The sequence below is a fragment of the Chenopodium album genome, chromosome 1 (genome assembly GCF_948465745.1).
Source record: "Chenopodium album chromosome 1, dcCheAlbu1.1, whole genome shotgun sequence".
Classification (NCBI taxonomy): Eukaryota; Viridiplantae; Streptophyta; class Magnoliopsida; order Caryophyllales; family Amaranthaceae; genus Chenopodium; species Chenopodium album.
Window position 1 is genome coordinate 16,844,645 of NC_137834.1, and position 72,089 is coordinate 16,916,733.

General features: G+C 32.8%; 1 protein-coding gene and 1 pseudogene across 1 annotated transcript; one reads left to right on the forward strand and one right to left on the reverse strand.

Annotated features, from left to right (window-relative positions):
- The first annotated feature begins 18,837 nt into the window (after window positions 1-18,837).
- Window positions 18,838-28,797, forward strand: LOC145568042 (protein FLOWERING LOCUS T 1-like). The gene is made up of 4 exons (XM_081627501.1): window positions 18,838-19,202; window positions 19,344-19,405; window positions 24,995-25,035; window positions 28,357-28,797. The coding sequence occupies exons 1-4, from the start codon at window positions 19,005-19,007 to the stop codon at window positions 28,581-28,583; spliced, it is 528 nt and encodes a 175-aa protein (XP_081483627.1). The 5' UTR covers window positions 18,838-19,004; the 3' UTR covers window positions 28,584-28,797.
- A 1,875-nt stretch (window positions 28,798-30,672) lies between these two features.
- On the reverse strand, window positions 30,673-32,543 carry LOC145628889 (L-type lectin-domain containing receptor kinase IX.1-like; annotated as a pseudogene).
- Between the last annotated feature and the right edge of the window lie 39,546 nt (window positions 32,544-72,089).

Sequence of the window (72,089 nt, forward strand, 5' to 3'; positions counted from 1 at the left end):
ACTATATAAAAAAAAATTAACATAATATGTCTTATTTTGATTTTAAGCCAATTTTAATAATCCCTCCGTCCCCTTTTGATATTCACTTATATTATTTTGTGGAATCAAAATGTTAGTCACATTTGTTTTTTTCAAGTACTATTAATATTTTTTTTTTTTTTTTTTTACCAAAATTCTCTTCCATTTGCAAAAATATTTGTGCAAATTTAACTTTCACATGTAAATTTTTCTTTTACTTTAATTACTTTCTCTCTCTATTTTTTTGCATACCCAATGTAAATTTACTTTTTTAATGTACTTTTACTACTTCTTATTTACGTTTATTAATTCTCGTAATTTTCTACCAAAACTGATTGTCAAAAGGGGACAGAGGGAGTATATCATTTCCTAAATACAAGTTGATTTAATCCAAAACTAATGTTAACATTAATGTCTAGGATGTCAGTTAATAATGGATGAAGAAGAGTAGTTTTTAGCCCCCCTTTCAAATTTTGCGTCTCACCACGTAAAATAGGAAATTAATCATGTTCCATACTCCGTGTTATGCTCCAACAATAGGTTGACAAGTTTAGAGACCTCTTCATAAAAATTTTCGGAAGGACGAAGTCAAGCGGAATAATTTGCATCTCACAATTATGATCTTGTGGGATCAAATCTTTCTTAAGACACTTTAGTGTGGAAATCCCTTCATCCTTTTCCCAGACTTTCTAAAGCCCTGGGCCTTAGGCCCCTAACCTCCTAATACATGCCGCATTTTGATTGACTTAGGCCCTGTGTTCTTCACCTTAATTTTGCTGAACTTAAATTATTTTTACTGAACTGAAATTATTTTTGCTGAACTTAAATTATTTTTACTGAACTGAAATTATTTTTACTGATTTTCTATTATAATTCTTCTTTATAAAAACTGAATTTTACTGAACTAAACTTATTTTTACTGAACTGAAATTATTTTTACTAAACTGAAATTAATTTTACTGAACATAACTTATTTTTACTGAAATGAAATTATTTTTACTTAATATTATTTTTTTAAGGTGAATAGAATAGGGCCTTATAATAAGTTCCGATTATGTAAAGTCTTTTTTCTTAGGGCCTGCTCACATTTACTGAACTGAGCTGAACTGAACTGAACTGATTAGAGCTGAACTGAACCGATTGGAGCTGAACTGAACTGAACTGAGCTGAAATGAATATTTTATGAGAGAGGGAAATTAAGAGTTGAACTGAACTGAACTGAACTGAACTGATTGGAGCGGAACTGAACAGAACTGAACTGATTGGAGTTGAACTGAACCGAAATTAAGTAAATATGAACAGACCCTTATTATACCGAAACAAATTTATTTATATATATTGTAAATTTTCCAATACTTATTATCTGAAACTATAATGATATTTAACTAAGAATAGCTTGACTTTTTGTGAATCTTTATTTTATGGGGGCCGGGGGAAAAAAACACTACTACAAATTGAGCTAAGTAGAAAAGGTGTTAGGGATTTCACGTGGGGCGACAGTACGGGATTGGAAGATGGAGGATGAGGGGGTGGTGAGAAGAAGATGCATTATTCCCATTGGCCCACTTTTTGCTGCTGTTGTTCCAAATTTTGGAGGGGTTTATACACTTTTTGCCCCATTATTTCAACTTGCAAATCATGGAATATTAAATTTACTCTTAAATATACTTCAAATATCTTTATGTTGTTCTTTTCTTTATGATTAGGGGTGGCAATATCATCCAAACCCGATCGATAACCATCCACCCGATCCAAATATATGGATGAAAACCCGAACTTAAGCGGATGACGGATGGATGATGGATGGATCGGGTGATGGATCGGGTCGGATACGGATGATGATACATCCAATCCATCACCCGATCCATCACCCGACCCATCCATCTACTCGTTAAATTTATATATAAAAAAAATATAAATAAATATCTTTTTTAATAATTTAATGTCTATTGTAGTGTTAAGAATTGATATTTGTTTTAATTTAGTAAAAAGGAACAAGTATTAGAAAGATGTATCAAAGTTTTAATAAAATTGATCACTTTTTTTTTTCAAAGCTTGATTTTAATTATGAAAATCAAAAGTTATATTTATATATTTATTTCACCTGAATTATCACCCGATTCATCCATGGATGATGGATGGATCGGATGTGGATGAAAAAAAAATTAGGTGATGGATGGGTTGGGTGATGGATGGATCGTTGGTGGATGGAGGCGGATGAAGCATCACCCGACCCAACTCCGATCCATTGCCATCTCTATTTATGATATAGATATGCCAATTGTATCTAGTTATTAAAAAAGAATTAATACATAGTATTTCAAAATTTGAAAAGTGAACTACTATCTTCGTTACATATTATTTGCAACGATTAGATATTTTTTCTCTCTACTTTATGTCAAATCGTTGCAAATAATATGTAACAGAGGTAGTAGTTTTTAAATCGGATAATACTCCAAATCATTTTAAATATATTGAAACTAGACTATTATGGTATTAGGTGAGATAACCATTTCGATATTGGGTGAAATATAAATATATAGATTACTTACAATTTATTTTTAAAACTAATTTTTTTTAATTAGAAAAGTACTTGTACTATTATTTTTTTCAAACATAATTGAACATCAAAATTCATTAATCGTTGGTTCGTATTCTCTAGTGTACCATGCACATAATACACCTGAACTAAAGTGGAAAGAGTATAGCTTATAATTGTAAAGAACATCATTTATTTAAAAAAAAAAAGAAAATTAAACCACCATTGAAATATAAAGAACATGGTAACTTCTAGGGATGTCAATGGGTCGGGGCGGATGTTGGCTTTCTCATCCTATCCTCACTTAAAATTTTCATCCTCATTCCCATCCCTGCAGCAGTTTCAAAATTCATCCCCATCCCCGCTCCGACAGGTACAATTCCAAACCCATCTCCGCCCCCACCCCCACTTTGATATACATCCCCACCTAATCCCCACCCAATTTCCGCCTCCCTACATAATATAGATTACAACTAAAAATGCAATAACAAACTCAACTAAATCAACAATTAAAGCATTATTTCAAAAAAAAAAAAAAAAAAAAAAAATCAACAATTAAAGCAAGTAAAATTAATTCTACAACTATTAGCTAGCTCATGTACCCTAGAAACTTGCTCTCTTCCCACATTTCGTAAGACGCATGCCTTCAAACATTTTCCTATCTTCATCAACATTTCCCGCAGTCCAATGCAGAGTGATGTCTCCTCTCACCGGTTTATGTGGGTTAGACATAAACTTCCAATGAGAAGTTGCCATGTTAATGTTAGCCAAAAAAAGGAGAGGGAAAAATTGGGAGGGAAAATTAATTTAGCTTAGGCGCGTAAATGGAAGCAATCGCGGGAATTTTACTAAGGCGCCTAGAATGCATTTAATGCATTCTTATCCCACCAACCTCTTTGCAATTAAAAGAACAATATGCTATAATGCATGCTAAATTACTAATCCCATTAATTGTTGTTATTTGCAAACTATAATATAGGTTCTTAATACTATTCTAATATATATTGTTACTAAATTAATTTCAAATCACAACTGTTTTAACCTTTTTTGTTATTCATGTAGTATTTAAATAAAATAGCAATAGACAAATTTTCATTACTGCAATTGTAAATAAGATTACGGGAAATTCACCATGTTAATAAAATGATAATTTTAATAATTATAGTTTACACCGTTGTTATTTGCAAACTATAATAGTGGTTGAGAATACTATTGCCATAAATATTGTTACTAATTAAAATACAAACCTATAGTCATTTCAACCTGTTTTGTTTCTCAAAAACATGATTTTTTTTTAATTTACTATTTTAATTTCAAATTTAATTATCATATAATGAACTTGAAACATTTGATGGACTTTAAAAGTTAAATTATGCTCCTTAATAGGAATATTAGTTAATTGTTTATTATAAGACACTAAAATTAATCTTGTAACATACAACTAATAAATCTGGATTAATTATTTTACCAATATTAAGAATAATATACAAATTTTTTTCAATTGACGAAAATAAATATTTACAAAGTAATAATATCTCTTCAAATGCTAAATTTTTGCTTCAAACATACAATATTAATGACAAGACTTGAGTTGAAGGGTTAAACTAAAGTAGTGAACGATTAAAATCAAATAGTAGAGGTAAAAAAATTTATACCACAGATAGTAATATATGCAAATTAAATAATTTTTTTTAAATATTTAATAATAAAATTTAAAATTTTGGCATCTTTGTTTTTATCTTGTAATTAAGTTATTTCTAACTACTCTTCGTTTTATTATTATTTTTTTCTACGTTTCTGTTAGCATTACTAATATGGTCACATTCCGTAAAATTTATTTTAAACATAAGATTTCACGTGAGAAAATTATTTTTAAATGGACGATGTAGAATATTAAGTCATGATCAGTTGATAAATTTTTATAAAAGTGAAATTATGCTTCTTAGTATTAACATTAGATAATTGTTAATTAGAAGATAGTACGGTTATTAATCTTATAATATACAAATACTAAATCTTAATCAATTACTTTATACAAAAAAAAAAAAAAAAAAAAAGGTGTTTAATGCAAAAATAAATATTAAAAAAGTAAGGAGTAACTTCTCAAATACTCTATTTTTGCTACAAGCCTACAACCACCCAATACAAATTAAATTGGACAGTTAAATGAATTAGTGAAGGGTTAAAATCAAATAGTGGGGGTTAAAGTAAATAACATTAGAATACTTAAATTAGTTTTTGGTTACTAATAAATATAGCGTTATGTGAAACAAAAGTTTCCAAAAACATATTTATACTTCCTCCGTGACATATTAATTACAACTTTAGAATTTTTAATTTGTCACCAATAATACCTTAAAGTTGCAACAAATCTACGTTTTATTCTCCTTTTACCATGTAAGAAGATGTATAACTAATTTACCTTTTATTATCTTTTTCTCATGAACTTATAAGGAGATTAGTGACAATATTCAATAAACCATTGATTCAATATTGTTTGCAATACTAATTAATATGATCTTATTCATTAATATTACATAATCGATTACTCCAAGGCACAAAAATTATTAAACTTGTAGTGTACACTTACTAACTCTCTATCACTTGTTATTTTCAAAATTAAATGATGCTTCTTTATAATAATACAACTACTAAATCTTGATCAATTATTTTACCAAAAGTGAATTATGCTGCTTAATAATAATATTAGATCATAATTTATTATTAAAATGCTTAATAATTATTAATATTGCAATATACAAATAATAATTATCAATCTATAAATTGTTTTAGCAAATAGTGGGATTATGCAAAAATTAATCATTTGTAAAATATAATAGTGAAGGGTTAATATAAAATGGTGGAGGGTTATAGTAAATAAAATTTGGATTACAAATAATAGTTTCGGTTACTAATAAATATATAATTTTGTCAAAAAGGATTTAAAAATGCAAAATATGTAAAATTTTTAAACATATTAATAATAATACTTCATATTTTTAAAACTTGCAATTGTTGCATCAATAATTAGGGCTTGTTTGACATCAGTTTTGATTTTCAGTTTCCTTTTTTTTTTTTAAAACCAAAAACCAAAAACAGGAAACAAGAAAAAGGTGTTTTCACTTTTATGTTGTCAGTTTTCAAAATTATCATAATTTTAATAAGTTTATATATTTTTTGATTCATTATGGGACTCATATCATATACTTTTAGAAAATAAAAAACCAAAAAACAGAAACCCACAGCAATGCCAAACAAACCCTAAATTTGCGGGATATTCACCATTTTATCATCTTCATACTTTTTTTTTTTTTTTTTTTTTGTTGAGATCTTCATATTTTATATCTTTATATAGTAGACACCCCCATTATATAAAAACTACAAAATCAGTTTGGAATGCTAAGTAAATAATTGTTGTTATTGTAATCTAATTGATGAATACTATTATAATAGTTGTTGTTACTAATTAAATTAGAAACTTACAATCGTTACAACGAACCTATTTTATTTTTAAGATACTGGATTTTTTTTCCCTTTGTTATTTATTTAAATTTTAATTACCAATTAATTGATTCATTCCAAACGTTTCATGGATAGAGAAGCTTGATGTTTGGTGCTAAAACTGGATATTAATTACTCATTTATATGTCATCGTCATAAGAAGTTTAATGTAATGCCATTATTAATAATCCAATGTCTAACATATGTTAATGGTCAATAATCTAACTTGAAGAAATTTTAAACTTTGATGTTTAAAATATGGGATAATTGTGCTTTGAAAAACAAAAAATCTAGGAAATAAAATTGAAAAACGTTGAATATAATGATACTTTGTATTTCAATTAACATAATATAGTACGATTTGATTGAAAGACTATATGGTTGGGATGAAAATATAACATAATTTGTCTTTAATCAACAAAGTTAATACATGTTTAATCTTTAAAAAAAAAAAAAAAAAAAATCATTTCTCTAGTTTTGAACATAAGATTCATAAATCAAAATAAGAAAAAAAATTTGAACATAAGCTATTTGTTTTTTCATCTTAACCATTTTGGCATACTTAAAAAATTACTTATATTACAATAAGATAAATAAAACTATGTGGAATGCTTGTAATGTTCTTATTTCGCAATCAGAAAGAACATCTAGAATAACCTAGTGAAGGAATTGGTCCAACATATTTTAATTTGTTGATAATTGGTCCCACAGCCAAACGATATTTTAGTGAATACATTGCTATTTTGGTGTTTTTTTTAGGATGCCCGTTCGGTTTACTGTAATTTAGATCCGATTACGTCCGGATTTGATTTGGGTTGCACAATTGATTTATAATGGGTGAATTTCTAATAAGAGTTTTTGCATATAATGAGGCTTGAACCCAATACCCTTTGACGTACCGGTTGAGCAAGCTCTTATTGGTGCTATTTTTACTCCCTTAAATGAAGTACCACTTGATCCAACTCTTGTTAGTACTATTTTGGTATTATGTGGTGCAGAACATCACGTTATGTAAGCTTGTAAACTACATAAAATGAACAAAATAATGCTCCATATTTCATTATGGACCGCATACTTTTTTAAGATGTGACATGCACCCAATCGGTTGTTAGATATTGTACATGGTATCTCTTATAATCTTAAATAAAATTTGTCACCTACAACCTTTTGCAAAAGTGAAGTTTGCAATTACAACTTTTTTAAGAGCCACATAAAACAAAGATGTTAGAATATTATAATTTTTGGTGAATTCAAGTGTTATGTTTTAAAGATTGGCTTCATTTTTAGTGGTTATTTTTGTTTTATTTGTTGTCTTGTTCCACATTTTACAAAGCTCAAAATTACACATATACACATACAATTCTTTCAAATCGGTATAATAAAATATTAGTATAAAGTAGTTTATATAGGAAGAAATTAAAAATTTAGACAAATAAAAAAAATTATATTTATCCTTATATGTATATATAAATAGAGTATTACATTTTAATTCGATTGTAATGTATAAAGATTTTAAATAGGAAAAAAAATACTACCTCCAATCCAAATTACTCGCAACTTTGGGGTATTATTTGTGAGATATAAAATATTCCAAAGTTGCGAGTAATTTGGACCAGAGGTAGTATATAATGAAAACTAAGCAATCCATATTAATGAGTGAAATGCTTCATTCATTTTAATTTATTGTTTCTATTTTCACGTTTATTTTTCAGTGCATAACGTTACATTTGATGATTAGTATTATCATTTTTTGATCATTTGAACATTTATTACGGAGTATTATTTTAGATTTATTAATTTGGTTATTTTCAATTATTTTAACTTTTAAAATATCGCAATTATATAAGAAGTTTTTTTTAAAAAAAATATAATAATTTTGATGCTTAAATAAAAAAAAGTTTCATCACTGTGCTTTGTTTAGAATTAACTATGCACCCAGCACCCATATCACTTCGATTTACGAATTCTTTAAAAGATTCCTTAAAGAAGAAAAGAATGCACTCTCCATCTAATAATATCTTGCTTATTATAATTACTCGGTCCCTTCAAAAAAAAAAATAAAAAAATAAATAAATAAATAAATATATATATATATATATATATATATATATATATATATATATATATATATATATATATATATATATATATATATATATATATATATATATATATATATATATATATATATAAGATAAGTCTTTAACCATTAATAGTTTTAACTACATATATCTTACATGGAGACAAATAAAACGATATCTCAAGGTTATATATATATATATATATATATATATATATATATATATATATATATATATATATATATATATAGATATATTAAAGGTCATTAGTCTTAATATACTGACCATAATAACATAAATAAGCACTATATTATTGGGACAAAAAGAGTATAAGATGTCTAGGTAGTGCAATTAAAAAAGTGGTTTGGCAAGATTTAAACTTAGGATTGATCCTAACTTGATTGAGTTTCTTAAGCTTATACTTTATGATAACAACCTTTCATTTAACTTTCTTAATTCTTTTTATTTTTTTATATCTAGTTGGCACACTTCTTTTATCACGTTTGCAAACACACAAATTACAATTAATAATACTAATTATTAAAGCAAAAGTTATAAAAAATTTGTAAGGAATATGCCTAGAATCGATAGCCTTGACTCGTGAGCTAGGCCAGAGCCGTGAACTAGGAATGAAGAAGTGGGGCAAGACACATCCATGCCTTGGGGAGGCATGGATGTGCCTTGACGAAGGAGTATTGAAGATTTATTAGGCATGCACGTCAGTGCCTCAATGAGGCTTCAAAGGGAATTGGCAATTAAGGCACGTTCGTGCTTCACCGGACATTTGACCAAGACGTTCATGCCCAAGAGAGACACATCCGTGCCTTAGCAATTTTGTCCGATCTTTGATATTTTGTTCATGAGCTTTATTTCCTTAAATAAAGTATATCTTTTTAGTCTATAGGTTATTATAAATAGCCTAGGTTATTTCTTAGCCATGTATAATAGTGATTGAGTCATTGAGTGAATATTAGTGAATATATTCTAACATTAGAAATCCGAGAGACAATCAATCTGTATCAGTGATTGGTCTCAAATCTCTTCTAAATCTGTTTTCAATGATTAGTCTCAAATCAATTAAGATTTTTTTCCCCAAGCATTAATAAAACGATTACTTTCTCCTGGCCGTGGATATAGCAGTTGCATTGTTGGTGAGCCATGTATATATGTGTCTATTTTTCTTATTAATTTTACATTCAATATTTATTCTCTTACATAAATTATCGGTATTAGAGCTTTGGTTCAAAGCATAGGGTTCTAATTCTGGTGAGAAAGATGGCTACTTTCATGTGAAATCGACAAATTCACTGGAAGGAATAGTTTTAGTCTGTGGCAGATTAAGATGCGGGCGTTGTTGAGGCAACAAAGGCTATGGGCGCCATTGACAAAGAAATCAACGCGTCCAAATACCGCTGAGATAGTCGTCTTGGAGGAGAAAACGTGCTTGACAGTCATGTTGTGTCTAGCTGATGATATTATCACCGAGGTTGTGGAGGAGGAAACCGCATCGAATGTGTGGTTGAAGTTGGAGATTTTGCACATGACAAAGTCTTTAACAAACAAGTTTCTATTGAGGCAATGTCTATTCGGTTAGCGAATGTTTGAAGATACATCCCTTAGAGATTACCTAGATCGATTGAATGCTAATTTGTTAGAATTGCTTAAAATTGATGTTAGGTTTGAGTATGAGGATGTTACCTTAATTCTGTTGTGTCTTTGCCAGTGTCATATGAGAATTTTGTGTATTCTTGTATTATTGGTAAAGAGACAATGTCTTTATAGGAGGTTAGATTTGCTCTTCATACTAGAGAGTTGTGCCATAAGGAATTTGGTACAGGTACATATGATCAGGATGTCATATTAGTAGCCAGTGAAGGTAGTGGAAAAGGAAATTCGGGGAGAAAATCTGGGAAATCGTCTTCTAGGGGTCCTAAAGCTAGTGATGTTTATAATCATTGTAAGGAGAAGGGGCATTGGAAATCTGAATGTCACAAGAAGATAAGACAATCGAAATTTTTTTAGTTTGTAGACATTGTTGGTGGAGACACTAATTTAGAAGAGGATTATGTCCAAATTGATTAACATGCGCATCACTCTGATGTGCGGGTTCTAGCTTCGAGGGCGTCTTATCATATGTGTTCATGTAGGGAGTGGTTTACAAACTACAATAAGGTTGATGGAGGTGTTGCTATGGCCAACAAAGATGTCTGCAAAACAGTTAGTATAGGGTCCATTAGAGTTAGAACACATGATGGTAAATTCTGTATGTTGAACAATGTCTAACATGTTCCACTAATCATGAGGAATCTAATTAATCTTGCATAGTATTCTTGATAGAAAAAGGTTTAATTTCAAAGGTGAAGGTGGAAGTTGTATGTCTATAGGGTTTAAAGGTAGTTCTGAAGGGTCACTATTAGAAAACAGGCCATTAGCAACAAAATCATTCTATCGAAAAACGCGTTTTCGAAGCAATTCCGTTGAAAAGTGGTCATCGAAAACGTATTTTGATGGAATTTTCATTGGACACTATTTTTCTGACGGATTTTTAGTCATTTGACAAGATTCTCGAGCTAGGAAAGTCCATTGGAACTTTCTAAAGGAGTGTTTTCCGTTAGAAATTTTCGACGGAATTTCCGTTGGAAAATCCAAAAAAAAAAATCTGGGCATCGCCACAACAACACACCACCAGACCCCACCCCACACCACACATCACCAGTCCATACCCAGACCTCGGAACCACTAACCCACTCAGCCAAATGTAATACCCCCAAATCACCCTCTACCGAAATACTGTACAATACGTATAATTATATCGTAGAGATAGACTTAGGGCATGTTCTCATTGGCTGAAATGAGCTAAACTGAACTGACTAACTTATTAGAGCTGAACTGAATTGAACTTATTAGAGATGAATTGAACTAAAATGAATATTTTATAAGAGAAGGAAATTAGGAGCTGAACTGAACTTATTAGAGCTGAATTGAACTGATTAGAGCTGAACTGAACTGTAATGAAAAAAATCGTTTGAGAACAGGCCCTTAGGCGTATTACCGCCGCGTGATTACGCAAGACTACTAAAAAATACTTAACTCAATAACAAAACTTGTAGCAGAAAACTCAACTTTCTTTTATTAATGCTTATAAAAATAGTAACATTGTTATGAGTACTCAAAATAAAGACTAAACTAGGTGAAGCAAATCCCGGGACTCCCATATGCTCATTCATGACTCCACTTAAAAATAGTCAACATTGCTTATCGTTATGGTAAACAGGGCAAAGCAAAACAAATAGGAAATACGGATTAGCAATATGCTAAGTACGGTTAGTGCAAGATAATGTAATCCAATTTATTTAATTTGCAAACATGCTTTTAAAATTAATTCCAATAATTCCAAAACTCATGATTCAAAACCAACTCTCAATATTCTCAATACAATTCCAATAATTCAATAAAAATGATTTATAAAACCAATTCCTCTTTTTTAAAACTAATTCCAATGAGCCAATATTTCAATAAGAATAATTAATAAAACCAATTCCTCATTAAAATCCAATTCCTCACCCGAGTGTGCACACCCCCCAAGCTAGTCTCCATTGCAAGGCTATTTTTGAGGAAAGACTCAGTCATACAAAATCCAAACTCTTATCAACCAAATCCGCATAGTGGGATTACTAACATGCTTGTAAATCTTTAATAATAATAATTATCATATATAATTCAATGAGTTCTTTTCAACCCACTAATTCTAATATAATTCAAAACTCCTTTTTATTTAATTCCACATGCTTTCAAATCAAACCTTTTACACATGAATAATAATTTTAATGATTCAAACATGATATAAAAATCAACACTTCAATTTATTTATCAAAACCACTAATTAAACATGCTTTTATTTCATAAATCATAGTTCAATTCAATTCAATCATCATTAAAATCATATAAACATGCCATTCAAACCAATCACTTTCAAAGGTGTCTAGCAACCTAAACGTACATTTAATTCTTACTAGCAATCACAAAACAAACTTCAAGAATCTTGATTAAACACACGCTACAAATAAGTATAACCTTAATAAGGTCAACAAATAATCACAACAATTAAATAAAAAAACCCCAAATATATTTACATGAACCTTATAAATTATTTTCTCATAATCATAAATAAAAATCTGATTTTTATTTTTAATTAAAACCATTCATAATAATTTTTATAAATACTACATAGTAATAATAATAATTAATTAAAAAAGAGAAGAGAAGAAGAAAAAAGTGAAGAAGGTGGCGGTAATGAGGTCGGTGGCGGGTGGCATCAAGGGTGGAAGGTGGTGGTTGGTGGTGGTGGTTGGCGCAATAAAAGAAAAGGAGAAGAGAATTAGAGAGAATTAGAGAGTTTGGTGTGAGTGTTTAGCCATGAACCAATGGGTATTTATAGGCTAGCTAATGCATGAATTATGGTAGGAAAATGTAGGAAGAATTATGGCAAAAAGAATTAAAAAATTACTTGGAGAAGATAATAAAAAAACAAGGAAAGTTTTGATATTAAGGTGATTAAGAATAATAAAATTAAGGAAACTGTGTTGTCATGAAAAATAATATGGCAAATGGCTTTGCTTGGGGATAAATCATGAATGAGTTAAGGTAGAGAAATAAGATGATAAGATCTTTGTGAGATGGAAAATAGGAATTAAGAAAATAAGGGATTTGAGGAAGATAATTAAAATACAAAACTAACAAAATAATTAACCCAAAATTACAATATGGTGGCCGAATATATTGAGCATATCTATGATCATATTTTCGGTCCTCCACTTATAGTTTTAGGGAAATAATCGCTAAATTTTAAGGATTAAAAATAATTGGTAAATAATATATTTTGTATAAAATAATTAATTTAGAAAAAATATCAATTATTCACTAAATAAATTCACTAAGAAAATCATATTTTCTACACTTAAAAAATCCAAAAATCTCATTAATTTTTTTTAGAAAATTCGGCCCTTTAATTTATATATTAATAAGAAATATAATTTTGCATAATTAAAATATCCAAAAAATATATAATCCTGTTTTTAAAATGAAATAAATAGATTATAAATCTTATCCAAAAATCCAAAATAACAATTGAGTTTTTAAAATGTTGTTAGCGCCAAAATTAAAATATCAATTTGGATCCAAAATTCAAACATTAAAATAAATTATTTAAAATACCCTTTTTAGAAAGTACTAATTAATTAATTACTTAGAAAATATGTTTCAAAAATACGAGGTATTACACCAAACCCCACTGTACACCAACTCTAACCACCAACCCACCCACCACCACACTCACGGCAGCCCCTACCCCACCACCGTATACCATCATTGACCCCACCTCACATCACATCACAAAAAATTCTAGAAATTGGCCCAAACAGAAAATGAAAGTTAACCCAAAAAACCTGAAAATAAACCAAAAAAACTCAAAAAATAACCGAAAAAACCAAAAATTAGAAAAAAAAAACAAAAATTAACACACAACAAAATCGAAAAATACACATAAAAAAATTAAAAATTAGATCTACATATTTAATCAAAGTTTCATTAAAAAAAACACAGAAAACAATAATTAACCAAAAAAATTAAAGGAAATATACAATTATCTAATAAAATTTATAAACTAACATTAAAATTACGTAAAAAATTAACTCTATCTACAATCTAACCTAAATTACAGCAAGATCAGATCTATAAAATAAAAAACCTTGACAATTGGTGGCTCGCGACGGTGGTTGCTGATATTGCGATAGTTGCGCCGTTGTTGTAGTTGCGGTTGATTTTGGTGGTGGTTGTTGTTACATTGCTATTGTTGTTGCGATTCATGTTCGTTGGTGGTGGTTGTTGCTGAAAAGGAGAGAAGAAAGAGTTGAGAAAAGATCAAGAAGAGAACAGAGAAGAAAGAGAGAAGGTGGGAGATGAGAATTGAAGAAGAGAGAATGAGAAGGAGAAAAGGAGGAGAAAGAGAACAGGAGGGGAGAGAACGAGGAGAGAGAAAGAGGGAAGAGAAGACTAGGGAGAGAAAGAGGAAGAGAAAGAGGCGGAACATGATTAAGGTTCATGAGTAGTTTATAGGGTTTTTTTTTTTTTTTTTTTTTTTTTTTTTTAAAAATGTGTATTCTAACGGAAATTTCCAACGTAAATTAAATCCGTCAAAAATTTTAATTTACGACGGAATATTCTACATATATTCTGACAGATTTATATTCCGTTGGATTTTCGACGGATTGTTTGAATTTGTTGGAAATATCTAACGAAATATAAATGCGCTGGAAATTTTGATTTTTCTGACCAAATTAATTACATGTCCGTCAGAACCTGCCTGTTGGAAATTAGCTTTATTTGTAGTGTAATACATAATCTGTGCATCATGGTACACCTTGCGCATGTTGTACTTGGTTAATTAAAACAAAAAAAGGTGGAAAGAACATTTAGATGTTTGAAAAAGAACATTCAGGTGTTTGAAAAAGAACATGCATTATTAAATAACATAAAGACATTACAAAAAGAACATGATAAAAACTTTATTAGAATTTCATGAAAAATTACACATTAATGGAAAAAATCTTTACCAAAGATATCATTTGCCCAAAAAAAGTTTGTTTTCAAAAATTCAATTTTCCATAATAATTTTAGTTTTCTCTTTCTAAAATTATTTTCACTAAAAATAATTTTAGATTTCATTTCCAAATAAAATTCAAAAATAACATATGTTAAAAGAACATAAGTTATAATGTAAAGAACATATAATTCATAACCAAAGAACACACTGATAAAATTCAAAGAACATACGATAATAAATAAAGAAATATTATTATGATACTCCCTTTGTTTTTGAATACTTGCTCCATTTCTCCTGGATACGTATGCCGATGCTAATCTTTTATCAATAATATTCTAAAAATTGAAAATTAATAATCTATTCATTGAGACGATTCCAATAAGTACCCACAAGAATATATTTTTTCTTATGATCACAAACATTAGTCAAAGTAAGACAAATAAATAGTGCAAAAACTAGAAATGGAGCAAGAATTAAAAAGTTGAGGGAGTATATGATAAGTAAAAAAAAAAAAAAAAAAAATTTGAAATTGTGTGTCACTCATCACCTCAAAGAACAGAACATATAAGCCAAATTCAAATAACATAATTTGTATTATTGAAACCCAAAAAACATATTGAACCAACATATATATTATGGTATGTTGTTTGTATAGCATAAAAGAACATATCATCAAACATATATAGGTATGTTCTTTGTCAAATATAATTTAAATATGTTCTTTATCAAACAACATTATGTTCTTTCCGTCTTCTGGGTGCACCATGGTGTATTGTCCTATTTTCACTAGTAGTGGGTGTAAAACGAGAGACATTGTATGTGTTGCAAGCCAAGGGTCTACGTTATTTGGTTCTGAGTCTGGTGTTGTCACATCACTTGTTTATGGTAGTGTTGACAAACAGGTGAGCATAGAGTCACTCTAGGTTGGGGTGGTGGTCCATGTCCGGGAAAGATCAGTCAACACTCACAATTTAAGTCACAATATGAAGCATCACAGTCTTTGTCGTCGAATTTGGGCCACATAATTCGGCTCTTAGTCGACATGTAAGCTTTGGGAACTCTCCCCAAAGGCACGGTCAGAAAGACAAGGTGGCTTTTGCACTATCTGTTGAAGAGGTCTATATATTTGAGCCTTCTTAGGGTTGTGTTGCTTGTGCTAGGAAGAAGCATTGGCAAGCCGTCTATTCGACTATGGTTCCGCAGAGTAAGTACCAAGGTTGCTTGGACTTACAAATTATTCAAAGTTGTTATTTGCCCTTTGGGGAAAATCTAGTGCCCGACGGGGCAAATCTGGACTAGTGCTCAGCGGAAAAAAGCTGGTGCCTAGTGGATGCAAATTTGAGCAAGGAGAGTATATTTTTGGTTTATTTTTTGGTTATATTCGTCTGTTTTCTAATAAAGTTGGCGTCATGTTCGATGCGTTTTGTACATCTGTCTGTTGTGATACATATGGCATTGTGATAAATGTATTTATATGGTACATCAGTTTTATTGTGAGGAGAGTGGAGTGAAGTGAAAGTAGAGATTCGTAAGGATTAAGTGTGCCCTGAATCGATAGCCTTGAATCGGGAGCCAGGAGTCAGGAACTAGGAAGAAGTGGGACAAGAAACGTCCATGCCTTGGGGAGGCATGGACGTGCCTCTAGGAAGGAGTATTGAAGATTGACTAGGCGCGTCCGTGCCTCAGCGAGGATTCAAAGCTATTTAGCAAGGCACGTCTGTGCCTCATCTGACATTTGACTAGGGATGTCCGTGCCCAAGGGAGACACATTTGTGCATCACCACTTCACCAATTTTTGTCGATTTTGGATAGTTTGTGTTGAGTTTTATTTCCTTAAATAAAGTCAATATTTTCTAGTCTGTGGGTTATTTAAAAAACCCTAGGTTATTTCTTTGCGATGTACAATAGTGATTTGAGTTATTGAGTGATTATTTAGAATTTTGAATTTTTTTTTTGTGTATTTATCATATGTAATTTCCAAAAGAGATAACATTATAAATCCTAGAGACAATCAATCTGTTTTTTTTTTTTTTTTATTTATTTATTTTTTTTTATCTCAAATATGTTTAGAATATTTGGGATTTAAATAAATTCATTAATAATTATATCAAAAAAAAGTTGAAAATTTTATCCTAATATCCAATAGATAAAATGACATGTACAAAGGTAATGTTTTGACCATTGAAAAAAAAATTCACTTTGTTTGACAAAATAAAAAATCAATCAGCACATAAACAAAAGTAATAAATGAGATTAGAGAGAGTAATTTGAAGTGCCAAGTAATATTACCAATAGTGGCTTAGGATATATATTTAAAAATAATATCATTTAAAATTAAATATATTATTCTAATATCCGACAAATGAGATATCATATTTACAATTTAAGTTTTAGTTATAAATACAACTTCCACATAATAACTTACATAACCAAATAAGGTCACATTTTAAATTACATTATAATAGTAAAAATTATTCTTTTCTAATAAGTAATAGCAAAATTAATCAAGAAATAATATGGTTATATCATCATAAGAAACTTAATACTAACAGCAAAATTAGTGACGACACATGTCATTCACTGGTTGAAGATTTTCCCTTCAATTTTTCTTACATTTTTTTTTTGTCAATACTTCTTGAAAGATATTTATGCCCTATAATATTCTCTTTCCATTTTGGAGATTATATATATCTATATATATATATATATATATATATATATATATATACACACACTCAAATGGAATGTTTTTATATGTATATATTATTATTATTATTATTATTATTATTATTATTATTATTATTATTATTATTATTATTATTATTATTATTATTATTATTATTACTACTACTACTACTACTACTATATCTCAAAAATTTACAAAGTCATGCATCCTACAAAAAATCAGTGGGAATACAAGATACAATATGGGCCTCCACTCCTCTAGCTATAGCAAATCCTATCCTAGTGAAGATAGAGCTGCAATAGTGCCTTAATGTCCCGAGTCTTCGAGAACTTCTGGATTCGCTTATTATTATTATTATACTTCTAAATATTTATTAAAACCTACTATTCACTCATATTTACAAATTTGATTCTATGTATAGAAAATAAAATAAAATTTAATTAAGTTTGCATAAACCAATGTGTGGTGTATGTCAACAAAACAGGGACATGATAGTGTACATAGCATGGGTTCTAAATATTCAATAATCACTTTATTTTCTTTAACATTTTTGAACTGTAACGCATCAGTAGCCTTTACATCATTGTCAGAAGTAAAATAAATAAAATTAGTAAATAAATAAATAAACCTCGATGTCTACATAGGTAAATAAAGAAATTCAATTTCTTTTTAATTAAGTTTGTATATGTGATTCTTTTTTAGTATATAATTACTAAATTAATGCAGTAGTTTGCTTTATAATTTATTAAAACTCGTGCATTGCACGGAAATTTAGCTAGTTAAGAAACAAAGGTGAATGAGAAGTGTAAAGATAAAATAGAAGAAAGATCTATTGTGGAAAGCTGCATGTGATATTATGGGGTATGATCAATGTTGGTAAAGATATTATGCCAAAAATAGAATTAAATAAAGTATAAAAAAACAAGGTTACAAATCTACAATCTCTTTTTGTTTCATTGAAGATTTTCCTACTTTCTTTTCCTAAATTTTTTCTTTCTATACTACGATGCATCCATATGTGCCAATGCACAAGATGTATCACATACCTAGCTCTATAGGAAAATGATGTTACAACTTTTTCGAAGTTATGTGAAACTAATTTTAAAAATATTTTTAGGGTAAGAAAGGGTTAGTGCACTGAAATAAGAGAGAATAATTACGGGAGTATTTTCCACTAAACTTGTGAAACTAATCATTAAGTAACCTCCCGTAAAAAAAAAAAAATAAAAAAAAAACTATTAAGTAACTTATGCCCAAACTTTGATTTGTTACATAATTTTTTTATAGCCTTTTATGTTATATAAAGCATATTTGACAATTGAAGTGGCCAACATCAGCCTCTCCTCCACTTGGCTTTTATAATAGAGATATATGTAATATATTCACCCGTTAGTTTCCTCATATACTGAAATATTATTTATTTAGGAATTGAGGGAATAAGTTTGATATCTTTATAAACCCTATAAATAGAACTCACTACTATACCAACTGTAGAACACAAGTAAACAATAAAAAAAAAAAAGTGTAGGTACAAATTTTGTTAAATTGCCTATAAACGTACATATATAATACAACTCTATGCCTAGTGGAAGAGATTCACTTGTTGTAGGACAAGTGATTGGGGATGTTTTGGATCCCTTTACAAGGTCGGTAACTCTCAGAGTTGTCTATGACAATAGAGAAGTCATAAATGCTAGTGAATTTAGACCTTCTCAAGTTGTCAATCCACCAATGATTGAAATTCAGGGTAATGATCCTATGTCATTCTATACTTTGGTAAGTTCAACTCCCAATTCATATATATTATTATATATAAAAAACAATTGCTATTTTTTGTACCTTGGTATAATATGCGACATACCTTAGGTTTATGTCATCCATACCATATCTCATTGCATTTTATCAAAATATGTGAAGGTTATGGTGGATCCTGATGCTCCAAGCCCCGGCAATCCATCCGAAAGAGAATACTTGCATTGGTAAGTAATCACATTTAATTTGTTAATCTTAATAGTATGTCACAAATCATGTATAAGAAGTTGGGAGTGAAATGATGTCATATTAAATTTATTGTGTAGCTAATTTATTAAATTAATTTAATTATTTTGTAGTTGGAGCTATTACATACGATCATTAGGCCAAAGTTGTGGTTAGTTAAAAAAAAAAAAATACTAACTCTATATATAGAAATGAAATATTTAATATTGATAAAAAAATATTTAATTTGTATGAATTAATTTTTTTTTAACTTGTATCAATTAAATATGTTGAATGAAATATATGTTTTAAAAACCAATACATGTAAGAGTCTTGTTAGGGAATCATATTATATTTATTTAAAACATACTCTTCAATAAATATGTGTTATATAACGACTCTTACATGATCTATTTTATAAAGTATGTGTTTTTAATATATATATATATATATATATATATATATATATATATATATATATATATATATATATATATATATATATATATATATATATATATATATATATATAATACTCCGTGTTTTTTCAAGTATTACAGTTTGACCGACACATAGTTTTAGGCAATTTAATTGAATTAAATAAAAAATAAGAGATAAGTGGGGTAATTAGAGTATTAAAAAATTGTAAAATAAAGATAGTTTGGTTAATTGTTTATTGAAAAGTGTTACAGTTTGACCGGCACATAGTTTTAAGTAATTTAATTGATTTAAGTAAAATAAGAGGTAAGTGGGGTAGTTAGACTATTAAAAAATTGTAAAAGAAAGATAGTGGTGTTAATTGTTTATTGAAAATAAATGAATGTGAGAGGAAAGATATAATAAAAAAGTAGTGGGTTTGGGTGTGGGACCATGAGAGAAGAGAGATATAATATTTTAATGTAGCTTTTTGCCAAAAAAGAAATGTAATACTGATTAAAACACGGCTGTATTTGATAAATGTAACACTTATTTAAATACGGATTTGCGCGTGCATTAAATTAATAATTTTTTCTCATGAAAGCTTCTTATTAATGATTTGATGATCTCAAATTCAACCAAGTTCTTTTTTTCATCAATAAAAAATAATAAATTTTTTGAAGTCAAATCAACTGGGTTGAAATCATTAACTGCAATGATTTTGTCTCTCTCCTTTTGATTGAAAACTCGTTTTTCACCTTAAAAATCTCTCCTTAATCAAATTCTATCAAAACACAACTCTAAGGGTTCGTTTGACATTGCTGTGATTTTCAGTTTTTTGATTTTTTTGTTTTCTAAAAGTATATGATATGTGTCCCATAATAAATCAAAAATTATATAAACTTATTAAAATTATGATAATTTTTAAAACTGACAACAGAAAAATGGAAACACCTTTTTCTTGTTTCCTGTTTTTGGTTTTTTTTTTTAAAAAAAAAAACTGAAAATCAAAACTGATGCCAAACAAGCCCTAAGTTAGTTACGAAATTTCTTATGTTTTTTTTTTTTTTTTTTTTTTTTTGAAAAGTGTAAAATGTATTATACTCGTGTATTTAAGGGGCATTTGACTTTATGTTCTAAAATCTAAGCATGTTGCTCAAACAAAATTCATGGAGTGGCTATTACAAAAACTGATTTCATTCACCTTTAATCCATACCCTTTTTAGCTAACTTCAAATAAATCTAATATATATAAATAAAGTATGAATTTTTCAGGAGCATTTGACGCGCCACATAAGAAAAAGTATTGTTTTATCCAATGAAAAATTAGATTAATAATTTATTTTAGAATTAAAAAATTTACTCGCCACCTAAGCAAAAGTGACGAATAAGATTTAAGAATTTTGACACATAGGTAAAAACAACGAATAGTGAATAATTAAAATTTAAATTACTTTTAAAAACCAATAGTTATCTTCTCTAAAAAAAATAAACAATAAAAAAAACTAAATAATAATTATCTTTTTTACATATATGGATGCAAATTTTTAATCTCAAATATCTTTAATCTCTCCCTAGAAAATGTTGTAAAAGTCTGATTTTAATAATGTACTCATCGAGACGAATAAAACTAAATCTCATATGACTAATTTCCCATCATATTTTATAGTTAAACGATTATAAATGAGACTAACATTTTAAACAGAACGAGTATATTAAATAAGCGCATAGGCAAAAGACTTATTTTGATCAATTAAAAAATGAGATTTGTCATTTCTTTTTTGAATTAAAAATTTAAATTGTCACATAAGCAAAATTAGTGAATAAGGTTTGGGATTTTAAATTCAAGCGTCACATAAAATAATAAAACAAAAAAAGATAACTTCAGTGTTAAAATTAAAAAATTATCTTATGATATTAGGAATTTTATCCATATATTTAATGAATGTTCTTCATAAATATACAAAATTTTAAATTAAATAAAATGATTACTAGAACCGTGCATCGCACGGGCTTAGAAGGCATTTTTGGAGAGTATTCGGCGAGCCACATAAGAAAAACTATTATTTTGACCAATGAAAAATTAGAATAATAATTTATTTTAAAATTAAAAAATTCGCTCACCACCTAAGCACAAGTGACGAATGAGATTCAAGAAATTTGCCACATAGGTAAAAACAACGAATAGAGAATAATTAAAATTTAAATTATTTTAAAAAACCAATAATTATCTTCTCTTAAAAAAAAAAAGTAATAATTATCTATATGGATGCAATTTTTTTATCGCAAATATTTTTAATCTTTCCCTAGCAAATATTATAAAAGTTTGAATTTAATAATGTACTCATCGACACGAATAAAACTAAATCTCATATGACTAATTTCCCATAATTTTTAATAGTTAAACGATTATAAATGAGACTAACATTTTAAACAGAACGAGTATATTAAATAAACGCATAGGCAAAAGACTAAGACGAATAAAACTAAATCTCATATGACTAATTTCCCATAATTTTTAATAGTTAAACGATTATAAATGAGACTACCATTTTAAACAGATTGAGTATATTAAATAAATATATAGGCAAAAAACTTATTTTGATCAATAAAAAAACTAGATTTGTCATTTATTTTATGAATTAAAAATTTAAATTGTCACATAAGCAAAATTAGCGAATAAGGTTTGAGATTTTAAATTCAAGCGTCACATAAAATTAATAAAACAACTAAAGATAACTTTAGTGTTAAAATTAAAAAATTATCTTATGATATTAGAAATTTTATCCATATATTTAATGAATAATCTTTATAAATATACAAAATTTTAAATTAATAAAATAATTTATTAGAATTTAGAACCGTGCATCGCACGGGCTTACATCTAGTACTTGTAAATAAATTGGGCAAAATAAAAAGAATAACAACGCATTTTACGAGTCCGTTAAAATAAGCGTATCCTACGAGTAATAGATTTGAAAAAAGTAATATGCAAATAGTTGAAATGAAAGTTGAAAAAGCAACTAAAAAGGTTAGTGAAAAAAGGGAAAAAAAAAACCCGAAGAACTTGTACCTGATGCCATCAATTTCCCAATCCAACATGCGTTAAGCAATTCCGATCCGATCCACCCACTCTCACTCAATCAAGTAAAGTTACGTAGTATCTTGTGCCCCGTTTTCTTGAGATCTTTAATTCAACAAATTTCGAAGAATATTTTTGATTTTTTTTTTTTTAATTTTAAAAATGCAATAAAGAATTAAAGATAGACCGGTTATATAAGTAAACTAGGTTAGATCCCGTGCCATGCACGGTAATTTCAATATTTATCATTTATCATTAGTTTAATACAATTATTTTACTATAAAAAATAATATCAAATTGCAAAATAGGATGAAAGTTGTGTAATTACGATTTTTTTAAATCATTAAAGAAAACGGAGGAAGAAATGCGTGCACGACTAATAAAAATAACTATGGATTACATTACAAAGTTATAGATAAGATTACATTATTGTATTATATGACTTTGTTCCCGTCATAAAATAAATAAATAAATAAATCTTTGTTGAATGTGTAAAAATGAATATACTTGCCAAATAGAAAAGAAATATTATTGTAAAGTAAGTATTAAATTAAATACTTCTTTAAGAAGCTTTGGAAAAAAGGAAAAAAAAAAAACCCTTTTGTAGGGAAAATTTTTAACCAGGTTATGACAAGTGTCATTTCTGATTTCGCCTTTAGTATAGGTATATATTGATTAATTACCTCATACTCCATACGGAATGCTTCCTTTCTAAATAAATATTAGTGGGAACATAATACAAATAATAATTATTTAATAGCATACTAATCCTTAAGAAAAAAAAAAATTTAAAAAAAAAAAAGAAAAAACGCTATGCCAAATTTAAATTTTTTTATGAAATTATGTAAGAAAAATCTCAAAAAAATAGATCAATAACCCCAAAAATATTGATATTTCATACTCAACACGCTTTCATTAATAATTAATCATTTCTTTTAATACAAAATATATTCTACAATAAAGTATATGATTACTAGCAAAAAGTTTCATCTCAACGGAAATATTTTTCAAAATTTTGTTTATGAATTATTTCTAATTCTAATAAACAATTACCACTCACTCCGTCTCTTTATTAATGTCCACTTTCTATCATTTATTACTCACATAATAGAAAATGGACATTAATAAAGAGTCGGAGGTAGTAGTACTTTTTATACAAAAAAAATTCCTCCCAATTCAATGTATCACACATTCACAAAGAGCTTTTTTAACCTTCATATGATCTTAATAAGGGGCTTTTGGTATGACTAATGAAAATGGAGTTGGAAGGAAACAACTAATTAAGTGGGAGGAAAGGAATTATTTAACTCTTACATTTCTATTTGTTTGATTTAATTATGGAAATGAATCACTTAAACCTATCTTTCTTTATTTTTGTTTGAGAAGAGTAAGTGTAATTAGGGGTGTACACCAATACAGATTCGGACCGGACCGGACCGGACCTGAATCAGGTTGGACCGGAGCCAGATTGAACTAGTTCACGCGGGCTGACAGTGGACTTGAATATGCCGGTCCGGTCCAGTCAAGTTTTCGGCCCGGGTATTTTATCTACACACCTAGGAGGCCTAGCTAGGGGTGAACTGGTCCAGGCTCGGACCGGACCTGAACCGGGTTGGACCGGTTTGCACGGACCGTCAACAAACCTGAACTTTACGGTTCGGGTCCAGTCCGATTTCAGGTCCGGGTTTTTTTTTGTACACCCCTAAGTGTAATTGTTACCTTAGATTTTAGAGAGGTAACAAACGGGTAGAAACCATTACCCTTTAGTAATGGTAATTCACTATTGTTATCAAATTTTCTAACCAAACACTTGGTAATGATAATGATTTATTTGTTCAATAAAAAATTAAACACTCCAACCAAACATGCTCTTAATATATTGCAATAAAAAGAACGGGAGGGAATATAATTTATAAGTTTTTGAGGGTAGTACTATAGCGTTGGCATACATTAATAAAACTTCATTGTTACTCATTACATTTTTGGTTTTATATTTTTTTTCACTACCACGTAATTGTAATTTGCTCTTTTGGATCACTGATATATTATATATTGCAATATACTAATGTAGTTAAATTTTTTTAATATTCAGGTTAGTAACTAACATACCGGCTACTGGAGGCATAAGTTTGGGTAAGTCAATTTGATACAGTACTGATTTAGAATGTGTCAAATAAATCGGACATATTTAAAAAGCACGCATGCAACTAGCTAGTATGTTTTTTTTTTTAAAGTGTGTTGGTCCTATTTTCAAAGAGATTCTCCTTTTAGAAATTTTTCATGAAATACCTTAAAATTTAGTCAAGTCCCGTTCACCTTATTCAAGACTAGATCGAATTCTAAAGGAAAATAATATTCATTACTAAGAAGTTCATTCATTACTAAGAAGTTCAAGTTAAATCCCTTTAAAAAAAAAAAAAAAAAAGAAGTTCAAGTTAAATTTAATAAGTTTTTACTTAATTTATTCGGTTTTAGTTTTAGTTTTGACTTTTAACATTATTTTGATAATTAATAATTTATTACTATTGACTATTTTGATAGGCAGTACTACATCCATTTTATATTTTTTGCAACTTTAAAATATTTTTTATCTTACAAATAATACTCAAAGTTGCAAAAATATATATATAAAACGGAGGTCGTAAATTATAAGCATGAATGTCAGATGATGATATATCGATCGATTTTAATGTATATTTTCGAAATATCATTTTTTTTTAATAATTTTTATTTAATGATAATTACATATGGAATCTAATATATAATTGCAGAGTCACTTTTAATGTGAAGCCTCTAAAACCCCAATGCTAAACTCTCATGCATTTGAGGTTTTTTTTTTTTTAATAAAAAATAACTACCCACCCTTATCCCATACTTTATTTATTTATTTCAATTTTTTTTATATTTTTTTTTAAAAAAAAACAATAATTACACCTACCACCTTTTTTTTTTTTTTTTTTTTTTTTTTCTTTTTTGGTATTAATGTACAGCACGCTTTTTGCGTGACTGGCCTCGCCGAATAACTGCTTGCAAAATATCAAAGTAACTCCTAGAGCATTGATAGAACAACCCTTATGTCACTAACCGAGTAACCCCTATAATACTGAACGAGTAATTTCTATAACTTTGACAAACTAAATCCCATAATAGCTGGCCACATTGCGTGGCCACCGGTAAGAGTAAGACCATGTTCTTTTAAGTAGAGCAAAGAACATCAGATTTCAACAGAGAAGAGAAATGTCAGCAAGCCAGAACGAGTGTTCGCGTATTACTAATACTCAGTGGCATAGCTAAGCAGAGCAAATCAAACCACAAGTACACAACAAACAATAACAGCTCAAAAGAATAAGGTCTAAGTTAACATCAAAATCAACTTCCTATATTTTAAATATATTATATATTTAATATTTCTCTAATATAATATATATCCCGTGCATTTTGCACGGGTACACTCTAGTCTAATATATAATTGCAGAGTAAGTGAATGAGGAGCCTCCAAAACCCCAACTAAGCCTCCTCATTCACTCCCACCTAAAAAAACTACTCCCTCCATTTCCTTTAATTCAAAAAAAAAATAAATAAAAAAAAAATAAAAAAAAGGAAATAAAAATAAAAAAAGAATATACATAGAATACATCCAACTACTCATCTACTAAGGAGTACTAATACTCTCCAATTAAATTAATCTTATCTAAAACTAACTAATTATAATTTCAACTTCAAAAAAAAATAAAAATGTAATAGACTAAATACAGTTATCTCAACAAGTCATCATCATTCAATCAACTCCACTTTCATTTTCACTACCCACACATACATTATTCCTTAACTACACAAAAATTATGAAAGCTTAGATCACTACTATAGTATTCAATATCCGTAGTTAACCAAAAAAAAAAAAAAAAAAAAAAATTAACTTTGGGATAGAATACATTTGTATTGGGTTTTATATGTAATCCGATTTGGTAAGCAATCATCTTTGCTTTAAATCTATGTTTAGTTATGATTATCTAAAATTTTAAATAATTTTTTTTTTAAAGAAAGTTAGTGCATATTATTAACCATTGCATAAGGACAAAGAGTCCGTAAGTACATACGGGGCAACATTACTAGGACAATGATTTTCCAAAATTTACTCAACCTCAAAAGACACTAACTTCGCGAGATGGTGAGCGACATAATTACCCTCGCGTTTAACATGTGACCAACTAATAAAATCAAAATGCATATTAGAAATAAGAATATCATAAAGGATTTTGTCAAGGTCGGAGTAGATGTAGCTTGAAGTCTCGAAACTATATTTTGGCAGTCCAACTCCATAATTAGGTGCTTTAGACCATATCTTCATCCCAAGTTCACAGCAAACCGCACCTCCATCCATTCAGCTACCACAAGTGGCCACCTGCCACACATTCGCCTACAACCAACAAAAAGAACCCCCCCTTTTTCGTTTCTAGCCACTACCCTAAGCCCCACCCAGCCTTCCTCCGCAAGGGATGCACAATTCACTTTAATAACCCCATTCACTTATAATTACTATGATTCCATTTTTATGGTTTTATATTTGATTTTTCTGATTTATTGATTTATATTTTAATTTTTTTGTGTAAGTAATCAATAATTATTTGGTTTTTTTCCACTATTATTTTAATATTTTTCCTAATAACACATACTACCCCAAAAAACTACCTATTTAATTATATTATCCAATAAATTTCTTTTTAGAAACACGAATGTTATAAGAAATCCCATATTATAATTGCACATTTTTCTTCCCTAAATTACGTACACTTCAATTTTTTGTCATAAGTTCCAGTACTTTTTTCTGTTTTAATTTCATACATTCCTATCAATAATTTAAAATGTGACATATTATTATCTAAAAAAAATAAAAATAATGTACGCCATATTTTTCTTTTCGATCTTTCTAGTTAGTTTTTTTTTTGTTTTTTAATTTTTTTATGTTGTATTTTTTTTTTAAATCCCATTAATAGTTTATAACCTGTGCATTAGCACGGGCGCATACTAGTATTGATAACTTGATGAGGGTGTTAAAAGAAACTTGTCAACTAAATGAGGAATTATAATGATCAATAGATAGAGTCCAATATTATTCAAACTATTTATCTTATTTGAATTAATAAAAATAATTTAAACCGTAAAAAAGTGAAAAAAAAGTGTGAATAAAAAAGCCTAATGTGTCTACGAATCTATGATAGTATTAGAAGATGATGTCTCAACAGGTATATCTATTTTACATCTACTGTAGAATTATCACTATTGCTATTGATATGGCTTTTTTTATACCGAAAAAAGTACTCTGCATCAAATAAAAAGGTCTCAATTTCCAATTTTTGCTTAAACTTAAGAGTAGATGAGTAACTTAATATAGTTATTAACTACTTCGTATTAAGGTATCAACTTTGATGTACTTTATATGTTGTTGTAAAACAGGGCAAGAAATCGTGGCATACGAAAATCCAAGGCCGTCGTTAGGCATACATCGACTTGTATTTGCTGTATTTTGTCACTCAGGGAGTCAAATAATCGGTGCACCAGGGTGGCGTCCGAATTTCTTCACTAGAGAATTTGCTGAAGTTTACAATCTTGGCTCGCCTGTGGCTGCAACATACTTCACTTGTCAAAGAGAAGGCGGTTACAGAGGAAGGAGGCGAAGCTAGGCTTGCCTGGATTAATGATGCCTTAAAAACTTCTTTTTATTGGAGCATCATGCATTTTATCATTACGTTCAACAACAAAACCATCATGTTGGCTATTCTAGCTAGATTGGTTGGCTTAAGTTCTCAAACGAGGTTTTACCAGAACCTCGCCATAGGTGAGAAGTGTAAGCACCGTGAGGTGTGATAACCCTATCGATATGAATAATAAAGGCTACTTTTAATACGTATGTTTTGTTATTGCAAGTTATAGGGTGTTTTGGTCTGTGTTTTTCAATAATGTTAATATTGAACTATATCATGAAGTTATAATTTAGGTGGTTTTTTTTGGTGTTTAGAGAGCCACAAGGGCGGGTGATGAGTTTCGATCCCAGTATCACCTGAAATCGGGAGGGGAGCTCTAACCACTTGAGCTATCCCTCACACTCAGTTATAATTTAGGTTGCGGAGAGGAAGAACTTGGCTCCCCTGTTCAAAGCTAGTAACAATTAATGTTGAGGCAAGTGGGTGAAGGAATTATCTGTCGATCAAGATGCCAATTAATTAGGATTAGATTTAGTAACAATATTTTACAATTAGCTATCTTAGATGGTAATAGTACATTGCTAGAAACCAAATCTGATCAACTGGGTAATCATTTGGATCCATAATGGTGGCCTGTCAAGACTTATACATCTTTAGAGCTTTTGGAATGCTCTCCAAGTATACGGAATTGGATAAACTCTCTGTCAGTAATTGTTCTATATTAAGGTTAATGACAAGTACCATTCAGAAGGTGATATTGTTGGTCACATACAACATACATCCTTATGATCGGAACTTCTCAGGGAGGGGATCGGAGAAGTTAAGAGAATTTCTGCCACAAAATATTTCTAGTGGGGATTAAATGTCAAATAGTACAATCCTTACCAATAGATCAAGTAAGTACTTGATACGAGTAATAAACAAATGGTAAACATCAGTTGTATGTAGAACATACTGTAGAATTTACGTACACATAATTTCATTTCTTTGATAGAGTTACCTTACATAATCTGTATACGAAGGAAAAATATATGAAGGAACGAACATTGAAATAATCAATCTAGTCTGACCAACACAAACTTTACATGGACCAATTTTTCCAGCACAAATGTACTTGCAATACATTAAAAGCCATAGCAAAAACATATGAGATCAGTACATGTTTTAGAAAACCCAAAATTCAAAATTCAAAATTCAAATGCCAAGTAAAATAGTAAAGTAAGTTGGAGAAGTTGGTTTCTCCGTCAAACTTACTTAGAGAGTTAGGCCATGTTCTTTTCACCTTAAAAAAATAATATTAAGTAGTTTAGTAAAATTAATTTCAATTCAGTAAAAATAATTTCAGTTCAGTAAAAATAAGTTCAGTTCAGTAAAATTCAGTTTTCTTAAAGAAAAATTATAATAGAAAATCAGTAAAAATAATTTCAGTTCAGCAAAATTAAGGTGAATCAAACAGGGCCTTAAAGATGATTCTTATTAGACTCATTTTGGTTCCTTGAAGTAATCTTATAGGATGAGCCCTTTAACATATCATAAACCTTCTCTGATTCCTGCCATTAAAAAATAAAAGAAAAACAAAGGTCCCCTGGACTCCTTAAACAATAATATATGAAGGAACTAAGATTGAAATTTTTAAATAATAGGATAATCAATCAAATTTGACTTAGACAAACTTAACACGGATCAATTTTTCCAGCACAAATGTACTTGCAATACATTAAAAGCCATAATAAACATAAGAGATCAATACACATGTTTTAGAAAATCCAATATTCAAAATTCAAATGCCTTACAAGTAAAATAGTAAAGTAAGTTGGGGAAGAAGTTGGTTTCTCTGTCACAATTACTTAGAGATAGAGTTAGAGATGATTCTCATGAATCTCATCACACACATTTTGGTTCCTGGATGTTATATTTTAGGATGAGCCCTTTAACTTACCATAAACCTTCTCTGATTCCCTGCCATTAAAAAATAAAAGAAAAACAAAAGTCTTGTGGAAAAAGTACATATATTTGACATTAAACATAACCATTTCTAACAAACTGATCAAGGCATAGAAGATGAACTCTAACGACCCACTTCAATGCTCGTTGAAGTTATTGAAGGGACACTAGAACTAGCTGAATGTACAGGCACATGGTACATAGCAATGGGCATTTTGGGTGGAAGGCTAGGCAGAGTGGTCTCAAAATTTAGAACTTGAATGACTTGTCTTACAGACGGCCTCATAGTATGATCAGGATGAGCACACCATAGACCGGCCATTATCAAACACTCGGCCTGCTTAGCATCATACTCGGTCCCTAGCCTCTGATCCACAGCAGAAATTATGTCACCTTTGCCATAGAGATCCCACACCCACTCAATTAATCCCTTTTCGATACTAATATCCCCAGGATCCCTTGATTTGTGTCCGGTGGCTATCTCAAGTACGACAACACCAAAGCTATATACATCCGATTCTTTACTAGCCTTCCCTGTATTCATATACTCTGGAGCCATGTATCCTAGAGTTCCTGCTAACCTGTTGTTTGCGCAACAAGTTCATGGTCCATTAGTCTTGCAAGACCAAAGTCACCCAGCTTAACATTAAAATTGGAATCCAGCATTATGTTGCTGGACTTTATGTCGCGGTGCAACACACACTGCTCCCACTCCTCGTGTAAGTAAACCATCCCTGAAGCGAGCCCAAGAGCTACTTTGTATCTCGATGACCATGGCAAAGGAGCCTTTTTTCCAAATAGATGAGAATCAGGACTACCATTTGGCATGAATTCATATACAAGTAAAAACTCATCTTCATCATGACACCATCCAATAAGTTGCACTAAGTTTCGATGTCTTAGCCTGCTAATAATCTTAACCTCGGTACTATACTCTTTTTTCCCCTGTTTTGACCCCTTAGAGAACTTTTTCACAGCAATTGGCATATCCAAGTCTACCAGATATCCTTTGTAAACACTACCAAAACCTCCTCCCAACTTTCGATCACTAGAAAATTTGTAAGTAGCTGAGACAAGCTCTAAATAAGAGAACCTTCTAGGTCCGGCTCCTCTCTCAAATTCATCATGGAATGAGGCTGCCCTTGCCTGTTTCGTTCTCATACGTGTATTTCTCCCGTACATAAAGAACATAATTAAGCTCCCCAGCAAAATAAACCCAAATGGTGTAATCAATCCGGCCATTAACTTGGCCTTTTTATTTCCACCACTCTTCACTTTTTCCTCCAAGTTTAAGCTAAATGCCCAAGATTGAAGATTATGTCGCTCCACATATTGGCCAGTGGCAGCAGAAAAACCAATAGAAACCCACTCGGGTAAGGCGGTCATTAGATCAATTTGCAAAGAGAGACTCGAATTCTCACTACCACTTAAGAGGTTTCCATATGACCAAAGCATAGTGAGATTCTTAGTAGTAGCATTATAAGTCACCCAAACATTAACAATTTCTCCACTATGTTCACTAGCATTCCAACGGGTATACTTGGCGGAGGCTATAGTACCGTTGTTGATCCCAACATGTTCGTAGGGAGGGTCCCATTCTACATTTGAAAACGAATCAAATTCAACAAAGACAATTTGGTTACTGGAGGAGAATGATGTTGTAGTGTTAAGGAGGCCGAGAAATCCACCATCCGAATTGGGTGGTATCTCGAAACCAGCAGGAGCAATGAAAAATGTGAGGCCATGACTATAATAGCCAAAAGACACATTGTTTGTGTCAATGAAAAAGGAGAATTGGGTTGAGAAGTCCGACATCACGCCTGAACTTCTATCCGAGAGATGCACCTTGTCGGCATAAGTAACTAGGCCAACACGGCAAAGATAATTAATTTTGTTGAATTCAATTGCACCCACTGAATTGACTGCATCTCCATGGTAGAGTATGTTAGAATTGGGCTCAAAACGAGGGAATTCGAAGGAAATTGAATCAGCAAAGATCGGAAGGTGTATAGATACAAAGTACACACGAGTTTACAGTATTTTGATCTAGTAAATGATCGAGAGCTTAGGAAAGAAACAGCCATTCGCAACGGTCTAGACTAATAAACATAACAAAGAATTAAATTGTAAAAGAACATGAACGTACCGATAGTTGTAGCAGTATGAATTATGTTGTATTTATCATTAGATATAATTATATGCTAAAAGTCTAAAAGAATATACTTAGTTAAAGCAAATAAGACAAAGTAAGACTATGATATAGGAGTGAAAAAAAAAATCTTATTTGTAGCAGAAAATTAGCCATTATAATAGGATTAACAGCTTCAAGGAAGCACTAATAATGCAAGTCAACTGCTAACCTAGATTATAATGGCGCATTCACATGCAGTCCTATAATTAATAAGTTTAATTATTAGTATTAAGGGAATATTAAAATGCTAAGCTTAGGATTATCTTCCTTGGTGATAAGATCAATCTGACTTCTACAGACTACAGTTGATAAACAATATGGTGTCTTTGTCTTCTTTGCTGATCTAACAATCAAAATATATCATTGACTTGTGATTGATGTGATTCTTGTAAGGAAAAATGAAATTAGATATTTTTTTTTTTTTTTTTTTGTAGTTCTGTATTGCCACAAAGTCACCAATAGGTAGTAATTCATGATTCTGGAAATCATTGAAGAAGACTAATCATGTGCATTCAGTTTGAATGATTAAAAAAAAGAAAAAGGATATACACCGCCCTTGCATATAAGGAGCTAAAAATGAAAAGAATTGACAATAAATAACATTTATTATACCTATTTACTCATGAATTGTTGATAAATTCCCAACATAATACTAAAAAAGAAAGTATATTAAATGCTTATATGCAGTCCTAAAAAAAAAATGCTTGTAACTTCTGAATGAAGTTAGTTTATACAAGTAGTTGATATACTATAGCAGATCGAGTATCGTATCGCAAATAATGTATTCGGATAATTGTGTTGCATACCTATAAAAATAATCTAAGCTAGTTAGGCTGCCTAACTATGTAGTTGGGCAAGTAATGGTCGGGTCTAAGAGACTTATGTACTAAACTAGCTAAACAAACTCCAATTTATGTCAACTAACTAATATAATGATTATGATATGGCTAAACTAATGCAAATAGGGATGTCAGTGAGGCAAGTACCCGCCCCAGTGGGGCGGGGATGGGTCTTAGTTTGGTGGGTGGTGGGGCGAGGATGGGGATAAAAATCATACCCGCCATGGGTGATGAGGCGGGGTGGATTTTACATTGTACCCGCCCCATTCTCGCCCCGCTCCATTCGCCCGACTTCGTACCCGCCTCATCCCCATCTCACACCCACATATATATATTTTTAAAAACAAAATTATACTTATTTTTATACTATTTTATATAAAAAAAATATATGTAAAATTAAATAGTAGATATAATAATTTGAAATACACTAATATTATAATTTTAAAAAAAGTGTGTAATATTAACAATATATATATATATATATATATATATATATATATATATATATATATATATATATATATATATATATATATATATTAGTTATGTTGGATTGTGTATTGGGAGGTGGGTCTTAGGTGAGAATTAAGTGGGATAGATATCCAATTAGGGGTCGGGTGGCGATGGTTTTGGATTTGTACACACCGGGCAGGGATGGGGATGAATTTTGATTGGACCGGTCACGGAGATGGGGATGAGAATGAAAATTTTAGGTAAGGACGGGGATGGGAAGACCAACATCCGCCCCGCCCCACCCCATTGACATCCGATCCCTAAATGCAAACAAGAAAAAATTATATGCTGAAAATATTCATCTAGAAAATGCATCTCAATATATGCAAATTAGATGGTGAAAGGATTTGCATAATAAGCATTGTGCAATGTGCATCATCTCCAAAACGACTTCATGTTATACTTTGTTTGAATAGAAGAAAATGGAAGAAAAAGAAGAAAAGGGTAAGGGTGATGAACAAATTCTCTTGCTTGGGTAAGGGTTGGTGTAAAGAAGGGGAAGAAGAGGGAGGGATCAATTTTCCCTCTCTTTAATAAGCATTTAGAGAGATTTGAAAGGAAATGAAGCTCACATTTCCCCTTCTGTGCCTTGAAATTACAAGGTACTGAAGAATTTCAAACCTTTGTGCATCGAGAAGCTATGTGCATCTCTTACTTGTGCATACTTATTATGTGATTAAACTAATCATTTAGTTTAAATTGTAATTATGAATAAGTCTTAATAAACTAACCAATGAATAAAATACTTTGCTTAATTAATTGATTAATTAATTTGAGCTAAAAAAATATACCTTAAATCGAGTCATAGTTCCTTTAAGTCAATCCGGATTTTTTTATTCCCGTATACTGCACAAGCGTCAACCTGTTTTGGTCATATCCGGAGTTCTAGGAAGAGCTACAAGTCGTACAGCCTATGGATCTGTAGCCCCGAGTTTTATCTTTAATTTGGCGTTGCTTTCGTACCAATAAGAGTCACAGATCAAAAGTTATGACTAAAATACCACAGTCTATCTAGTTTAATGCATATATGTGAGGTCTTAACTTAGTCTTTGTTCGAGTCTAGTCGCATATGGTCTAGCCACATGGTCATGACACGAGTCTTAACATGTCACATACACTCACTAGTCTTAGCACACACCGTGTATATGTCACCATGACCATGTCTTAGGTTCATGCATGAGTCGGTTTTTTTCCTTCATTTGAGTTGGGGGGGGGGGGTTCTATTCCTAATTTTTTCATATCTCTCCATTTACATCATCTTCCCATTCTCTACATGCTTTCCCCATATCACAATATTCATTCTTCCAACCTCCTTCCATCTATTGTATGTTGAATAGAGTTTGAGTCAAATAATTAATAGTGAATATCCTTAATTTCCCTTTCCACAGTACTTGGTCAAGGAGAGAAGGGCGATTAATCAAGGACAACACTTTCGTTCAAGTTCAACTTTTTGATAAACCGATTCGTCAAAAGAGAAAAACTAAGAAGATAGTGGCAAGTCAAGAAGAAGTCAATGAGCTTAAGAAGCAAATGGCTGACGTGACTGAGGTGTTGAAGACTTTAACCCTCCAAATTAATGACCATGTGAAGCAACAACAAATGGAGTTCATGCAAGAGAGTTTGAGCAAAATATCCAATGACTATAGATTCCAGGGCATTAGCTCACAAGGGGTCTTAGTGGACAAGAAACTTCTTCCGCATAAGTTCAATGCCAATGACATCCCTAAGTTTAATCCAACTGACAATCCTTACTTTCATTTAAGGTCCTTTGAAACTGTAATGAAGATTAAAGGGATTGATAAGAATATTTTTCACTCTTTATTCTCACTATCTCTTGAAACCATTTGTCAACATTGGTTCTTCTCCCTTGATAAAGAGAAGACCTCTACTTAGGATGGAATAAAAAATGCTTTCATTGATAGATATAAGTGTAATATTCAAATTGAAACCAATCATAGGCATCTTGAGATGCTAAAACAAAAAGAAAACGAAGGGATTACCTCCTTCTTCAACAAATAGAGGGATACTTCTACTAACATGATCGAAGTCCCTACTCAAAAAGAATCCGTGAGGATGTTCATAAAAAACTTACAAGAAAAGTATTCAAAGCACTTAAAATATCAACACAACTTGAATACTTTCAAGGCCGCCTATGACATAGGCATCGAGATCGAAGATGACCTCGCAAAGCAAAAAGCTACTAACAATAGCAACAACAGTGGCTGGAAAGGAAAGAAGAACGACAATCCTTCTTCTTCTGAAAACGCCCACTCTAGTAACAGTGTTAGTACCTTTGATCTTAGTGAAATATTGGCCATGGATAACCAAGGATCTAAGAAGCAACTAAGGAAATACTTCACTCCTATTGGGATGAGCTATGATGCTGCCTTCGATCGACTCCGTACTAAGGGACTCATTACTCCCATTGGAGCTATTCAAGATCCTGCACCTGAAAAGAGATTGCCTAGTTGGAATCCAGATGCACATTGCAAGTATCATGAAGGTAGGGGACATACCAATGAGAGCTGTTGGAAGCTAAAAGAGGTTATCCAACATTTAATCGATATAACAAGCTTCCCACACCTCCAGCTACCAAGAAGAGAGAATGATGACATAAGGCGAGCTTCAAGATTTCATGACCTCTTTTTCTATTTCTTTATCATTCTTCCTTTCCCAATAAGTCTAGCATAGGCACTTTCTATTTTCCTTAGATTTACTTTGTAAGACTTTTCTTTTTTCCTTTTTTCCCAATGAGCATTTATTTCCTTGCATATGATCATTGCATTACATCGCTTCAAAAAAAAAAAAATCATTGTCGAACTAAGCACAAGATATACCAATGATTTGAGGCACCCCTTGTAGCCACATCATATCACCTTTCACCCTTTAATTATGTAATCCTTTTTTGATAAACCACTTTGAGCCTCGTCTAACGATAGACCTTTCATTTTTCAAACCATATCTACCTAACCTTGGGATGGGATGGTGTGCAACTTATGCAATTTTCAATTTCATAAAAAGCTTGAGTAACTTCAAAATATTAAAATAGCAAAAAGTAAGTAAATAAATAAATAAATAAAAGTGTACAAAAGGGAAAGTGTTCCAATGTCTTTGACATGAACATGTCTTTGATATGAACACTTCTCAGATTGCGTCTCTTATCGAGTGCTCAGTACCGTGCCTGGGAAACATGAATGCCAATTGAGTGATAGACCGCATGATTGGGATTGCCCACACTTATAAAAATAAAATAAATGCAAAAGCAAAAAAAGAGAGCAAAAAAAAAAAAAAAAAAAAAAAAAAAAAAGAAAGAGCTCAAAAGTGAGAAAACTCAAGAATACAAATATTCAAAAGCAAGGTTGCACACCTTGGGGGCTTATCTAGGGTCTTGAGCCTTTATCCCTTTCGTCTTCAACCTTTAGCCTAACCACGTTACAACCCTTTAAAAGACCATTTTGAGGTATACACACTAGTGCGAGGTTCGGCTAGAGCTACGTTTGGCCTGATTCCTAACGGATACGTAGGCAACCTCACATCGAGGTGCGACCGTAATAAAAATGCATTCATATTTACGTTCATAATTGATCATATCAAGGGATCCCCAGTGCTCATCCTTTTTCATTTAGAGCTAGACTTGGGGGCTTGATCCCTACATCATTAACCTACCCAGCCTAAGAGTCACCACCATTTGACTCTTTTCAATATATTTTCCACACACTTAGCCCTTGCGGCCTAACTTTAATGTCACTATCACACACATCACAGATACATGACCAAATATACTTCCCTTAGGAACCCTTTGTCATGAAATCTTAACACAACGTTGAAGCATGCCTTATCATATCAAAATCACTTATCATTGCATCACAAAGTATGAAGTACTTAGCCTCCGCGCCTAAGTTACCTAAATACTTTCATTATCGAGTCAGCTAGGATAGTCTAAGATGTTATAATCCTTTTATTATGAGAGACAACATTAACAAATTAAGCTCATTCAACATGCACCATCAAAAGCTTCTTTTTTGCGTCTTTATTTTTCGGGAGAAAGTCGGTACCCTCCACAAAAATGACGGAATTTTTTGTTTTTCTGCATTTTGAGTCATGTACATATCAAGTTTCATGAGTCAACACTATGCACACACGAGTCACACAAAGCGAGTCATCATTAAGTCAAGTTTATACCTTGAGTCATGTCAAGTCAATGAGTCAAGCAACACTAAGTCTTAGGTCAACCCTAAAGAAAGATAAGTAAAGTTTTATAGTCAAAGATATAAATGCGGGTGCATCCCAGCAAGCAAGAACGTTCTCGGATTTTTTCAAAAAATCGCGAATAGGCCGCATGAGACTCTTCCAAGATGAGAAGAGTTTGAGCAAAAGTACATGGATTAGTAAATTGGAGATGAAAAGCCTTAATTTACAAAATATATGAGCGGATTTGGTTGAAAGGAAACGACCAAGTTTAAAGTTCGGAGCGAAACCGAGCAATGAACAACAACAACAAGAGCAAAATAAGGAAGACCCGACTCCAGCGCTAGATGACCAGGCTGTCGTCTGGCGACATAAGAAAAATGCGGCGACACAATGCATGGCCCCCATATTAGATTATGCAGGCCTAGTGCAGAAATTTCCGGGTTCCTTGGTACGCCGGTTAGCCCCTATAAGCAATCCGACATGATTAAGTAATTGGCCCGATTACAATCACATAAAGTGATAGACCTGATAAAAGATCGTCTCACTTAGCTGAAAGCGCCTAAACATTGGCTCATAACAAAGGCACCGACATAATGGTTCACGAGCAGTAAAAACACCGAAGTATTGGTTCACAAAGAATTCCTAGGATGGGAGATTTTCACAAATCAATTTGAAGCCTTTAAGAATCGCAGATATGGTTCTTGAAAAAGATTTTCCAAAGATGGAAGGGTTGATTTGAAGATTTAAGATGACGAAGCTTTCAACAGGGGGGCCTTAAGATTAAAAAAAAAGTCTCTCGCTTGGATTTAAGAAGGACGGTTTGAGATGAAGCGACCTTCGATAGCTTTCACTATGATTGAGGAGGTTATTATTTGATTTGAAAAAAGAACGATTCAGGATGAAGCGGTCTTTGATAGCTTCCGCTATGATTGTGGAAGTTATCACTCAATTTGAGAAGATAGCACAAGATGGGCGGTCTTCGACAACGTTCTCTAAGATTGTGGAAAGTTGTCACCAAGATTTGAGAAGATAGCACGAGATGGGCGGTTTTCGATAGCATTCGCTAAAATTGTGGAGGTTGTCACCAAGATTTGAGAAGATAGCACGAGATGGGCGGTCTTCGACAACATTCGCTAAGATTGTGGAGAATGTCACCAAGATTTGAGAAGATAGCACGAGATGGGCGGTCTTTGACGGCATTCGCTAAGATTGTGGAGGTTGTCACCGAGATTTGAGAAGAGCGGTTCGTGATGAGGCGGTCTTCGACGACTTTTGCTATAATTGGGAAGGTTGTCGCTATGATTCAAGAAAAAAAGCTCTTTTGGTCAGAGATGCGTGGGCATATCATATCAAAGCTCCTTTGTTTAGAGACGCGTGGACATATCAAAAAAGCTCCATTGTTCAGAGACGAGTGAACATCAAAACAGGAAGATGGCGTTCCCTAGCTTGTGAAAGGTTGTCACAACGGCAAATGCAACAAATTGGCTACTCCAGAGACGTGTGCTCGACGGTGCAAGATACGCGTTTCTTAACTCTTTTATCTGTTTTAACTAACGTTAGTTTGCAGGTATCGGCGTTACAAGAATGATTTAGGATCGCAGAACGTTCTGAATCATTCTCCGTCCCTATCGATACTTTGACTTTTGTTTTCGAAACTTGCGTTTCTCCAAACTCAGTCAAAGTGGGGGCTTCTGTAGACACCCAAATGTGTCTCCCCAAAACAAAACCTAGTGATGAATACCTTTCATGTCATTTGATTATCGAACGAGGCAAAAGTGTGAAAAGTCTAGTGATGAGGATGTTTTTATTAAAATATCTTTTCTTTCTGTTTTTGAAAATATTTCTTTTCTTACCCTATTTATGAAAAAACGTGCATTATAGTTTAGTATGATCCATGATATGGGTCCAATAATAGTGTAGTTGGATGGGGCTTGAAAAGACCTTTCTAACGATATATTATAAGCCCAATTCCGATGAATAATGAGGAAGTTATGACCAAAATATTAAACTGGGCCCGGTTTGGTTCTTACATACGGCCCAATGATCTAGAGGAGAGCCTATTATTAATTATCATTCCTAATGCTATTAGGATTGATTATAGTCTTCTAAAATACTCTAGAAGGTTCTCTTAAATCCTAAAGGATCCTTTAGGATTGATAATTATGTTTCAAAGAGTTTAAAATTGAATAAAACTACTCCTTTTGAGAATCCTTGTTTTGTACGAAGTGGAATATGTTCAGATTTTATTTTCTTGCCTCATAATATTTATCGAAATTTTATATGGTTGGATAGATATTGAAAGTATCTTTCCAATGATATATTATAATATTAAATCCGAGCTATAACGAAAAATATAAGAATGAGATATGAAACTCTATCCAAAACTGACACCCTTCCACTATTTCGGCCATATCTTTTTATCTATAAAAGATTTTTATCTGATTCTAATTGGGTTGGAAATTAGACTTCAAGAGATTTATAACTACACATTATATGACTTTTTTGGACTTTTGTATCAAAAGATATGATAAAAACAAAATATGCAAAAACTGATGTCCATCGAGTTTTATTTCGATTCGAATTCGGATTCTTTTCTTATTCTTCGAACCTCTTTTCATATCTCCCCTTTTTCAATAATCAACTCTTATCAACTCTCATCAAGAATTTCTTGATTCTTTCTCTCTCTCTCTTTCTAAACCAACCCTTTTACAATTCCTTATACATTGGCACTAGACACACCTATTCAAGTTCGAAGTTTCCTTCGCCCTAGACGTGAAAGGTTTGATATTTTTGAGGGTTTGACCCCAAATCTCTATTTCAATTATTTAATATAATTTTTTTAATTATTATTTTCCTTGAAGTTACTAACGCGTGTATTTTGTTATTAGAAAGAGATATGAGGCATCCAAGTAAGTGCTTTAATTGTTTTAATTGATATTATGATATAGAAATCATGTCTAGGTTGTTATTTTGATTCCTAGTATCATGTTAGGATGCTTTTATTAGTATGATGTTTAGCGTGACAACAATAAGTTCCTAGTATCATGTTTATTGTAAAGATTATAATGTCAATTATGATTTCTATGATGCCTTTTATTGTCTTTCCTAATAGCATGTTAGTATCATGTTAGGGCTAAAGCTTTGATTTTTATTGCTTAGTGACATGATAGGGTTTGTTATTAATCTTGTTAATATCATGTCTAGGATCTTGCTATTATTATGCTTTAACATGATTATTTTAATAATGAATATTATTGTTATTATGATGATTATGATTGTTATTATGATTGTTATTTTTATAACTGTTATGATGATTATTATGTTGCTTGATATATTATTTATATTTCTTGATCACGCCTTTCACTAGTATGATTGTTATTATGATTGTTATTATGCTTGTTTAAAGGGAATTGGTACTTGTAATCACGCTTAATAAGATAATTAATAATCTTGTTTAGGGTTAATTTGATTATAATTCAAGTGATCGCCAATAATAGTCTTGTTTGTGCATTAATATTTAACAAACATAGATTAAACAGGTTTAGGGTCAACCTAATAATTGCATGTTAGTCAAAAAGCGCACATGAATACGAGAAGAATAAAGTAGAGGCCTATTATTAGTGCAGGTTCTTTCTCTTTTAGATTGGATTTGTACCTTCTTCCCCGAACTTCCAGTCTTGGTTCCAGACCTATTGGAGTTAACGATCTCTTGGATCGTTAAGGGGTGTAACCTTCCTCCTGTGAACGGTTTACAATTTCCTAAAACTTGTTGGCGACTCTTGTGCTCTATCTTCTTTCCTTTGGACGCCACCATGCTTAAGTGTGTGATCACAGTGGGGTTCAAGTTTGGGGTAATGCTTGAAATATTCCCTCCAATTTGCATATGTGGTCCCAATTAGAGTATAGGATTTATTGCTCCTTTTGGGTGTTTCGACTACTTGGAGAGAAAATGGACTCTTCTTCGTAGTCTCTATAGGTGTCACCTCTTTATTGACATGCTTACTTTGTTCTAACTTTGTGCGTTCAAGAAATTTTCTACACATGTCTATTGTTTTCCCCATTATATCTATGAAGATCAAAACGTCTTCTCTAGTAGGAGGTTGTTGATTTGGGGCCCAATCACTCATGGCATTGAAAAAGATTCCTCTTCTTCTTCAATGGCATGAATTTCTTCGACTGGTTTGATTAGAGATGAAGGGTCAAAATAATTTTCCTCATCATAGCCAAGGATTCAGAAAGTGGTGCACTGTTGATACTTGGCTTCTTGCTTGCACGAGGCATTAGAAGTTCTTCCTTTAGCTTCCAGCAATTCTCACTAAGATGGCCCTTACCTTGATGGTATTTGCAGTGTGCATTGGGATTCCAATTAGCCATTTTCCTTTCGACTGGTGGATCCCCAAATGGTCCAATAGGAGCTATAAGACCTTTAGCATGAAGACGGTAAAATGAAGTGTCATAACTTATACCAATAGGAGTAAAGTTTCTCCTAAACGGTTTCTTTTGTCCTTGATTATTCATGGCGAGGACTTCATTCAGATTAAAGGTGCTAACAATATTTGAGTGGGTGGTTTTAGAAGAAGAAGGATTGTCACTCTTCTTTCCTTTCCAGCCACTATATTGGAGTTATTGTTAACAGCTTTTTGCTTTGCAAGGTCGTCTTCAATATTAATTCCAATGTCATAGACGGCCTTGAAAGTATTCAAGTGCTTTGGTACTTGAGATGATTGGAATACTTTTCCTAGAGATTCTTTATAAATAATCTCATAGATTCTCTTTCAGTAGGTACCTTAATCATCTTAGCGGAAGTTTCCCTCTACTTATTAAAGAAAGAAGTAAAACCTTCATTCTCTTTTTGTTAAAGTATCTCAAGCTCCCTATGATCAGTTTCAACTTGAATATTACAGTTGTATCTATCAATGAAAGCGTTTATAATAGAATCCCAAGTAGAGGTTTTCTCTTTGTCAAGGGAAAAGAACCATTGTTGACAAACAGTTTCAAGAGATACAAAAAACAATGAAGGGAAGACTTTCCTATCAATCCCCTTAATATTCATTATGGTCTCGAAAGCCCTTAGGTGGAAATAAGGATTGGCTGTTGCCTTGAATCTAGTGATGTCATTGGCATTGAACTTCTGCAGAAGAAGCTCCTTGTCCATTGAGACCCCTTGTGAGCTAATGCCCTGGAATCTATAGTCATTAGAGAGTTTGCTCAAGCTTTATTGCATGAGCTCTATTTACTGTTGCTTCAAAGGGTCATTGATTTGAAGGGCCATAGTCTTCATCAACTCAGTTATGTTGGCCACGTCCTTCCTAAGTTCATTGACTTCTTCTTGAGTTGCCATTATCCTCTTAGCTTTTCTTTTCCGACTAACTGGTTTGTAAAAAAGTAGTACTTGAACAAAGGTGTTATCCTTGATTAATCTCCCTTACTTTCTTGACCAAGCGCTATAAATTAAACCACTTACTTATTTTAATGACTTGACTCAAATTGACTTTGATTTATTGGTTTTACAAAAACAAAAAAGCAAAAATAGGGTGTATATTTTTGTGAATCAAGTAAGGGTTCAAACAAGTATGGTTTAATTGGAGGATTAATATCCGACTTACCCCACTAAAAAAATGACAGAAAACACGCGCATACAAGACTCTCTAGACATGGTCAGAGTGTGACAAACATATTGGGTGTGTGCTTTAATAGCGAGTGTGAGTAACATGCTTTGACTCTTGTGTGACACCATGGGACCATGTTCCTAGACTTAATTAATAACATGACCATTGTCATTAATAAACTAATTACCGATTAAGCAAACTGATTAATTAGACTCGTCGTGAAGACTCGGGCAAAAACTTGGACTGTCGCTGGAGCATTAGGATTGTCGCCAAACGCTAAGGGCCAGCGCCAGACGACAACATTGTTTCCTTGCGCTAATCACTAGCGTGTGGCGCTACAGCCGCTACAGCCCAAACTTTTGCGCCATTTCTGGAACATTGGTCTGGGAGTGTTTCCAGTATTTTACTCTAAAGGAACAAGCCTGAAGTCGTACTAAGTCAAGTTTGATCAATTTATTTAGACTTTAATCATTTATATTAATTAATTACTTAATTTAGCAAAGTCCTTTAGTCATTAATTAGTTCATTTAGACTTATTCATAAGTAAAACAAACGGTTAGTGGAAACACATATAGGTTATGCATAAGCAAATAATGCACAAATAGTCAAATAGTCACATTATGATACAATGCGTTTGCAACCTAACCATAGCTCTAGTTCTCTAAAGCTCAGGATATGGGTTAGTCAAAGAGAGTCCATTATTATGAGTCCAAATGCACCGCGTGAAAGCCTTACCTTTGGAAGGGTTGGCGCGAGTGGATGGGACCCCACGAGTTAAACTCGCTTCCACGGTTTGGTGAATTCAACCAGCTCGGATGTACCCTTCGTTGCCAGGAGCGTTTGATTGGGTAGATGGAGCGTGAATTCCCAGAGGGTTATTGCCATATGTAGAACACATATGGGTTTTAGAAATGAGGAAAAAAACTCAATTAGGAAGTAAAACCGAGCAAACAATACTAAAAACTAGTCAAAACCAGAAGGTAGATTTCTAGCTCGGTATTGGAAGAATTCGGCGCGAGACAATAGTGCCTGTCGCCAGACGATAGCATTGTCTCCAGACGACAATTACTGTAGCTAGGTGACAGAGCCATTGCTTGGTGATGGTGCTGTTTTCTCAGCGCTTATTCCTACATGCCTTGGCAGCTTTCTTTTCTTGAATTTTCTAGTTCTTCGCAACGTTATTTCGATTTTAGTTGTGAAAGATATTTCCCTAATTTCCTACGTGTAAAATCCTATGTTTTTGACGCATTACGGATGGTCTTTCCAATGCGGATCTTTTTATGCATATGCTAATAATGTTAATCAAAATTACGCACATGAAATACTTAGAACTTTTCAAGTCTCATCCACTCATTCTAAATTATTGCCAAAATATATTTAAGGAATTAAAATAGAAATCCTCCCCTGTGGAGTCGCCAAAAAACTTTGGGAATATTTCAAGCATCCCAAACTTGAGCCCCACTGTGATCATACACTTAAGCATTGTGGCGTCCAAAGGGAAGGGAGCTAGAGTAAAAGAGTCGCCAACAAGTTTTAGGAACTTGTAAACTTTTCACAGGGTGAAGGTTATACCCCTTTACGATCCATGAGATCGCTAAATCCGTAGTGGTCTGGAACCATGACTGGATATTTAGGGATGAAGGTACAAATCCAACCTAATGTATGTGCAATTTTGTGAGAAGGAAGGTTTAGAAAAAGAATAAAGAGAGACAACTTCTAGCTTTAGAAAGAGATAATAGAGAAAGATGATGGTTGTGAATGAATGAAAACGAGGAGATACGACCACTTTTTATAGAAAAAATAGTCCGGAAACAAATCAAGTCCTATTTGAAATAAAATACCTCTTGTCGCCAATGACAAGAGTTAGCGCCAGAGGACAAGCTTAGCGCCAGGCGACAGCTATTAGCGCCAGGCGACAGACTTGTCGTCTTGCGCTAAGTCATGAATAAAACGCGCTTTGTACACGAGATCCTCTTCTTAATAAGATTTAGCAGCTAATTCCGTGTTGATCAAATTAAAATCAGGTTTGTGATAAATCACTTATTTTATTCAAAATAAAACTCTTTAAAATATAATTATCAATCGTAATCTCATTTAGAATTTAAAAGAACCTTCTAGATTATTCTAGAAGATTAAAATCAATCCTAATAACTTTAGGAATAATAATTCATAGGCCCTTCTCTAGATCATTGAGCCATATATAAAATTCATTTCGGGCCAAATTGAATTTAGGCCATAACTTCCTCATTGTTCATCGAAATTGGGCTTATAATATATCGTTGGAAAGCTCTTTTCGAGCCCATTCCAAATACACTATTATTGGATCCTTATCATGGACCAAACTAAATTGGACTGGCTATTTTTATAAATAGAGTGTAAGAAGAAATATTTTCAAAAATAGAAAGAGAGATATTTTATTACAAACAAATCACTAGACTTTTCACACTTTCACTTCGTTCGATAATAAATGACGTGAAAGATATTCATCACTGGGTTTGTTTGGGGAGACACATTTTGGTGTCTACATCTTTCCAAGAAGAAGTCTTTTCCTTGTCTAGAGTGAAAAACCATGTTGACAAACGGTTTCAGGTGATAGTGAGAAAAGTGAAGGAAAGATCTTCTTGTTAGATACCTTGATACTCATTATAGTCTCAAAAGCCCTCAAGTAAAAGTAGGGATAATCAGTTAGCTTGAATTTAGGGATGTCATTGGCTTTGAACTTCTGCGAAAAAAGTTCCTTGTCCACTAAAACCCCTTGTGAGCTTATTCCCTTAAGCTTGTAGTCATTGGAAATTTTGTTAAGGCTCTTTCCATGCGCTCAAGTTGTAGTTGGTTGGTAGGGTCATTGACTTGAAGAGCAAGAGTCTTCATCATCTCAGGAAAGTTAAACATGTTTTGTCTCAACTCATCAACTTCTTCTTGAGTGGCCATGATCACAAACTATCTTCTGTGCCGAATTGTTTATCAAAGAGTAAAACTTAAATGAATGTGTTATCCTTGATTAAACGCCCTTCTCTTTGTAAGGAGGGTGTTCCCATCGTAGGGGATCTTTCTCCTTAAATGCCTATGGCCCTTTAAAAGCCTAGGATTTTACACTTGTTAGGGTGTATTAGGATTTGAATTCCTGACTCTTTGGGAGACCTTGAATTAGAAATAATACTCTTATCACGCTTTTTTGTAAGAAACAAGTAGGAGTCGCAAATGAGTTTTAGGAAAACTCATAAACCTCGTTCATGCCTTTCTCCCAAGTAGAGTTCAAGGGATAATTAGCATGAATCATTAGTTTACCCATGCCCAAATTGGTCTACATAAACCAGAAATAAGTTCGGGAGCGAGGGTACTAAGATAACGTTCCCTTTAGAGGGGAATCGCTATCTTAGCCCTAGTACGGCCTCTACTATCTCTTCCTTTTTCACAATTTCATTACCAAACAATATATGTAACGTGATACCTAAAGACTAAGTTAGTTGATTTACAAGCATTAATCACGTAGGAATTACAATGCAAAAGTCGTATTCTTTGTTTAATCAATATTCGTGAAAAGAACAAAATATACAATATCCGCCTTGTCTTAAGTGATAAAACAACAATTAATTATCAAATTCTAGTCTTGATTAATGGAAGAATACTATGTGAATTAATTAATTAAAAGTTTGTTTAAAGTGATCAAATAACACTAATTAATCAATTAAAGTTATTTAAGCAATAAAAGAAAAGAGATTTATCTAAGTGCTCAGGAATCTAACCGTTCTTCTTTTATGTTAAATCTCCGTTTAATGCATTTATGGACTTTCTTTCTTCTTTGTACCTCCAATGACTTCAATGGATTCAATTAAGGCAGGAAAGTATTTGGGAAGAGAAAAGAAAAGTAGTATGATAGTAAGAGAACTTGAGAAATTAGGGTTTTGAGAATGCTAGGGTTTTAATTTTTCCGGTCCTCGTAATGCTGAACGAAGAGCCCTATTTATAGGCGTAGGGATCAAGGTTTAGGGTTTTAGAGTCGCGCTATAAGGTGGCACATGCAAGGCTCTAAGTCGCGCTGGGTGCCACGCGCTTCTCAATGAGTCGCGCGCTCTAGGCGCACGCAACTTATTGAGTTGTGCTGGGATGCAGTTTGCCTTATACAAAAACGCATTTTAAAAACTTCCATAACTTTTGATTTCCAAGTCGGATTTAGGCGTGTGAGATATCATTGGAAAGATCTGAATGTCTAATTTTCAATGCCGTTAAAATATTTTATGGATAAAAAGATATGGCCGTTGGAGTGCAAGGGTATTGGTTTTAGGGCCCAGTCTAGTGTTTTGATCATAACTTCTTTGTTTTAGCTCGAAATTGGGATTATAATATATCTTTGGAAAGCTCTTTAAAATGGCTATCCATCTGTATAAGTCATGCATGGAAATATGATGGTTGGTTTATCTATTTGGATCGGTTTTCAACAATGTAAGATCTGTTGGAACCAATCATTGCATTTGCCGCATTTGGGTCCGTTATTAATCAAGTTCAAACATGTATGAGCACGTTTTAGGCCTAATTAGTAATAGGACAAGGATCTTATATAACTTGGTCTCAAATATGGGTTTTAAATTACTTAATAATGCATTTCGTAGTCCATAAACACTTCAACTTTGATGTAGCATGAAGAACGGGTTTTTGTAACAACATCGCACTTCCTTTCAGGACAAGGGGCTAAAAGTAGGTTTCAACAGTTAGCCCCCACTTTGATCAAGTCTAGAATAGACGATGATCACAGTAGTCAAGGAAATAAATCCGAGACTCATTTTGCAAAGTTCCCTAAGAATAGAGAATCTTTCCTTAATATTTAAGGACGTCGAAACGATCCTTGATTTGCTAAGTGTTCGAGACAAGTATCTATTAAGGCAAGAAAAAGTATTTTCTAGTCTTAGCGCGCTAAAGAATGTAGATTGATTCTTTGCGATTGTAGAACGCGTTTACAAGTAAAGGTAGTATGGGTGATGTCACGCCATGAGAAAAAATCGGTTTAAAAAGGATTAAAGGGGATGATATCTTCTCAGTCATTTCATTGTTGATCTAAAGTCCCTTGATACGTCATTGAAAATTTAGTATGATTTTAACAAGTTTGAAAAGATAATAAAAGAGTGTTTTGGCTTTCGCAGCCTAAATGATTCGGCTTTCGCAGCCTGAATAAAATTCTCGACAATTCGCTTGTCAAAACGCAATACTCGGTGTCCACAAGATAGAAATACATGTCTCAAGACTGGAGGCATATATCCAAATCCAGTGAGAGAAAAGAAAATCGGCAACTCTCTCAGCAGTTTTGTCCACAAGATGAGTACACGTGTCTCAAGACTTGGGGCACGTGCCTACATAGATGCGACATCGCACGTCGCTCTTTATACAGGGGGTGGACGACACCCTAATTGTCTGGTAAGCCAGTAAGCTCGCTAACTACCGTATTTTCTTCTAATAAAGAAGTGTCTGTTCTCGAATGGTTTGGCGCGCCTGTCGACTCATGAGCTAACGCCTAAAGTAAATTAAAGTAATTCTACCTTTTAGTTACGAGAGGTAGATCTTGTTAAGCTGGGAAGAGGTGATTTTTTATGCGACATCTACGCCATACATTTTTACGCTGTATGATAACGCCTTACAATTTTACGCCGTATGATAACGCCATCCTTTGGGATTTGGAGGTGAAAAAGGAAGAAAAGACAAGACATTTATAAAGTCAGTACAGTAAAATGTCAAACTTGTCTATGGGAGCTTTTACGTAAAGCACCACTACGGAACTTCTTAAGACACTTACAAAAAGCGTTCAAAACGTATGCTTAGGGAAGGCACAAAGCACGGGTTGCATGCAAGATGATGCAAAAGACTTTTAAAGAAGAAAAAAAACCACTTCATGCAAAGCAATTAAAAAGATTTTGATAACTTGCGCGTCGTTACGTCTAATGACGAACAAAAAGCCGTTAAAAATTGATCAAACGGATCAAAATCTGAATACCGGTCATTTAAGTGACCAGTATCTACACGCAACTTAGTAGGGCGTGCTGGCAGGCGCGCGCAAGAAACTAAGTTGCGCTGGGACGCCACGTGCAACTTGATACGTTGCGCACAACATTTGAATTAGTAAAAGAGTTGGAGAAGCGCGATCTGCATCTCACTTTCTTCTTCTTCTCTTTCTCCAATTTTGATCTCTTTCCATTTTTTGGTTGTCGTTTTAAAGCTAAGGAAAGTAAATCTTGCTCCTTTTATTTTACCAGACTCTGATCTTGGTCAATAAAATGGAAAAATCAAATGAAGAATCCTAACTTGAAGTTGGGGTTTTCAATTTGACTTGTTTTCATGAATTTGTTTGTTTGTTGTTGTGACATGTTTAAATATACTGCAACAAATTTCATGTGAAGTGGTGAAGTATTGATCATGTATGAGCATGTACAAGCATATTTTGAATTTGTGCTTGAACTTTAATTCTCATTTTTTGCTCACATAGACTATACTTGTTAATTTTAATGTAAATTGAAGTGTTTAGAACAACAATTATGTATTAAAATTATAAATGAAATTTTGAACTTTGATAATAGCATGAAATTGTTCTTGCGACTCATGTTTACTTTTTTTTTTCACGCGTAAGTTGCAAAATTGGTTTTATTAATGATAAAAATAACCGATGGTTATTATTATTCACTTATAAAACTGTGATTTTAAGATTTGCACAAAACTAGTTAGTTTAGGAAATTCTCGAAGACATCATCGAACTAGAGTAGTTTGGCAATACTTTGGGCTTTTGAGCCCCCATTTTATGTTTTTCAAATATTGTAATCCCCAATGTTTGGTGACTTCGATGACTTACTTGTTTGTTTTTAATAATTAGACCCTTTCATGTTGCTTGAATTGGGTCTAGAAATCCTGTGTTTCGTCTTATTATGATAACAAATAGGATCTTAGAAACGATTAAACTAGTGTGTTTAAATCGTTTTTTACCATTCATAGTTTTAACAAAGAAATTTGCTAAGTCTAGTAATATTGGCCGTTCATTAGAATAAGTAAGAGGGAAAATGAAATGTTGTTAAAATGTTTCCTCTATTCTTGCTACTTTTGAATTCTTTCTTTTGAGTTATAATTTTGTTACTGTTTTGAAGCTCAAGAAAGTAGATGTTATCCTCCTTGCGAAATTCCAATGTGTGCGACAATGGAGGAATAATTTAATACGAAGACTCATTAATTTAGAATTTAGGAGTCTTTTATTTACATTCTAACTCATGAAATTGTTTGTCTTATGTTAATAAGTGTTTTGATACAATTTTCATGATGGATGATTGAGTACTAAACTTTCGTATGAGCAAGTATGTTTTATGCATCATGATTTTTTTTCGTTTGCTCTATACTAGTCATACTCTCTAATCTCTAGAGTAAATATGAAGTATTGAAACAACAATTATGCACTAAGATTAGTTTTTGAAGTTTGAACTTGAAAATAGCTCGAGTATTTAACCTGTTTAATGGCTAAATTCAGTTGCAAACTTAATTTTCAAAGGAACATCATGATTATTAAATCATTGTGATACATTTGAAAATTGTAAGGCTCGAGATCTACGTAAACCATTTGTATTTTAAGCAATTCTCAAAAGTAGCTCGAATGGCATGTTGTTTTTTTTCGGGGATATTGGAGCCCCCATGTGTCGGGTTATGCGCATTCTTGCTATTTCACAAGTCTTGGAGCCCCCAATTTGGGGTAATTCTAATGACTTGCTATCGTTTAGGTCATTCATATAATCATGATATTGAGATGGACCTATGAATATATCCTATTTTTGTTTTGAGATATTTAGGACAATAACATGGCTTTTGCATTTTAATTAAAGGCATGTTCAAGAAAGCAAGTTAGTTCTTTGCTTGTTTACAAACCAAAAACAATTGTATTTAAGGTTTAGTAATCTTACCTTATGTCTAAACGTTTGTAAAGATCATTGCGGTGATTTTATTCTTAAAGCTGATTTAGAACATAAAATATTTTCATTGTTCTTATCAATCTTTGATTTTGGTCTTGCAAGTGGTTTGTTTACCATCCCTAAGCCAATGAGAACAAATTAGAGTCAAGAAGAAGTCAAATCTTAGTTCATTCCTTTTGTAAATAGTTATGTATATACATGTATTATCCAAACGGTTATTGAGAATCAAAAAATTTATTTATTTGAGAAAATGAAACAAAAAATTCAGAAAGAAAATTTTGAATATTATTTTTTGTTAAAAACATATTATTTCGAACTAGAATACAAAATTTGATAAGGTTCCTATAATTTAAACGAAAGTTGTTTTTAAAAACAACTTTTTCTAGTACGTAGGCAAAATACATAATCATATTATTTTCAAAACTGGACCCAAAATGGAAAGAAAAGTCTAGCTCGTAATTGGGTGTGACTTTTTTGTCCAATATTGATGAAGTTAAGTTGTAATTTGCAACTTTTTTCAACTAAGATATGAAAATGTGAGCAAACATTCGTATATCTAATTTTGTTTATGTTTTACTGTTTGTCATCATTTTCATATTTTGCTAATTAAAAGTGAAGTTCTTTCAATTAAATAAGCACCGTAGTTTGAAAATGAATGTTTATCAAACCTAGGTTTGGTGGAGTGTTAGAATAATTTATAAAATTGTTCTAATCACTTTAAAAAATATGGTCTTATTTCCAAAAGAAAGTTGAGGCGAGACCTATATCTTTGTAGCCCCTAAGTGTAACCTTAGGTGGCTTTTGCAATTCATGTATACACATGCTAGGGGATATTTCTCATGTTTATTTGCAGCCCCAAGATTTGTAGTTGTGGAATATTGCATACATTTATCATGAATTATTTAATCAAGTAACATAATTAATTATCTTGGTCAAATAATAGGAAGTGATATTCTTCCCTTTGTCATTTAAAGTTATTAAGATGGTTCATAATAAGCTTTGCATGACATTGATTTCTCAGCATAAATAGCGTGTTCAAATATGTAAATAGAGAGAAGTGAGGATGTCCAAGCTTTTTTAGCCCCCAATTTGAGGCAAAGTGCGAAAAAATTATACTATTTTTCAAGTATTTTGTTGACAAATGGGAGGGATCATCCCGACTTATCCCCTAAAAAAGAAATGAACAAAAAAGACGGATTTGTATAAAAAGGAAGGGGAATCCAACTTTCCCATAGAAGAATAAAGAAAGAGAATTAGACATGTTTTCGAAAAGCAAGGATTATTGACTTAATATTTGAATCATCGTGATGACTTGATAGTGAGGTATACGTGTGATAGCGATAACTATCATTTTTACATGTAGCAATCATGTTTAATCAATGTTCCTCGCTTAGAGAAGATGGAGATATCCCACGCAGACGGACATATTAGTTGATCATGATAAGTGAGAAGACCAGTACTCAAGAGTTGTAAAAGACATCTAAAGTTGACATCGAGGCTGTCGATATATCAAATTATTTTATTGTATTAAGGAAAATTTGCGAGGAAGGTCCTTTTATGAGGTCGACCTTGTGTGGAAGGTCCTTTTATGAAAAAGGTGGCTTGAAAGGTCTTTATATGAACATTGGGTTGTGAGGAGGGTCCTTTGACCAAATTCCGGCGTTGACCATTTTTTTCCGGCCAAAAATAATTACGTGATGTGCACGTGACCACTTAAATGAGGTTTTTTTTTTTTTTTTTTTTCCTCTTTTCCCTTGATTTCCCTTTCCCCCTTTAAATTAAGCTCGGAAACAACGATTACAATTAGAATTATGGTTGTTAATTGTTATGGTGTTTGATTTCACCAGAACCAGAACCGACCACCTACGAAAACCACCCATTAAAACCCACACCTCGAACATCCACCACCTAAAAAACCTCATTTAAGTGGTCACGTGCACATCACGTGATTATTTTTGGCTAGAAAATCTTGGTCAACGCCGGAATTTGGTTAAAGGACCCTCCTCGCAACCCAATGTTCATATAAGGACCTTTCGTGCCACCTTTTTCATAAAAGGACCTTCCACACAAGGTCGACCTCATAAAAGGATCTTCCTCGCAAATTTTCCTTGTATTAACTCTTTTTCTTTCTAGGCAATGTATATAGAACCTGTATTACCTTGGTAATAAATATCCCTATTATTAAAAGAAAATAAGATGATTGTTTTTTTTAAATTGATAGTCATCTCATTTTTCTTTGGCAAGAGATATGGAAAACATCGATTTAGTTTGATTTGATTGCTTTACTAATATGATGTAATCAATCCAATGGCTATCAAATCATCTAAATCATTTGAATTTTTTTTATATGATCTTGTAACCATAACTCAACACTTCATGCATTTTATATACGGGCATGACTACTCAATAGTAGGTCCATATGCGCAAAAGCCTAAGATTGACCATATTTTCATGGAATGATGATTTTTGTATATGGTTATGGTCTACCTCAAGGTGGGCCTTTCCAAGGTTGTAACGTGGCTAGGCTTGGGGTTATGAAGAATGGAGAGGCTCAAGTATACTCCTAAAATCCTTTACTTTTGGTGCTTATCAAATTAAAACCTTTTTGCATTGTGTGGCCACTTCCTACATTTGGTGCCTTTTCCTTATCCTCTCTCTCTTTTTTTTTTCTTTCTCTTTTTTTTTTTGACAAGTTTTGTTTTGGGTTTAGAACAAATTTTTCTTTCTTTTACATTAGGTCTTTGGGTTTAGACTAACTTTGTGTCCCCCTCTTATGCTTAGTTCCCCCAATTTCCTATTTGTATCTTTTTGCACCATTCCCATCCCAAGGTATGGAATAATTTAGGTTGAATAACTAAGGCTCAACTAATGAAGCTCAAAAAGGCTGCCAAAAAGATGGATTTTCTCTAAGGTTAAGAACATGGGAATACCTTTGTAGAGTTTCAAGTTGCAACCTGTCTTGGTGAAATCATCATATCCTTTCTTTGTGGGACAAAGATGGGACTCTTTTCATTCAATACATCTTATAAGCCAAAGCTAATCAAGATTCTTAAAGTGTTGAGTATGTATGCCTTTTTATATTGCATGTTTGTATGTACACGTTTTATTTAATTCGAGTCAATAACAATAAAGATATTGAAAAGAGAACAAGATAGACGTACTTGAAAATGTATTTTTTATTTATTAATTAATGATATTACGAAATAAGTAGATTCGACAGCATGAATCTCTTAGTCTATCATAAAAAAACAAAGTAAATAAAAAAAACAAGACCTAGGGTGCTACATCTTGAATTGTTGACAACTTCTTAAATTGCATCTTCGATCTTTGTCCGTTTCCGACGTAGGTGAAATCCTCTCTAAAAAATTAAGTCCATTTATATGATTCATGGTTTCATTTATCAAGTCCCTTTCAATTAATGTTCCCACAGTATAGACTTTTTGAAATGTGTCTAAACCAAGGTATTGTAAATGGCACTTGTATGGTGCATAAATATTGTCTGTGAACTTTGGGACAAGTTCATGATCCGAAGGTCTTTTTGAAATAAGAGCAATCTTTGATCGCCACATGGAAAAGAAGTCAATGAAGCCTTCTTTTTCCCCTTTCTTAAGCAATTCGAGATCGCGCAAGGTAGTTGTGAGCTCGATGTTTTCTCCATCTTGGATTAAAAACGCTTTTACAACGTCACTCCGAGTGAAAGTTTGTTTTGCATCGAGGTTATAAAACCATGATCTAGTAGTTGGGTCCAATGAAAGAGGAAAAGTACATGCATATAGTATTGGATCAACCCCTTTCAATGCCATAATTCCAATAAAGCTCATTAAGTGAGTCCTAGGATTGTCTGTAACCTTAAAGGTTGGCAAATCCGTAGTTAAGAACTTTACTGGGATAGTCTTGCCACTAGGTTGTGGTGCAAGCTCATAATTGAAGTACTTATTCCCTAAGTTAGCTCGAAGGACAAGTTTCTCCAAGGCCTCTACTCTTTCGGCTTCTGCTTTTTCTTGCAGAATGTTTTCTTTTCCTTTTTCTGCTTTTATTTTTATCCTTTTCTACTTTTGTATGAGCCTTTATTTGGGCTTCTTCTTCTCGTAGGGCCTTTATTTTTTGGAGTTCCTCTCTAAGTTTCTCCAATGCTGCTTTATCACCCATGATTGGAGTAGTACGCGATTGTGGAAGATGATCTAGTAATGTAGTGTATCACGAGAAATTGAGCGCGTTCATTCAAACCTTTTTTGCCAAGCATTAAAACAATGAATCAAAGTCAAAATGATTTTTTTATTTCTTTTTTTTTTTAATTCTTGTAATACGAATTCACCTTAAGCAAGTTTGTTGATGAAGAATGTTAAAAAAAATTCACGAACAATCATTAATGGAATGTCATGATTTGTGTTGCACTACTACAAAATTGGCCAAAGAGACCCGTCCAAATAGGCCAAAGAGACTGCCTTAGAGGCGGTCTCTAGCTCAGCGGTCTCTTTGGCAAAGAGACTGCTTTATTAGAGGCGGTCTCTAGAATTTAAAAACTGAGACCGCCTAAGATAGGCAGTCTTATTTTTTAGAAAAATGAGACCGCCTATATTAGATAGGCAGTCTCATTTTCCAGAAAACTGAGACCGCCTATTAAGAAAGGCAATTTCTTTTTCAGCAAAAAATGAGACTGCTTATTAACCTAACGGGTCTCTTTGGCCTCATTTATAATAAAAAAAATTATTTCATTCTTCAATATAACTTCAATTGTATTTAAATTTCAATTTCAATTTTTACATTATGAAATAATACGTACAAAATAATTCTTAAAATTTCATATACCTCAAATTACAAACATATTATTAATACGAAGTATTAAATATCATTGGAAATCCTATACACGAAATATAATAATAAATAAACTCTTTAAAAAATAACTTCAAGCTTCTAAGTTCTTCGATTACAAATTTCTTCACTTCAAACTTGAAACTTGTAGATCTTTACCTACAACCTCAAATGCAAAAACACAAAAAAAAAAAAAAACATTAAAAAAATAGAATGGTTAATTCTCCAGAATAATTAAATGAAAATAATTATTACAGAATCTTTTTAAAAAATCGATATGCATTTCTTAGTCTTCTTTAAACACCATGATCTCATACTTGGTAACATCTACAATAAAATGCAAAAAAAAAAAAAAAAAAAAACAAAAAAAAAAAAAAAAACCCAAAGAAAACAAAATTCAAACTAAATCAGTAACACAAGCTTAAATTTCAATACCGCAACAATTAAACCTTTATTCACCACAAAATTACCACCAAAATTACACAATTCATCAACCAAGAGAGATAAAATCATCAACCAACAACTAATTCCATACTCAAAATCATCAAGATTAAACATACAAAAATGTCACAAAATGACGAAATTTAAGATCTGTAACTAACATAAACCCTAAATCATCAAACAAACAAAAAAAATAAAAAAATCGACATAAATGCAAGAAAAAGAGGCAAAACCCAAGGAGTATCATTGCTGCCTCTTTGTAGAGATACGGCGAATGATCGTCTGAATTTATTCTTATCGGTGCCGATTGACTTTCTTCATATATATTGTCTCTCTCCTCATATTATTCTTTACATAAAATTTTAATACAAAGACGAAAAAAATTGAGAAAAATCCGGAACATTTTATAGATCTTTAAAATAGCATGAAGATTCAAGAATACTCATCAGCACGAAATTAAAACAAAATGAAATATATCTTGAAAATATTATGAAGATTCAAACCAAATTATGGCAGAAATTGGGGGAAAATTAAACATTGAGTGTAGAGAAGAGATCATCTACACAAAAAAACACTAGAAATATTGTGAATGTGTTATGAGTTTACAGGGGTTAGAAAGAGCGAGAAGAAAGAAGGGATGAGAAAGAGGTCAAGGACGGAGGAAGAAGGAAGGAGAGAGAGAGAGAGTAGGAAGGAGAAAGAAGGAGGCATGAATGAAATGGAGATGGGTACGGTGAAGCAATTAGCTAGGGTTTCATTTTTTTAATGTGTAAATAAGAGAGACTTGTTAAGTGGCATAACAGGTCTCTCCTTATTATTTTTAAAAAAATTCTTTTGAAAAAAGGAGACACCGCTTTTCTTAAATAACGGGTCTCTGCCTATTTTTAATTAAAAAGAAAATAAAATTAAAAATGCGCTAGAGACCTGTTGTCTTAGATAATAGGTCTTTCAATTATTTTTACCCTCAAACATTTGAATTTTGAGACCTGTTATTGATGATAAGTGGTCTCTTGGACCAGAGAGACCGGTTATGTAGATAACAGGTCTTTTATATTGGGTCTTTTTGGCCAATTTTGTAGTAGTGTTGACTTCAACAAGGTAATCATCTAAGGATTTTACTTTATGAATTATTTTTGAAAAAGGTAGAAGAGAAAGACAAGAAGGTTGGATTAAAAATGCTCAGCTCATCAAATTTTTAGGAATATTAAACAATCCGAACATACTCCTTAAAATGATAAAATATACTATAGTATTTGTTGATCATTTAGATTGCAATAGAGATCTATATCATTTTTTTTTTCAATTATGATTCTCATGTTGCTCATCTTTAAAGGATAATATATTACTATTTTCTTAAAATGAATGATGGTCTCCGAATGTAAAATCCAAGAAATAATTAAATCATTTTCACGGTTTTACCATTCATTATCTTCTTTTTTTTTTTAATAATAATGTTTTTTTAAGAACGATTTTTTTTTTCCGTTCTATTTCTCTCTTTTTTTTATGTGAGGCAAAAATCCCAAGTAAGGTTCTCGGGATTTTCTTTTTAGACCATAGAAGAGGTAAAAAAAATTATACTACTAAATCAAGGTTGATCAATTACAACTAAAACATGATGAACACGAAAATAGGCACATTTAAGAATAAACATATTGATGACGTCCTATTAAGGGATGCGAACTTCTAATGACAAACCTCATAAGAAGTAATGTCATTAGTTCGATTATGAAGTACGTAAATGAATCATCATAATCAAAAATAGTATCGCGCGCAATTTTCCGTCTTACGCTAAGGTGGAAAGTGCAACTTCAAGAGCAGCACCTGCCACATACGTTTTTTTATATTATTTTTTTTGCAAAAACACAAAAAGGACGATAAAAAACATTTTTTGAATTTTTTTGAAAAAAAGAAAATACAAAAAAAAAAAACGATCAAAGTAAAGGTAACTAAGTTAAACAACGTTGTTAACCAAAGAGATATTTTTAGCACCTACTTTAATGATTAACCTTGAAGCGGCAATATCGTTTTCTTCTTATGATATTGCTCGTAACGAGTCAAAGTCAACGTTGAACAGTGGGTGCCGCAAGACACAGAGTTGCGCGGAGGTGCCGCGCGCAACTTCTGAACTTGCGCTTGGAGGGCGCGCACAACTTTGACAGTTGTGCGTGCCACCTGGCAGGTTCGAAAATTTTTCAATTTTTTTTTAAAATCGAATTGTAGACCACTTTGTTTTTTTTTTTTTTTTTTTTTTTTTTTTTTTTTTTTGTCGAACCATAATTTTTACGAAATTGTTTTTTTAATTTTATTTTATTATATCTCTAGGAAACAAGTTGGAATTAGTTAGATTAGACACGTAGCACATATTCATGTAGTCACATAAGCACATAAAAGGAACCGTCAAATCGTACAATGCCATTCTAAGGTCAAGGCTTGGGTGTCCAAAGGTACCATATCTTAAGGAACGATGCACAAATCAATCACTCAACGTGTTGACTCATGACATAGCCCTCCCAACATTTTGTTGGCGATATGGGGGGGATAATTGTTATTGATTTCGGGATAGAATCCTAGTGTTGGCAACCCCTAGTCAATGAGTCAATCCTCAAAGGTTAAAGTGTGCTACGATTATGTATGATGCAATGTTTCTTGTTTGATTTTTACTTTTGTGAAAAAGGAAGATATTATGCTTTCGAGTCTCGCTCTCTAACTAGAGATTATCCAAGTAAATTTTCGTTACAATCCATAGGCAACCTAGTGTTGGAAACCTTAAACCATAACTACGAACTAATCTTGTAACCTCTAAGTCCCCAATGAAGTCGCCACTGTAAGGAGGGTGTTCCCATCGTAGGGGATCTTTTTCCTTAAATTCCCATGGCCCTTTAAAAGCCTAGGACTTTACACTTGTTAGGGTATATTAGGATTTGAATACCAGATCGTTTAGGAGACCTTGAATTAGAAATGATACTCCCATCACGCTTTTTTATAAGAAACAAGTAAAAGTCACCAATGATTTCAAGGGATAATTAGCACGAATCGTAAATTTACCCATGCCCAAATTGGTCTACATAAACCAGAAATAAGTTTGGGAGCGAGGATACTAAGATAACGTTCCCTTTAGAGGGGAATCGCTATCCTAGCCCTAGTACGACCTCTACTAGCTCTTCCTTTTTCACAATTTCATTACCAAACAATGTATGCAACGTGATACCTAAAGGCTAAGTTAGTTGATTTTATTTACAATCATTAATCACGTAGGAATTACATTGCAAAAATCGTATTCTTTGTTTAATCAATATTCGTGAAAAGAACAAAATAAACAATATTCATCTTGTCTTAAATGATAAAACAACAATTAATTATCAAATTCTAGTCTTGATTAACGAAAGAATAATATGTGAATTAATTAATTAAAATTTTATTTAAAGTTATCATATAACACTAATTAATCAATTAAAGTTATTTAAACAATAAAAGAAAAGTGATTTATCTAAGTGCTCAGGAAACTAACCGTTCTTCTTTTATGTTAAATCTCCGTTTAATGCGTTTATGGACTTTCTTTCTTCTTTGTACCTCCAAGGAATTCAATGGATTCAATTAGGGTTGGAAACTATTTGGGAAGAGAGAAAAAAAGTAGTATGATATTGATAAGTGACTTTTTTTATCACTTTTAGGGTGTTTATTGAGTCGTTTGCCGGCTTATTTTTCCAATAGTTTAACCCTATTTATCCTTTATTTCTTTTATTCGCTTATTTTCTTATTTTCCTTTTTCGTTCTCTATTTTGAGTATTTTTGCATTTTTATTAGTTTTTAGTTTATTTTTGTAGTTTTAGTTAATAATTTCTCGCTTCTCTCATTTTATTTATTTTCTTTTAGTTTTTAGTTTTTAGTTTGTTTTATTTTATTTTATTTTATTTCATTTTATTTTATTATTTCTTTAGTTTTAGCATTTTATTTTACTTTATTTATGTTGTTTTATTTTATTTTATTTTATTTTAGTTTTTGTCCCTATTTCTCTCGGTTTTCTTGGTTTGTGTAGGATTGTGCTCGGAGGTCCAAGGTTCGAGGTTCAATATTCGTGTCTCAAGTTTTGAGTCATAAATAGAGTCTCGAATTCAATATCAAACACGATTCCCCTGCTCCCATAAACCGCAACCATCACCACCTTCAGCCACCCTTAACAACAGCCACTACCACCACCACGCAAACCACCAGCCTCCTACAGCAGCCCTGCTGCCAGCCGCAACTCATACCAGCACCACTTTCACCCAGCCACACCTCCCATTTCGCCACCAAAACCGCCAGCAATTACCACCTTCCACTCACCTTCAATCTACCACAAAAAACCACCCCGCAACAATTCCACTCACGTTCAATCTACAACCATTTCACACCCCCTGTTCCACCGTCACACCACTCACGCGCAAACCACCGCAACCAATTTGCCACCTCACCCTACTCGCACCACCTCAACTCAGCACACCCAAACCACCTGAGCCACCAATCACCCCCCGTAACAACCACCAGCCCTTCACCCACAATCGACCACCAATTACTCACCAATTACTCACCAATTACAGCCACAATTCGCCCAACACCCAAACTCACAGAGCAGCTACTCGCGGCCGCGCAGCCCTATCAGAAAGCACACAAAATGGAGTCCAAAATCGAGTTGAGGCGGTAGCTTTGCGCGACTTGCTGTGCGACTTCTGTGCGGGTGCGCAAATGTGGGTCAATCACGAGCTTTTCACGTGATTTTAATGAAAATCGGACGGCCACGATTTGATGCTAGATGATGATAGTGTTGATGAACGGTGAGGATGATTGTTTGCTGTTGATATGGTGAATGAAAGCAGCCAAATTCGAAAGGGAGAAGAAGGGGGTAGTCTGGTGGGATTTCGTGGGTTTGGACGGGTTTAGTGGGGTTTTGGGGTTTTCTTTTTTCTTCTCATTTTCTTTTATTTTATTTTCCTGTAGTTTTTTTTTATTGGTTTTTAGTTTATTTTTTTTAATTGTTTATTTGAGTTTAATTTCTATTTTATTTTTATTTTATTTTATTTTCTTAGCTTGTATTATAAATACGGGTAAATACAAAATAATCTCTGAGATTCACAAAATTTGTTTATCACATGGCAATTTTGTAAAAAATCAACAACTTTTTCCATAAAAGTGGGTCCTACATTGATGATTACTGGATAAAGTTGTTCATTTATTTACCAAAATGCCATGTGATAAACAAATTTTGTTTATCCCAGAGATTAACTGGGGCTTCCTCTATAAATACCCCTTTGGGGTTATTTTTTAAAAAACTTTTGAATCAACATTTTATTTTTGATAAATTAGATTAGTTTATCCTATATTTTCTCTCTCTTAGGGTTAGTTTAGGAGTAGTGTAGAGAGAGAGAAAGCTTGGATTTCCATGGAGTTTTTGAGAGGTTGAAGAAGCAACTTTGTGGAACTTCTTCTCATCTATTCAATGAGCATTTACTAACTTTCTCTCATTTTTATTTCTTGATTAATTCTTAGTTCTTGCTTTTTGTTTGTTGATTTGAGTAGATTAATTAGTTTGTTTGTTTAATCTTGTTTTTATTCTTATTTTACCTTGTTTTCCATGTCTTTCTTCATTATGTTAGCTTAGGTCTTGTTCTAGGGAATTGGATGAAGGTTATATTAATGAATTAAATGATTGATTGTGATTAGTATGAAATTGTTTCTTGATTATTGTGTATTGGTGATGCTTTTGTGGATTAGAATCTTTCTAGCTAATCGATTCAATGCTCTTAATTGTGCTTTCAATCAATTGTGCGAGAGTGAGTTGGTTGAGAGCCCTAAATTCTTCCATACCTTTGCTAGGCTAGTTGCACGAGAGTGAATTATTTTAGTAGGATAATTAACATGCTTAATTGTGCGAGAGTGAATTAAATGTGTTGATGTTCCTAATCGAGGTCATTTTCATCTATTTGTATGATGTTGTTTAATACATTGATGTGATTGGATTCCACTTTCCCTAGTTTTAGTTGTTTGTTCTTAGTCGTGTTTAGTTTAACCTCTCAATATCTCACAACCTTTCCTACTAGTCTAGTTAGCACAAAGTAATACACTTAGTCCTTTTGGGTTCGACCCTTTACTTGCCACTAACTAGTTTAGTGTAAGTTTAGGATTTATAAATTGTTAATTTGATTAGGGGAGTAGTTTAACGACCTATCTTATCTCGATCAAATTTTGGCGCCGTTGCCGGGGACTAAGGCGTTCGTTAGTTTGTGTTGATTAGATTAGCTAGGTTCTTGTATATTATTTGATTTTTTTTTGTTTTTCTTTGTTCTTTGTATAAAAATGGCATGCTTATCTTTTCCTCAATTTGATGGTGAACCCTTCTATGCTTACATTGAAAGACTAGATGGTTACCTTAGTTACCATGGGTGTTCTCTTAGTTATGCTTGTGGTATAGCTTATTGGGGCATGAATGAGTATACTAGGGGAAGTGTTGAGGACATGAATAATGGTAGATTTTGTCATTTGTCTATGCATGATGCTTGGGATTTCTTCACATGGCTTGCTAGGGATTCTTTAGATAGAGAATCTCATGTTTCTTATTTTGATTCTCAATGCCAAGACTCTTTAAATTTTCGCATGAATTCTCTTGATACTTCTTATGTGCCTTGTGATGATCCAAGTATGCAAATTGACACCTTTCCCCCTTATGCTCATTTTGATGAGGTTTGTGCGAATTTTGATGAAGTGCAATTTGACGTTGATCATGAACCTCAACCCAATAACATTGATGCCCAAATTCTCTCTCAAATGAAATATCTCACCCAACAACTCCAAGAGCTTCAAGAGGAACAAAAATTGAGAGAAGTGAGGCTTGCCCAAGTGATGAGTGCTATGTTTGATTTAGATGGACGTGAGGCACCTCACTTGGAGTGTGAGAGTGTTGTTGAGGATGATGTAGGGCAAGGGTGTGAAGGTGAGGGGAGATTTTCTTGTGATGAGAGGATTTTGATCCTTTTCATTCCCCATTTGAGCTTGATTGCCATCCTTCCCCTTATTCACCCCCTTTGAGAGCTTCCCTTGGTGAGGATGTGAGTGAGCCATCTTCATGTTTGAATGAAGGAGTTCATGAGGATGATAATGGCGAGTTTGAGAAATCAAGAGAGATTGAGAGTCCCTTGAGTGATTTTGGAAGAGTTGTGAATGAAGAAAATGTCGATTCTTAGGATTCCAACCCCCTTCCCCATCTTGATGAGTCTACCTTGCATGTTTGTGACCCTTCTATCCATGAGTCTTTGGAATCATTTGAGGTTACGGCTAGTATGTTCATTGAAATTGTAACAAAACATTATAGCCTTTTGAGTGAGTTCATTGGCAATGCTTCATGGGAAAGGGATGAGTTTGAGAGAAACCTTTATCCTTTCATGCATGGTTTAGAGACTCTAGGCTTTGAGGATCTTGAGGGAGTTGTTGTTCATCGTTGTGATAGAGAGGAGGATGAGGTTGTTTCTATTGGAGAGTTTTTGTTTGAGGGAGATGTGAGTCATGAGTGTTCTTTTGAGGATTCTATGATTGATTTTCATGCCCTCGTTGGTGATGTGAGGCCATGTGAGACCATTGTTTCTCCTCCCCTTCCTCAAGTCCTTTTCTTAAGGAAATTTGACCACATCTCCTACTATCCCATGTTCCTCCCTTCTTTTGTCAAAGAGCCTATTGAGGACCTTCTCTTGCTTGATGAGACTTTTCCTTTTCATCCTCCTATTATTGAGGAAATGGGTGATTGTGCCACCCAAAAAGATTTTGAGGAGGTTTTGTCATTTTATTCTTTTCCTTATTTTTCTTTTTCTTTCTCTTCTTATTTTCTTGATTTTTCTTTTGATTTTTCTTCTTTCTTTTGGCATCTTCCTCCTCACTTACGTGCAATAATCTTGTTGCACGTCCTCCTTCCTTCATTTGCCTACTTGTTATCATATGAAATGTGTAGTAGTGCATTTGATAAGCTCTTGCGTTCGTTGCAATATTATTTACTAGAGCAGTCTCGCTTGGACGTTAAACAAGCCTTTCTCGAGAAGTAACCCGAGGTTTTTATTGCTTTCATTTTCTCTTCTTTTTAGATTAGATTTTCTCTCATGGAAATGTTTGTGTGCCTTTTGCTAGGTACATAACTTGATATACACTTATGCATTGGTTTGGATCAAGAAACAAGGAAGTTTGACTCCTATTTTTGCTAGCATATGGAAATCGAGATTCAATTAAAGAGGAAATCGGCTTTGAAAGGTTAAATTGGGTCATTTGCGGGTATTTACACCCACCTATATCCGGTAATATCTTTCCTAGCTCATTCTCTAATGGTTGGTGACTCGTTGGACTTGTGTTGGTTTGTTGGATTGATTTCTTTCTTTTCCCCTCCCATGGATTATTTTGTTTATATTTGAGTATATTGTCTCACTCAAGCTTGGGGGGAGGGTATTATATCATGTTTGGTGGGATGTTGATTCATTTATGCCATGCACTTTAGTAAATGCATTTCCATGTCTTTTCTTTTATTTTTAAAAATCCAAAAAGATTTTTGTTTACTTTCAAGGTAATTTCGGCAAAATGTATTTTGTTTGTTCTTATTTTGGACATTTTGTTTTGGGACTTGAATCCTTGAATGTTTTTCTTCCTAAGTGGTAAATGTATGCACGGTTTGAGAGTGTCATTGGTTGACTCTAGGATACTATATGCTAAGGTAGTCGGGTTAAGAACTTTTAGGGGTCCATGAAGCCTTAGTTCACAGGAATGTGGTAAGATGGAGTTACTCTCTATAGTGGATTTGAAACCCTTGGTTGGTATTTGTTTGGTTATAATCCCTTGTGAGCTTCATTTGTTCTAGCCTTCATCACCTTGTTGAGCGGCAATTTAGGATCCTTAACTATGCATGTCTTAATCCTTGTTTTGACCTCTAGCTCCCAAGATCGTGACCGAGCCACTCTAGGGGAGGAAAAGGGCACCTTTTCTCATTTTTCTTTATCTTCTTTTTATTTTGTTACAAATTTGGTTTTCTATTTTGCATCGACCTACTTATTAACCAATTTGAGCCTAATGTTTCCCGTTCTTGTTTAAACCGCATTACAAACCCAATGGCCTATGTTTTCCAACCCTTTTAGTTAATGAAGCATTGGCATGTGAGGTTTGAGTTTTGAGAGTGTTGAAATTTAACAAGACATTTTGTGAATTGGTTTAAGTACGATATTGAAAGTTGAGCTTGAAAAGAAAATGCAATAAAGTTTGAGAAGAAAGATGCAATTCAAGAAAATCAAATAAAGTTTCAAGAAAAAGCCGTCCATAAAAAAAATAAATAAAAAAAAGCAAGGACATCAAATAAGAACTAAAATAAAAAAAAAAAAAAGCAAAAAAGGAAAAGAAACAAAAAAATCACATAAATATTTTAGTTTGGTTTCGTTTTCTTCCCTAGTTTAAGCATTGAGGACAATGCTTCGTTCAAGCTTGGGGGGGGAGCGGTACTTTGGTTTTGGTATATATTGTGTTAGTGTTGAATAAGCTTGGCGGAGATGGCATTATTGGTATTTTTGTTTGATATTTTGTGACTTCTTGAGTTTGTTTTTGAGAGTAGGCCACTCTTTTGCTTCACTTAGGAAATATCACCAAAATTTTCAAATTATTACCCCGCCTTAACCCTTAGCCTTACGTTACAACCCAATAAAAGACCCTTAGACTTTAGTGGGGTTGGGTCAAAGAACGGTGGAGGGAGATAGACTTCAAACCTATGGAGAGAGTATGCATAGTTGAGATTTCGGGATTACCTTCTCAAAGTTTTTTATTTCTTTATCTTTTTCCGGTTCCTTCGTGGAATCATGAGAAGCTAGCTTAAGGGTTGATTTGAACCTAGTGGAGAGAACGCGGCCCGATTGGTTAGGGCTAGGGTGGATTGTGTCCCCATTAGTTCTCTATGCTTAGCATATGTTATGTTTCAATCAACTATTGACATCTTGGAACGTGCATACATTTGTCTATTTAGAAAGGTTTGTATTCATTGGTGTTTGTTCCCATCTCTTGTCCAAATATAAATTTGTATTTTCTTTCTCTTTTTATGTTTCTTTTTCTTTTCTTTTTATTGCCTTGCCTAGGTTTTATTTAGAGTTGTGGGTTAAACTCTTAGGACACCCTCACGAGAGCACACTCGTCCTCTAGGGCGATCTAGGGGTTTAAAGGGCTTGTCTTTAGTTGCTAAAATTGACCGTGATTCCTACGAAAGTGAGTTAGTGTACATTCTTGTCACCTTTAGTGTCTTAGTTTTGCCTGAATAAATCACTCCCCTTCTCCCGTGTTTCATGTTAATTTGCTCGAGGACGAGCAAAAGGTTAGCTTGGGGGAGTTTGATAAGAGACTTTTATGTCACTTTTAGGGTGTTTATTGAGTCGTTTTCCGGCTTATTTTTCCAATAATTTAACCCTATTTATCCTGTATTTCTTTTATTCGCTTATTTTCTTATTTTCCTTTTTCGTTCTCTATTTTGAGTATTTTTGCATTTTTATTAGTTTTTAGTTTATTTTTGTAGTTTTAATTAATAATTTCCCGCTTCTCTCATTTTATTTATTTTCTTTTAGTTTTTAATTTGTTTTATTTTATTTTATTTTGTTATTTCTTTAGTTTTAGCATTTTATTTTCTTTATTAATCTTGTTTTATTTTATTTTAGTTTTTGTCCTTATTTCTCCCGGTTTTCTTGGTTTGTGTAGGATTGTGCTCGGAGGTCCAAGGTTCGAGATTCAATATTCGTGTCTCAAGTTTTGAGTCTTAAATGGAGTCTCGAATTCAATATCAAACACGATTCCCCTGCTCCCATAAACCGCAACCATCACCACCTTCAGCCACACTTAACAGCAGCCACTACCACCACCACGCAAACCACCAGCCTCCTACAGCAGCCCTGCTGCCAGCCGCAACTCATACCAGGACCACCTACACCCATCCACACCTCCCATTTCGCCACCAAAACCGCCAGCAATTACCACCTTCCACTCACCTTCTATCTACCACAAAAAACCACCCCGCAATAATTCCACTCACCTTCAATCTACCACCATTTCACACCCCCTGTTCCACCGTCACACCACTCACGCGCAAACCACCGCAACCAATTCGCCACATCACCCTACTCGCACCACCTCAACTCAGCACACCCAAACCACCTGAGCCACCACTCACCCCCTGTAACAACCACCAGCCCTTCACCCACAATCGACCACCAATTACTCACCAATTACTCACTAATTACAGCCACAATTCGCCCAACACCCAAACTCACAGAGAAGCTACTCACGACCGCGCATCCCTGTCAGAAAGCGCACAAAATGGAGTCCAAAATCGAGTTGAGGCAGTAGCTTTGCGCAAATGTGGGTCAATCACGAGCTTTTCACGTGATTTTAATGAAAATCGGACGGCCACGATTTGATGCTAGATGATGATAGTGTTGATGCACGGTGAGGATGATTGTTTGCTGTTGATATGGTGAATGAAAGCAGTCAAGTTCGAAAGGGAGAAGAAGTGGGTAGTCTGGTGGGATTTCGTGGGTTTGGACGGGTTTAGTGGGGTTTTGGGGTATTCTTTTTTTCTTTTCATTTTCTATTATTTTATTTTCCTGTTGTTTTGTTTTTATTGGTTTTTAGTTTAGTTTTTTTAATTGTTTTATTTAGTTTAATTTCTATTTTATTTTTCTTTTATTTTATTTTCTTATCTTTTATTATAAATACGGGTAAATACAAGTTAATCTCTGAGATTCACAAAATTTGTTTATCACATGGCAATTTTGTAAATAAATCAACAACTTTTTCCATAAAAGTGGGTCCTAGTCAATGAGTCAATCCCCAAAGGTTAAAGTGTGCTACGATTATGTATGATGCAATGTTGCTTGTTTGATTTTTACTTTTGTGAAAATGGAAGATATTATGCATTCGAGTCTCGCTCTCTAACTAGAGATTATCCAAGTAAATTTTCGTTACAATCCATAGGCAACCTAGTGTTGGAAACCTTAAACCATAACTACGAACTAATCTTGTAACCTCTAAGTCCCCAATGAAGTCGCCACTGTAAGGAGGGTGTTCCCATCATAGGGGATCTTTCTCCTTAAATTCCCATGGGCCTTTAAAAGCCTAGGACTTACACTTGTTAGGGTGTATTAGGATTTGAATACCAGATTGTTTAGGAGACCTTGAATTAGAAATGATACTCTCATCACGCTTTTTTGTAAGAAACAAGTAAGAGTCACCAATGATTTCAAGGGATAATTAGCACGAATCGTAAGTTTACCCATGCCCAAATTGGTCTACATAAACCAGAAATAAGTTCGGGAGCGAGGATACTAAGATAACGTTCCCTTTAGAGGGGAATCGCTATCCTAGCCCTAGTACGATCTCTACTAGCTCTTCCTTTTTCACAATTTCATTACCAAACAATGTATGCAACGTGATACCTAAAGGCTAAGTTAGTTGATTTTATTTACAATCATTAATCGCGTAGGAATTACATTGCAAAAATCGTATTCTTTGTTTAATCAATATTCGTGAAAAGAACAAAATAAACAATATTCGACTTGTCGTAAATGATAAAACAACAATTAATTATCAAATTCTAGTCTTGATTAACGGAAGAATAATATGTGAATTAATTAATAAAAAGTTTATTTAAAGTTATCATAGAACACTAATTAATCAATTAAAGTTATTTAAACAATAAAAGAAAAGTGATTTATCTAAGTGCTCAGGAAACTAACCGTTCTTCTTTTATGTAAAATCTCCGTTTAATGCGTTTATGGACTTTCTTTCTTCTTTGTACCTCCAAGGAATTCAATAAATTCAATTAGGGTTGGAATGTATTTGGGAAGAGAGAAGAAAAGTAGTATGATAGTAAGAGAACTTGAGAGATTAGAGTTTTGAGAATGCTAGGGTTTTAATTCTGATTTTTCCGGTCCTCGTAATGCTGAACGAAGAGCCATATTTATAGGCATAGGGATATAGGTTTAGGGTTTTAGAGTCGCGCTGTCAGGTGGCGCATGCAACTCTCTGAGTTGTGCTGGGTGCCGCGCGCATCTGAATGAGTCGCGCACGCTTGGCGCGCGCAACTTACTGAGTTGAGATGGGATGCGGTTTGCCTTATACGAAAATGCGTTTTAAAAACTTCCATAACTTTTGATTGCAAAGTTGGATTTAGGCGTGTGAGATATCATTGCAAAGCTCTGAATGTATAATTTCCAATGTTGTTATAATTAGGTTAAAATATTTTATGGATAAAAAGATATGGTCGTTAGAGTGAAAGGGTGTCAGTTTTATGGCCCGGTTTAGTGTTTTGATCATAACTTCTTCTTCTTAGCTCGTTTTGAGCTTATAATATATCGTTCAATAGCTCCTTGAAATGGCTAATCATCTTTATAAGCCATGCACGGAAATATGATGGTTGGTTTATCTATTTGGCTCGGTTTTCAACAATGTAAGATCCGATAGATCCAATCATTGCATTTGCCGCATTTGGGTCCGTTATTAATCAAGTTTAAACATATATGAGCACGTTTTAGGCTTAATTAGTAATTAGACAAGGCTCTAATATAACTCGGTCTCAAATATGGGTTTTAACTTAAATATAACCCGGTCTCAAATATGGGTTTTTAACTTACTTCATAATGCATTTCGTAGTCCATAAAAACTTCAACTTTGATCTACCATGAAGAATGGGTTTTTGTTACATCATCGCACTTCCTTTCGGGACAAGAGGCCAAAAGTAGGTGTCTACACTCTTTTTAACCAAGTGCTACGGAGAGGGAATTGATGGATACTTATTGTTAATTATTTAACAAAATCTCGATTCAACATGCATAGATGGGGAAAGATCATGGAGAATGAGGGGAATGATATGTGTAGAGAAAGCATGTATGATGAAAGTGGTGTATGAATGTGGAAAGTGTGAAAAAAGGAAAGTGTGAGATATGTAATGTATGGAGAAGTGATGTAGATGGAGAGATATGAAAGAATTCGAAAATTGGATGAACCATCAACTCAAATGACGTAAAGGATGACTCATGCATGAACCTAAAACAAAGTGCGTGCTAAGACTGGTGAGTGAAAGTGATATGTTCAAGACTCGTGTCTTGACCATGGGACTAGAAATGTGATTATACTTGTACAAAGACTAAGTTAAGAATTCATCTATATACACTAAACTAGACGGGTTTTTGTATTTAAGTCATAACTAATTATCTGTGACTCCAAATTAGACGAAGCCAATGCCAAATGAAAGATATAATTTGGAGCTCAGATCTATAGGTTTTACAACACATAAATCTTTATATAACTCTGGTTATGACCAAAACAAGTTAACACATGTGCAGAATACAGGAATAAAAATCCGGGTTGACTCAAAGTAAAAAGAAAGAACTATGACTCGATTTGAGACATTTATAAGTTCAAATTAATAAATTAATTGAGCAAAGTCCTTTTTAGTCATTGGTCAGTTTATTTAGAGTTATTATTATTAATCACAAGTCAAACAAACGGTTATTTTAATCACACATAAGCTATGCACAAGCAAAAATGCACGAGTAGTCTAGTAGTAACGATATGATGCAATGAGTTTGCTCAACCTAACCATGGCTCTAGTTCTTTAAAGTTCAAGGATTATGGTAGTCAAAGAGAGTCCATGGCTATGAGTCCGGATGCTTCGCGCGGAAGCCTTACCTTTGGAAGGGTTGGCGCGTATGGATGGGACCCCGCAAGTTAAACTTGCTTCCATGGTTTGGTGAATTCACAAACTCAGATGTACCCTTCGTTACAAAGAGAGTTTGATTGGGTAGATGAAGCTTGAATTCCCAAGGGCTAAAGCCACATGTAGAACATATATAGTTTTCGGAGAAGAAGGAAAAAAAAATTTAATCAAGAAGTAAAATCTATCAAACAATACTCGAATCAGCAAAATAAGAAGTAGACTTCTGGCTCGGTATTGGAAGAACTTGACGCGAGAAAAAAGGGTCCATCGC

Coding starts and splice junctions, on each gene's coding strand:
- LOC145568042 (XM_081627501.1), top strand. CDS start 19,005: ATGCCTAGTGGAAGAGATTCACTTGTTGTAGGACAAGTGATTGGGGAT. Junction 19,406..24,994: donor GAAAGAGAATACTTGCATTG/GTAAGTAATCAC, acceptor TTTAATATTCAG/GTTAGTAACTAACATACCGG. Junction 25,036..28,356: donor TACTGGAGGCATAAGTTTGG/GTAAGTCAATTT, acceptor GTTGTAAAACAG/GGCAAGAAATCGTGGCATAC.